The sequence below is a fragment of the Schistocerca gregaria genome, chromosome X (assembly GCF_023897955.1).
Source record: "Schistocerca gregaria isolate iqSchGreg1 chromosome X, iqSchGreg1.2, whole genome shotgun sequence".
Classification (NCBI taxonomy): Eukaryota; Metazoa; Arthropoda; class Insecta; order Orthoptera; family Acrididae; genus Schistocerca; species Schistocerca gregaria.
The window spans coordinates 391,587,212-391,659,300 of record NC_064931.1 but is presented as its reverse complement, the minus strand read 5'-3'; positions in this window follow the sequence as shown (position 1 = coordinate 391,659,300).

The window sequence follows — 72,089 nt, the reverse complement described above, 5'->3', positions numbered from 1 at the left end:
AACAGTTAGAGCAGCACAAAGTATATGCACGATTATAACAGATACCGAAACACTCTATTACTTTCAGGGCTTACACAAACTGAATGGTCTTTATGACGTTATTATAACTATTCACTACAGAATCATTAATTAGATACAGGTTACGTCTCTTTTAAATACTTTACTGAAAGTTAATTGGAATCCACTAACAGGTTGCTTCTCACTATCATTTGAATAATGAAATAAAGTTTTCCTTAATTAGTGGTTTTCCCATTACTTGTTATGTAGCATTAACACAATAGACAAACTATGGATCCTGTTATATTATTAATATGCACTTCTAATACACAAGAGAGACAAACACTTAGCAAACATGAGTATATAACGTTTCATACTGCAGTTTTCCACTCTTACTACATTGAGAGACCAAATTAACATACACTCCTGGAAATGGAAAAAAAGAACACATTGACACCGTTGTGTCAGACCCACCATACTTGCTCCGGACACTGCGAGAGAGCTGTACAAGCAATGATCACACGCACGGCACAGCCGACACACCAGGAACCGCGGTGTTGGCCGTCGAATGGCACTAGCTGCGCAGCATTTGTGCACCGCCGCCGTCAGTGTCAGCCAGTTTGCCGTGGCATACGGAGCTCCATCGCAGTCTTTAACACTGGTAGCATGCCGCGACAGCGTGGACGTGAACCGTATGTGCAGTTGACGGACTTTGAGCGAGGGCGTATAGTGGGCATGCGGGAGGCCGGGTGGACGTACCGCCGAATTGCTCAACACGTGGGGCGTGAGGTCTCCACAGTACATCGATGTTGTCGCCAGTGGTCGGCGGAAGGTGCACGTGCCCGTCGACCTGGGACCGGACCGCAGCGACGCACGGATGCACGCCAAGACCGTAGGATCCTACGCAGTGCCGTAGGGGACCGCACCGCCACTTCCCAGCAAATTAGGGACACTGTTGCTCCTTGGGTTTCGGCGAGGACCATTCGCAACCGTCTCCATGAAGCTGGGCTACGGTCCCGCACACCGTTAGGCCGTCTTCCGCTCACGCCCCAACATCGCGCAGCCCGCCTCCAGTGGTGTCGCGACAGGCGTGAATGGAGGGACGAATGGAGACGTGTCGTCTTCAGCGATGAGAGTCGCTTCTGCCTTGGTGCCAATGATGGTCGTATGCGTGTTTGGCGCCGTGCAGGTGAGCGCCACAATCAGGACTGCATACGACCGAGGCACACAGGGCCAACACCCGGCATCATGGTGTGGGGAGCGATCTCCTACACTGGCCGTACACCTCTGGTGATCGTCGAGGGGACACTGAATAGTGCACGGTACATCCAAACCGTCATCGAACCCATCGTTCTACCATTCCTAGACCGGCAAGGGTACTTGCTGTTCCAACAGGACAATGCACGTCCGCATGTATCCCGTGCCACCCAACGTGCTCTAGAAGGTGTAAGTCAACTACCCTGGCCAGCAAGATCTCCGGATCTGTCCCCCATTAAGCATGTTTGGGACTGGATGAAGCGTCGTGTCACGCGGTCTGCACGTCCAGCACGAACGCTGGTCCAACTGAGGCGCCAGGTGGAAATGGCATGGCAAGCCGTTCCACAGGACTGCATCCAGCATCTCTACGATCGTCTCCATGGGAGAATAGCAGCCTGCATTGCTGCGAAAGTTGGATATACACTGTACTAGTGCCGACATTGTGCATGCTCTGTTGCCTGTGTATATGTGCCTGTGGTTCTGTCAGTGTGATCATGTGATGTATCTGACCCCAGGAATGTGTCAATAAAGTTTCCCCTTCCTGGGACAATGAATTCACGGTGTTCTTATTTCAATTTCCAGGAGTGTATGTATAAGATACTGACTCACCTTCTGTGATTTACAACAGGCAGTAATGAGATCATTTACGAAGCAAAACTTTATAAGCCTCAGTATTAAGAACTTTTAATTTGAAGGTGGCAACAATACATTAATAAGCAGTTTTACTAGGAAAATTATTTTCGGAAAGCATCATCAACTTCCACTCACTCTCTTGCCACATTAACTTTAACTTTCATTTAACTATGTTCAAGAGGCATCAATTAGCAAAACACTGGGCTTTAATGTTCTTTCAGTAAGGACACTCGGAAATCACTTTAGTATAAACGGAGAGGAACCTGAGAGGTGTTATGATAAGGAGCAAAATCAAGGTAGGTGCATTAATTCAGTTATAAATTACCTTACATTTGAGCACACTAACACATCCATTTAGCTGATCCTTCACTGTACATTATTATAGTATTCCTTTACAGTGATTGCGCAATGTGGTCGCAACTGCAAGTCGGTAGGCGGATTTGAAGACAGAATTGCTGGACTCTGGCCTTTCTTGGTGGCGATGATGTATACCAATTCCAGAGTCGTTCCAGCTATTTATCCATCCATCCGAGGCATTGGAAAGTAGCAGGAAAAGCCTCTCTCGGGACCAGCACAATATGCACTATTACATGGCAGTTCACAGGTTGGTAGCTCGTCCCCGACTTGTAGCTTGTCCCCGACTTGTAGCTCGTCCCTGACTGGTGGCTCGTCCCCGACTGACTCTTGTTCCATATTTTCTACTTAGGCCAACCACAATTTGCGCGCGCTACACAGTTCCGTTCCCGAGGGGAATCACATCAACTTTTACATACAGAATAACTAAGGCCCCTTAGTGAGGATCAGCAGTTTACACAACAGTAACTAAATACATTAAATAAAACAGAATATTTGCACATATTGACATTGCTACAAAAAATTATTCACACAAAATTACCATTATATACAGTAAGTTTTATTCCCTCCAAATGTGACAAAGAATTTAAATGACAGATACACTACATTGCATAGAATCATATCATGACATCGAAGTTCTTACAAAGAAAGGAGTATCCAATTTTATGTTATCAATTCAAACAAACACATTTACAGAAGCTCAATGATGTAACATTAAATAAAACACAAGTAAACTAAATCATTAAAGCACTAGAGTTCTGGTGTTACAAGGGTTCCCTAGAAAACATTGCTCTATATCGCAATATTCAAGATGTAAAGTAATACCGTGATACTACTAATATTAGGGAATACCGTATCACAGATAAGACTGTACTTAACGCTTGTAAGCTCACATTTATTACAATAAATGGCATACCTGAAATGTTACTACCCTCATTATTACGAAAGATAGGTAATGCACGTAGTATGTCCTTCGTATGCATGATTTTCGCTTCAAAGTAACATACCGTACTTATTATTTAACACAAAATGACATTAAAAATTAAAGTTTTCACGAGCTGCTACTTGAGAATATGTATTAACAACAAATGACTCGACGAAAAGTCTCGTTCTGCATATGGATTCAAACCCAGGTCATGCAGGCTAAGCAAAGATTTCGTGACCGACGGAAACCAACAGCCATTCCTGACTACTCGTACAGAGAGTGATATACCTCGATTTAGACAGTATGAGTTACGAAGTATCAACTTTAAATTAAATAAAGTAAACATCTTTAACGGACGCTAATTCCTACCCAGCCTCTATTGCCCCTGTTAACGAACTACGAGAGATGTTAAATATTGCTTCTTCACAAGTGACTTACTTGAAATGCCGTGAGGCAAAGCTTTGTGTTGGACAGAGATTCGAACCCAGAACCTAATCGTATTGTTATCGAAGTACAATCAACTGTGACATATCGGATTTTCTCGGCAGTAGCAAGATGTTTTAACTGATATGACGAGACGAAACATTAACTTTTTCCATCCCAGGACTCCAACACGGCACCTATCGCTGTTAGATTCTATAAAAAAACGAACGTTAAATATAGGTTTGTTACACCAGCAGCGAAATGTGAGCATGTCTGAACTAGAAATAATATGACAAAGAGTTCTGTGCTAAGTGATAATCGAACCCCGCACATATCGTTCTTGACTACACACAAATAGACGTCAGCTAGCGAATGTTTCTCCACCAGCAGCTCGGAGTAACATCTTTGAACTTACAGTGATGTCGCAAATAGTTGTGTGTCTCAGTGTGAGTCAAGAACGTCAGATATCGTTAGTGTTGACAACGAATTAAAATTCATTAAAAACCAAAATTATTACCCACCAGCAGATAGGTGTTCGCATGCTATAGATTGATAATACATAATGATAACTTTAGTGCCGGGCGAGTATTCGAACCCATTCACGCGCAATATGTGCATGAAGATTCGAACCCATTCACGCGCAATATATGGAGATGTAGAGTAATCTGCAGCTTTGAACTAACAACAAATTGTAGTATTGTCACGAATGGAACAAATTCCCCGTTAAGGGAGGTCTGAGTTACATCTCCAGTTCAGAACCAATTTTATCGAAATACAGAAGCTCAAATAAAAGATGGAGTAGGTGTCCTATGACCATATATATCGTTTATTTCGTCACTAGAAATAAATAACTAGTATAGAAAAAGGTTACTGGTGATAGAGTTTCTACATTTCGCCACTCTTGTCTTTATTGTGGTTCAACCGAATGTCTACATGGTAGAGAAGGGATATCATGTGTAAGGTGAATTTCAGGCCACAATGCCATTATACCTTCTTCACGTGGCTTGGCCAGAAGAGAATGGAATCTGTCTCTCCGTATCAAAAACTATCGGCAGAAATTGGAACTGAACGCAGACCATGAGTATACGAATCTATCGGCAATCCAACAGACCAGCAAATCCTAGTCTCTGATGCTAATTTTTCTATTTTAACGCCATTGCGCCACACTGGATGAGAATTCTGACACACAGCCTCACTGTAGTGGTTTGCAGCATGTTCAGTACAATCATGTACTTGGTTGACCGAATCGCCACGAACTAGCTGCCTCGACTATCCAGTGCATACATTCGACTTTATTTTGTAATCACCGAAATAAAATCACGTAACTGCCACCTACACAGAACTGCCAACAGTGTAGGACGCAGGAATTTAAATAGGAAGTGTTCCTTTCCACTTCAGCTACTCTATTGCGCGATCTGTATGTTGAAAACGTCGTGCATTGCAAACGAAAAGCTATAACTGTCTGTCTCTCAGAAACTACATTAGGCCATATGCATTATCTCACAACACTGTAGAATGCGGAAGTTCTGGAGGAATTCTTGTTGACTTCTGAAGTTACTGTAGCTACGGCTCAGTAAGTAGTGTAATGGTAAGTGTAGTGTACCGTAGACAAAACGTCGCGAGTTCAAATACATTCACTGCTACATTTTTTAAAACGCAATTCTGCTCTCTGCTGAAGTTATCAATCTAATGGAACTTTGAACATAATTCCTTTCACTCCTCATCTCAAAATAGTTGCATGTGGATAGAGGGAAAACTACTGCGACATTTTGTTCTTTTCTGGTTTAATAGACGGCCAGGCAGCAGTTGCATCTCGAAACTTTTGTATTATGTTTGGGGAGAGCGCACCGTGCCAATATAATTCAGAAAAGTATTTTCTACATTAGCTGTCGTGTGGTAATGGCACTTTATTCTTCTTCAAACCTTGTTTAGCAGCTTTAACTCAGAACAAGTTTTAAACAAGCATATAATCAAACTGCATGTGCATTGTCAGACTGTTATAGATAACATCAGAGAATTCGCATATATTGTTGATGATTATTTATCTTTCATGTCTACTATTGTTTAAACAACACTAAAAGAAACCTTACGAAAATTGTGCACTGTATTATAAGAAATGAAATATTACTACCCATGATAACCTTACAACGTAAGTCTGTTTCAATAAAGCTGAGTATCTGTGCACAATTGTGCCTCTATCGAACAGAATTAATAATATACTACTCACTCAGATTTCGGTTGGGTCTGTGTTAAATTGAGACGCTGTTTCATATTCAAGAGGTATGCAAATGTAGCATTTCATAAATAAAGTTATGTATTCCCAGAAACGCAAAATTTTCTCTTCAGCAACGGAAGGAGGTATTACGTGTTGTGCAACATTTTAAGTTTTTCACCATTGCACTATGAGCCGAAAGTATTTTCTTGCTTTTACCTTATCGATATTTGATCTGACTGCTTGTAGCTCTTTCACAGAATGGATAAAAACGCTGCAGTTTGAGAGACTAGAATCACGGACGCGAACAGACGCTTTTTTGACAGTACAGCACCTTACTACTTAGCTAGCACAGACGTATGTGTCAGGTATTAATATTACGACGCTAATAGTGACTAGAACTCGTAAGCCGCTATTTAAAGGACAAGATTAATTGCGATTTCCACTTGCAACGACTTTTCTGGGCTGAAAACCGTAAATTTACAATATTTTGTTACACCTCAATGGAAATGACAGGAAAAATCAAGTGAACCTTGAGGCTTAATTCCGTGCACACCAGGAAGTAACTTGTCGATCACAGAGTTACCATTCATACCTTGCCTTGTTGCCAAATCTCAGTTACAGTACTAGCAGGAAGAAGACGAACCGATGTGTTCCTACAGAGGGCTGGGAAGTGACCAGAGCTGGCATCTCAAAGACGCGGTTGACATGGCCTGGAATACGTAATGTGTCTGATTCGCATTTCTGTAACTAGGTTTAGGGACTAGAGCGTAGTTACTAATAATACTCAGAACTGACTGTAAACTAAGCATCATAAATCAGTAACTCTCATAATCGTTTTTATATTTCTTTCGTAAGTGTACTCATGACTAAGAAACTCAATCATGGACGTTGCCGTGCCTGGCGAAACGTCGAGCACAATGAACAAATAAAAAGAAAAAATAATGTGTGTGTGTGTGTGTGTGTGTGTGTGTGTGTGTGTGTGTGTGTGTGCGCGCATTTGAGAAGATATATATATAAAAGAATGAGAGAGAGGGTAAATAATTATTGCAAAGAAATTGCATCATGTTATGTAAGGAAACCTTTCATTAAAATGACACGTTCCACATCATTACGAAATGTTGTATCCATGATCTATGGAACAAATATTAGTCGAATGAAATCTAATCTAATCATATTGTTGACTAGCCATGAAGAGTCACGAATTACCGAAATTTTCGCCAATATCAGTAGCCAAACCTAAACTTGAAAATAAAAGACGATAGTTTTTGTAATAAACCAGGACTCCTGTTAAGACCCTTTCGTCCCTGTTAACTAACCACGAAAGATGTCTGATATACCTTCATTCAGAAGTAACGAAGTATGCATGATGTGAAGTTCTGTGGCGGAGATACAAACCCAACACGTAAACGGATTGTTAACTAAGTAAAATCAAACGTTATGTATCGGTTTTTCTTACCATCTGCTAGGTGTCTGAATCTAAATAAGGATACAAATTTTTGTGCCTGAGTGACAGTCGAAACGCACGCCTACCGTCCTTCTTTATCATCCACGAATATAGCTTAACTATCAATTGGTTACTCACCAACAGTAAGATGAGTGCGTGTTTGGCCAGAAATAACGATACCTATTGCAAATGTTGGCAACACGTGAACAGACATTATAAATGCATTTTAAAATTCACTAAAAGGCCGCTGTGCATGTGATACAGTTTGAAATGAAATTATGAATTTTTTTGTACTGGATCAGTATTCGGACCCACATACTTGCCGTTGGAAGAGACCTAGAGAGGACTGCAGTCTTGGGAAAAGAAACGAAATGATTGAACTATACTGTTCCGAGAGACTGAGATCCTCGAGAGAGGAGATACGAATTCAAATCACAGTCCAGCACCAAATTTTTCATCGTCTGTAGACCAATCAAGTACAAGTAAAATGAGAGCCCTCTTCCTTTAAATGGCTATCGGTTCATCAAATAAAATAAAACTTTCTAAAGTAAATAAGTTTATGCTGGTGACAGTATTTCTGTTTACCATGACTTCCGCCTATGTCGTTTCCCAACGTAAACCGGCTCTGCCCATTTGGTAATGAAGGAACGTGATGTTCAATGCGGATTCTGAATTATAACGTCTTTCTCTTGAGGCTACCAGAGATAAAGTAAATCTGTTTGTGCCTCTTAAAAGTAAATGCCTGAACCCACTCATAGCACCTGTGGCAGTTCGTTACACCAGAACATTGTGGCCACGTTTTCCAGCCCCAGGAGTGTGCTGTAATGGATCATATGCTTAGCTTACAAAATCAGTCACAGTGAAAAAAAAGGGAGTCTATTAAATGTTTAAGTAGGAGGAAGATTCTGACGTGGAGGCATCATAGCCTCGATATGAAGCCATTTTGAAATTTTCACTAATTCAGCAAATTACTTAGTTCGAGAAAATAGGCTGTGAAGGGTGAAGTTGTCAGATAATTCGATTATTACCGTATTGTTACTTTCATTTTCTTTTTACCGCTGCTGGAACACATGTGCCTGAACATCAATTAATAACTTTTGGTCATTATAGAAGTAGTTGCCCAAGAACAGGTCCTTTCCCCGTCTACGGAATTCTTTTCATGTTGATATAAAACATCAGCAATTACTCGTAGATTACATGAAAACTAAAGCAATTGACGAAGACATCACTTGATAACGAAAAAGCGGTGTCTTTCCTCATTCACTTGCCTCTAGAAATGGCTGACGAATACTGCCAAACCAAAAGCCAAGGGATCTTACTGCCTTCCAATATACGTCGCTGTAGGTTCTTCGATAAGATTTGGTCTATGTGACCTGTTTCAATTGTGTATGACTGAGAATGTTTCAGAAAATCAACTTTTTTACTTTGAAATAAACATAAAGGTATTCATTTTAAGCTATCCAAGTTAAAAAATTTCACAATATTAGTTCAAATTTAATATTCGCTTGCCTAATGTGGGAAAGTATTTCACATTATCAAAACCCGCATCCGACCCATGGACCTTACATTTAGTCGCTGACCATAAATTCTAGCTCAGAGTGACACCAGTTTAAGTAACCTAATGTAGTGAAGACTGTTTGCCAGTGCTCTTTCTCACTGGAAAATATGCAATTAACCCATTGGGCCCCAAACGTACACTGTAATAGTAATTTCTGTGTATGCAGTGCATACGGATTGTAGAATTTAGTGGTGCTCTCTCTTCCTCTTCTGCATACAATATTCCTGATCTAAACGGGCTCTTTATCATTACAGGATCTGGGCAGTGCAACATCATACTGACAACAGTAATGTGTTTTTACTGACAACCTCACTGTTTATTTTACCCGATTTTGTAGTAACTTAAATAAAACAACATGACCTTCCAGTGGGAGACATTTCGTCCCTCTTTTCCTTCGTGAAATTTGTCAGTAAGTTTTTTGGCTTCCAACCAGCGAAATGCGGCAGAGTACGGCTGGTAAACGATTCACAAACCACGATTTATTGCCGTTAACACGATTTCTTTAAACATTGTCATAGCTGAAGGAATTCAGTTTCTTCTTAAATCGTCTTATGCAGCAACTTTCACAGATATATATCAAGTAGTAAAAGCTCTTTATATAGGTACGAAGGTTGTAAAACAAACTTCCAGCATGGGAATGCAAGGCTTTATCGGCGAATCTTGATGATAAATTCTTCTCGGGTTGACAGCCGAGTCAATGCGTTGTTCTCCAGCAACGTTTCAGCAAGTTTCTTACTTGCCATCTTCAGGCGAAGTGTCGGGTTTGCTGACGCTGACGCTGACGCTGGAATGACGAGCCTGTCCTTGGCTCGAGGTGGTGCAGTATAGACATACATATGTCGTTCCTGCAGTTCCTGTAGGGGAGAGAAATATTAATTAACAGTTTAGTCGAATGGTCCTGGCTGGTTTTACCTGAAAAAGAGAAAGACACACTCTGTTGAGGGATTAGTAAAACTTAATCCTTCAGCAGGTCAGGCCAACGTGTGGTTGGCCTGTGATGTGGTTGTTGGCCCAGTCCACGGATGAGCCGGTTGCGGGAGTGTTCCGTCCTCTCGTAGAACTTCCTGGCGATAGCGTGGAACCTTTCTCGGAGAGGCAGGATCCCGGTGTCCTCGTGGAGTTGGCGCGTCGAAAACCGCCTCGCAAGATGCATAGCAGTCTTCAGGGCGCGATTCTGTATCCGTTGCAGAGTCACAATGTGAGCATCTGCGGCTTTCCTCCAGACCACGGCCGCATACTCTAACAGTGGGCGAACCAATGTTAGGTAAAGCGTGATGCCGTGTTGCGGTGGCAATGACGACTGCGGGTTTAGCAGTGGATACAGGGCGCGGAGGCGTCCAATTGCTCTCCCTTTCACATCACGGATGTGATGCTTCCAGGTGAGCCTGCGGTCTATGGTAACCCCTAGGTATTTCGCCGTCCCACTCCATGGGATAGGTTCTCCCAGGATTTCGAGCGGCGTAAGCCCTGGCGGCAGAAGTCTTCGAGTGAAGACGACTGCCTGGCTCTTTGTGGCGTTGAATTTCAACCGCCACTTTGTTGCCCATGAGCCCAAGGCGTCGCACCCGCGTTGGAGGCGGTTTCACAGCACCTGGGCATTCATGCTGCGTGTGAACAGGGCTGTATCATCAGCGTACAGCGCCAGTTCGACTCCTGCCACTTTCGGCGCGTCTGCAGTGTACAGGGAGTACAGCGAGGGGCCGAGAACCGACCCCTGCGGCACTCCTGCACGTATCTGCCGGTCTGTGGACGTACCGTCGTCAGCCCTCACGTGGAAGGTTCGTTCGGACAGGTACGACCGCAGCAACGTCATGTGAGACGACGGTATCCCTTGTTCAAAGAGTCTGAACTCGAGACCGTCGTGCCACACCGAATCAAACGCTCGGGAGACGTCGAGGAACACTGCGCCAAGGAATTCCCTTGTTTCCAGTGCCCTCATGGCAGGTTCTACCACCCGCAACAGCTGGTGGGAAGTGGCATGCTCTTCTCGGAATCCGAACTGCTCGTCCGGGATGATGCCCTCCTGGGTGACGTGTCGCATCAATCTTCTCGCGTACAGCCTCTCGAAAACTTTCGAGAGGGACGGGAGTAGGCTGATGGGTCGGTAGCTTGATGCCTGGCGTGGGTCCTTGCCGGATTTCAGGATGGCCACGACCTCCGCGTGTTTCCACGCAGAAGGGTAGTCACCCGATCGGAGAATCTCGTTGAAAACATCGGCAAGTTGCCGGTGTAGGCCCGGTGGAAGGTTCTTCAGCAGGAGGTTAGTGAGGCCATCGCTCCCTCCGGTCTTCTTGGGGTTCAGCGAGCGAAGTTGCACAGCAACTTTCTCCTCCGTTATCGGCTCGATAACGTCGCCTTCCTCCCTTGCGGCGCGGAAGGTTGGTAGTTGCTCTTGGACTCGCCGTATGTGGTCGTCGTCGATGACGTCGGCCACCGGTGTGAAGTTGGCTGCAAAGGCGTCAGCCAGGACGCTCGCTTTCGCGTCGGGTCGCTGGCGAAGTCGTTCCCGACCTGTAAAGGCGGTATTCGCTGTCGCGTGCGTAGGAAGGACTTTACCACCCTCCATGCACTTACATCCTCAGGATTGAGGGTAGATACAAGGTCTTCACATTCCTGGTTCCGGCGATTCTCGACTGCTGCCTTAATTTCCCGTCTCATGCGGTTTAATCGGCGCTTCGTGTCTGGTAGGCGAGTGAGCTGCCATTCACGAAACAGTAATTTCTTCTCGGTGGTCGCGTCCAGGATAGGGCGCGGTAGCTGTCGCGAGAAGTCTCGTGGTCCTTGGCGACGTCTCGGCGTGGATTCCTCCGCTGCTCGGAGTATTCTTCGGGTAAAGAATGCTAGGGCGGCGTCTGCCCCTACCACGGCGGGGTTTGGCGCGTCCTCGAGCAGTTCGAGCGCTTTCATCTGAAAGCGCTCTGCGTCGAGCCTGCGATAGCTCGGACGGCTGTCTGGAAGAGAAGTTCCGGCCACATCGAGGCCAAAAATGACCGGTACGTGGTCGGAGGAGAGAACGTTCCGCGTCTTGCCGGTCGCGAAGTGCCCGATGCCCTTCAGAAGGGCAATATCGAGCACGTCGGGCTGTCCCCGTGCAGGGAAGATCGTGGGGTCAAACGGCCCCACGGTGATCGCGCCGTTGCGGTGAACAACGCGGGAGAGGCGGCGCCCGCTGCGGCTAACAGTTCGCGAGTTCCATTCGGTGTGTTTCGCATTGAAATCCCCGGCAATGAAAACTCGCCCCTCCAGCGACAGCAGGACGTCGAAGTCGGCTTCGTCTAGCGGTCTGCTAGGCTGCCGATAGACCGACACGAAAAGAATCTTTCCCGCGGTGGTGTTGACGGCCACTCCCGTGGCTTCCAGCGCGTTGAGCGCCAGCAGTTGAACTCGGTGGTGGGGCAGTGACTTCTTCACGTAGATGGCAGTGCCGCCCCCATGGGTGGCTCTGTCATCTCGGTAGCAGCAAAAGTTTGCTGCTCGCACGTCGACCCGAGTTTGAGGAAGGTCTCCTGCACAAGGCAGACGTCGACCGCCTCGTCCCGTAGGAATTGGCGACACTCGCCCTGCTGGGGGTGGAGACCCCGAGCGCTGAACGTGCATATGGTTAACCCATAAATATGGTCGTTATCCATATTAGGGCTGGCTCCTCCCGGCGGTGGCCTGGAGGGCCGCCGTCACTGCTCCCACGAGGACTGGTAGCTGCGTCATCAGCTGGTTGAGTGACCGCAGAAGCGCGGCAAGCTCGGTGGTGTCTTCCTTCGCCGTTTCGGGAAGGTTTCACTCCTTCGCGACGTTTCCCGTAGTCGGCAGCGGAGCGGCGCGCTGGGAACGCCCTGCGTGGGCGGCAACCCCTCCTACAGCCGCGGGCGCCGGCAAGCCGGCCTCTCCGACTGCAGGCGGTGCCGCGGGCGAGGGCAGCTGCGACGGCTGCGGTGCCGGTGCGGCCTCCCCTGCGAGCGGCCGTGGCCTCTCGGAAGGGGCGGCCGGCTTCCCCTTAGCAACGTCCGCGACCCTGCGACTCGGGTTTACGCTGCTGGCGCGTATCCCGCTCTTGAATGCGGCGCATCCCCGGTAACAGGCGACATGGTCCCCGTTACAGTTGCAGCACGTCGGTCGCTCCTCCTTCTTCTTCGGGCAGTCACGCGAAGGGTGCTCCTCGGCGCACTTGCAGCAACGCACAGGCATCCTGCAGAACTTTGCCACGTGGTCCGTGCGTTGGCAGTTGAAGCACTGGGCTCGCCTGCCTTTCGCGCGGAGTGGCTCGACTTTCACGTCAAAGTCGGCAATGTTTGCAACCTGAAAAATTTTCCGGTTGTCCACATTGTCGACTAAGACCACAAGGAACAAGGGCATGTCCTTGTGGGTCCTGGGCGACCTCATCAGGCCGATGTGGCGGGTCTGGAAGCCGACTTCCTCCAGCTGCCGCTGTAGGAACGCCGGTTCCATCTTGATCGGCAGGTGACGGATGACAACCTTCAGCTGCTTTAGCTGCTCCGTACTCTGCGTGTAGCAGAACAACTTCTTGGTCTCGCAGAGTCTCATGAGTTCCGCATGATCCTCCAAGGACTCCGCGGCCGTAGAGGACACTCCCTCCCCCCAGGCAAGTTCCGGTCGCGCCAGGCGGAAGAAGAGGGCGCGCCGTAGGACGACCAAGTCACGGAGGCAACCCGATGGACAAGGCTTCATCACGCCTCCCCGGCGCCATACAGCGAGAGCCAGGGCGTTCGAACTGGTGACGCCAGAAGCGGTCCAGGCTGCAAACCGGTTCGCGGGCCTGCCGGAAGTAGCCGAGACCGACGGGGACGGGACACAGCCGACCACGGCGACGAAACCACCCCGCCGCCCGCCGCATATCTCTATTCAGTTTCCCGGCAGCTATACCGAGCTGAGGGACAAGCTGTACGCCGTCGCAAAACCGCGAAGGATGATCGCGGGCAACGACACGTACAAGGTTCGACCAGACTGCATGGAGGACCACGCGAAACTCATGCAGCTCTGCGAATCGGAGAAGTGGCACTGCTTTACGCAGAGCACCGATCAGCTGAAGCAGCTGAAGGCAGTTATTCGCCATCTGCCTATGAAGATGGAACCGGAGTTCCTACAGCGGCAGCTGGAAGAGATCGGCTTCCAGACCCGCCACATCGGCTTGATGAAGTCACCCAGGACCCACAGGGACATGCCCCTGTTCCTAGTGGTTCTGGTTGACAACGTTGACAACCGGAAAATTTTTCAGGTTGACAGCATTGCCGACTTCGACGTAAAAGTCGAACCACTCCGGGCGAAAGGCAGGCGAGCCCAGTGCTTCAACTGCCAACGCATGGACCATGTGTCCAAATTTTGCAGGATGCCGGAGCGCTGCTGCAAATGCGGAGGGCAACACCAGTCGCGTGACTGCCCCAAGAAGAAGGAAGACCGGCCGACGTGCTGCAATTGCGGCGGGGACCACGTCACGTGCTACCGAGGGTGCGTCGCCTTCAAGCGAGGGAAGCGCGCCAGCCGCGTAAACCGGGGTCGCAGCTTTGCGGATGCAGCTAAGGGGAAGCCGGCCGCCCCCTCCGAGCGGCCTGGGCCGCTCGCGGGGGAGGCCGCACCGGCACCGCAGCCGTCGCAGCTGCCCTCGCCGGCGGTGCCGCCTGTGGTCGGGGGTGTCGGCTTCCCGGCGCCCGCGGCTGCTAGGATGGTTGCCGCCCGCGCAGGGCGTTCTCAGCACGCCGCTCCGCTGCCGACTACGGGAAACGTCGCGATGGAGTCGAACCTTCCCGAAACAGTGAAGGATGACTCCACCGAGCTGGCAGCGCTTCTGCAGTCGCTCAACCAGCTGATGACTCAGCTACCGGTGCTCGTGGGAGCAGTGACGGCGGCCCTCCAGGCCACCGCCGGGAGAAGCCAGCCCTAATATGGATAACGACCATATTTATGGGTTAACCATCTGCACGTTCAACGCTCGGGGTCTCCACCCCCAGCAGGGCGAGTTTCGCCAATTCCTACGGGACGAGGCGGTCGACATCTGCCTTGTGCAGGAGACCTTCCTCAAACCCGGGGTCGACGTGCGAGCAGCAAACTTTTCCTGCTACCGAGATGACAGAGCCACCCATGGGGGCGGCACTGCCATCTACGTGAAGAAGTCACTGCCCCACCACCGAGTTCAACTGCCGGCGCTCAACGCGCTAGAAGCCACGGGAGTGGCCGTCAACACCACCGCCGGAAAGATTCTTTTCGTGTCGGTCTATTGGCAGCCTAGCAGACCGCTAGACGAAGCCGACTTCGACGTCCTGCTGTCGCTGGAGGGGCGAGTTTTCATTGCCGGGGATTTCAATGCGAAACACACCGAATGGAACTCGCGAACTGTTAGCGGCAGCGGGCGCCGCCTCTCCCGCGTTGTTCACCGCAACTGCGCGATCACCGTGGGGCCGTTTGACCCCACGATCTTCCCTGCACGGGGACAGCCCGACGTGCTCGACATTGCCCTTCTGAAGGGCATCGGGCACTTCGCGACCGCTGAGACGCGGAACGCTCTCTCCTCCGACCACGTACCGGTCATCTTTGGCCTCGACGTGGCCGGAACTTCTCTTCCAGACAGCCGTCCGAGCTATCGCAGGCTCGACGCCGAGCGCTTTCGGACGAAAGCGCTCGAACTGCTCGAGGACGCGCCAAACCCCACCGTGGTAGGGGCAGACGCCGCCCTAGCATTCTTCACCCGAAGAATACTCCGAGCAGCTGAGGAAGCCACGCCGAGACGTCGCCAGGGAACACGAGACTTCTCGCGACAGCTACCGCGCCCTATATTGGACGCGATCACCGAGAAGAACCGACTGTTTCGTGAATGGCAGCTCACTTGCCTACCAGACACGAAGCGCCGATTAAACCGCATGAGACGGGAAATCAAGGCAGCAGTCGAGCATCACCGGAACCAGGAATGGGAAGACCTTGTGTCTACCCTCAATCCTGAGGATGGTAGTGCATGGAGGGTGGTAAAGTCCTTCCTACGCCGGCGACAGCGAATACCGCCTTTACAGGTCGGGAACGACTTCGCCAGCGACCCCGATGCGAAAGCCAGCGTCCTGGCTGACGCCTTTGCAGCCAACTTCACACCGGTGGCCGACGTCATCGACGACGACCACATACGGCGAGTCCACGAGCAACTGCCAACCTTCCGCGGCGCAAGGGAGGAAGGCGACGTTATCGAGCCGATAACGGAGGAGGAAGTTGCGGCGCAACTTCGCTCGCTGAACCCCAACAAGGCCGGAGGGAGCGACGGCGTCACAAACCTCCTGCTGAAGAACCTTCCACCGGGCCTACACCGGCAACTTGCCGATGTTTTCAACGAGATTCTCCGATCGGGTGACTACCCCTCTGCGTGGAAACACGCGGAGGTCGTGGCCATCCTGAAATCTGGCAAGGACCCACGCCAGGCATCGAGCTACCGACCCATCAGCCTACTCCCGTCCCTCTCGAAAGTTTTCGAGAGGCTGTACGCGAGAAGACTGATGCGACACGTCTCCCAGGAGGGCATCATCCCGGACGAGCAGTTCGGATTCCGAGAAGAGCATCCCACTTCCCACCAGCTGTTGCGGGTGGTAGAACCGGCCATGAGGGCACTGGAGACAAGGGAATTCCTTGGCGCAGTGTTCCTCGACGTCTCCCGAGCGTTTGACTCGGTGTGGCACGACGGTCTCGAGTTCAAACTCTTTGAGCAAGGGATACCGTCGTCTCACATGACGTTGCTGCGGTCGTACCTGTCCGAACGAACCTTCCACGTGAGGGCTGACGACGGTACGTCCACAGACCGGCAGATACGTGCAGGAGTGCCGCAGGGGTCGGTTCTCGGCCCCTCGCTGTACTCCCTGTACACTGCAGACGCGCCGAAAGTGGCAGGAGTCGAACTGGCGCTGTATGCTGATGATACAGCCCTCTTCACGCGCAGCATGAATGCCCAGGTGCTGAGAAACCGCCTCCAACGCGGGTGTGACGCCTTGGGCTCATGGGCAACAAAGTGGCGGTTGAAATTCAACGCCACAAAGAGCCAGGCAGTCGTCTTCACTCGAAGACTTCTGCCGCCAGGGCTTACGCCGCACGAAATCCTGGGAGAACCCATCCCATGGAGTGGGACGGCAAAATACCTAGGGGTTACCCTAGACCGCAGGCTCACCTGGAAGCATCACATCCGTGATGTGAAAGGGAGAGCAGTTGGACGCCTCCGCGCCCTGTATCCACTGCTAAACCCGCAGTCAACTTTGCCACCGCAACACGGCATCACGCTTTACCTAACATTGGTTCGCCCACTGTTAGAGTATGCGGCCGTGGTCTGGGGGAAAGCCGCAGATGCTCACATTGTGACTCTGCAACGGATACAGAACCGCGCCCTGAAGACTGCTATGCATCTTCCGAGGCGCTTTTCGACGCGCCAACTCCACGAGGACACCGGAATCCTGCCTCTTCGAGAAAGGTTCCGCGCCATCGCCAGGAAATTATACGAGAGGACGGAACACTCCCGTAACCGGCTCATCCGTGGACTGGGCCAACAACCACATCACAGGCCAAGTACGCGCTGGCCTGACCTGCTGAGGGATTAAGTTTTACTAATACCCCAGCAGAGTGTGTTACTTTTTCTCTTACAGGTCACACCAGCATGGAAAAATCGACAAGTGTGTTAATATATTTTTCTTTTCTCTTCCACATGAACCGCAGGAATGACAAATCTGTCTAGACTGCACCATTCTCGAGCCAAGGATCGGCTCGTCTTTACAGCGTCAGCGTCAGCGAACCCGACACTTCGCCTGAAGATGGCAAGTAAGAAACTTGCTGAAACGTTGCTGGAGAACAACGCATTGACTCGGCTGTCAACCCGAGAAGAATTTATCAAACTTCCAACAGTTTGTGTCAGGTTCATCTTTTCACCTGACAGCACTGCGGAAGTATTTTGTCTAAGAGGTATCACAAGTAGTGTTCCTGTAGCTGTAATCATTGGTTGAAAACGAGTTTCACACCAATGGGTACAGTAATGATAAATAATCAAAATGATTATCAGTCTAAGACTGAGTTCATTCACAAACTACGCGTATTTATAATATTGAAGCTAGACTGTGTATCCTTTTCTTCCTTGAGTGGGCATTGGAAGGGTTTTACACCGATGTATACAATACTATGAATACTTCGAACACTATAGTTAACTAATTTTGTTTTTTTTTAATTCTTCAGGGTATTCAGTGTGCAATATGTTTTGTAGATACAGCCTTAGACAACAAAGTTGACCGCCCCGCCGAGTTGTTCACATAAGGTGGACTATACGGTCATGCTCCCACTCACAGTTCTATGTGCGGCAATATGCTCGAGCTGGCATCATTGTAGACTTCGGCACTTCCTGGAGGAAGTCTTGACTGCAGTCTGAGTACATCACTCTTGACTACGACTGTAGGGTTGAGGTAAAACACGAGACTAGCTAATACGACGTCTGGCAACAGAAAGCACATGTTGACAAAACTTTTATCGCCCCTTTCCTCTCAGTGCTGAAGCTATGGGTGTAATTCAAGCGAATCTACAATTTATTTCGCTTTCTGTCACAGTGGTTTGGTTCAACACCATTTTAGCGAGAGATTTCTTGGCCTGCCATCTGCCTCTGAACACCGCATGCATCTGAGTTCTCTGGGACACGTTTGCCGCCTACCGGCGGAGGCTGAGGCATGGCGCTGCCTCGCCTTCTGCTGACAACGTCTGCTCCACTCCTCACTCTCGACGGTGTAACAAGCTTTAATATTGTTGATTGGTGACCCATAAAATCTGTCTACGATTCGTGTTTCACACTCGATAGCAAGGGAGGCAAAAAACCGTTTTCATTTGATGAGTATTTTATTACACTAGTATCCAATACATCAATGTGCCACAGAATTAAGGTCATTGTTCCTCATACAGTGTGCTATAATTAAAGCGTCACATCCTGTTCTTTTTCCCTTCTCAGGGGATTCTTCAAATAATTTTTTTTTTTTTGCTCATGGATTCATATGTGTTAGTCAAGGTACAGAGAGTAAATGCAATTTAATGTGTTTTGTTTCTTTCTTTGATTACCTATGGTAAATGGATGCAACACATTTTGTCAATACCTTTCAGAACCTGCTCTATAGCTACTCAGGCAAATTGCTTGTTTTGAGTTCCATACATTAATTAATGGAGAAGTGAACGCTGTTCAAATGTGATATTTCAAATACAAAAGGTGACAAAATTGCCCACATTTGAAGCTACCCAGAGAAAAAGTAAGTTGCTAGAGCCGCTGTTACCAAATGTCTGCAGAGAGTTCCTAATTGCTACTGTGGAAACTTATCATAGAGGCCCTATAGTAATCAAGAGGTTCATTTCCTTCATACTTATTACCCTGGCATGTGAGTTTTAAGTGAAGAACAACATTGAAATTCGTATCGTTGACGGCCGATTCGAATTTCTTCAGAGACACTTGTATTGTGAAGCAGCTTGCAGTCAGAAAACCGAGATCTATGACCATTAATACAATTTGCTGTGTTGTGCTATCAAGAGGACTTGATGTGTAAAGGTTTTCTTACGATTTCGTTACAGAATTTTTTCTGGAAATTCGCAGCTCCATAAATAAATCAGAAAAAAAGCTCACACATACTGATCCCTGCCTCGGTTAGAACTGATGACTCATTGAGCTGTTGCGACAGGAAATACGGGCGGGGGCACGGGGCTACGGACACACTGCTGCCAGCACGCCACTTTCATCATGGTATTGGTCGCTCAGCCTCATAACGCATCGTGACCGATAATAGAAGTTGTCACTTACGTGAAGAATAGCATTTCTTTAGCCAAAAAATTGAATTTTCTCTCTCATTGTCTAGGGGTTATACAGCACGAGTCACTCAAATAGAAAGGAAATATCAAGTGAATTTAGCGAGTCAGTTCAGTACCATTCGTGGAAGTGATTGCACTGTCACAGTGTTACCAAATTTTTGTGACGATGTTGCCAATTCTCAGTTGTGCTAGGAACAGCTCTGTAGCGGTATGCGAGGAGAATCACGTGCTTGTGTCATAGGAGGATACGGAGAGGAGGCGGGGGGTTTGGTTAATATACACCGTTTTCTCCTACCAGTTGTGTCAAACATTCAGGTGTATAAACTTCCATCACGAGTACTGTTTCCCACAAAATACATACGAATAAAACACTCACCCTATTACTTTGTGTCAAAAGATTATTTGAGTACAATAAAAAGTCTTTGGAAATCAACTTTGCCCACCTATCACTAAAAGTAAGATGACAAACACTTTGCACCTCGAAATCGATTGCATCTATGTGCAGTTTTGTGATCATACAAGTAGAATTTCATGAAGTGCACGAAAATGTAGAGAAATGTTGGTGATAATGGGAGCTACAAGAAATACAGTTAACTAATTATTCTGTGTCTCGTAATAATCAATGCATTTGAAAATTCAGAAGAGAAGAAACTAAAAATTATGCCCATTAAGACAGAAAGTGAAGTGCAGATGCGGGCACTTTGCAGATCTGCGCTTTTTCATTTTCGGATCTATACAAATAATGTATACTAACCAGCGTATTCATTGCTTTCGTAATGTGTCCCTCTTGTTTAGTCTTCTAATGATGAACTGAATCCACACCCATGAGTCTGATTGTTTTTTTTTCCTTCCATCTGCTATCTTTGTGTGTTACTGCTCGGTATTCAAAAAGCAAAATGTTATGCCTGCTCCCACGAGGAATTAGAACGACGTCGCAAGAAGGCTAACGAAGTATAATCAAAATACATTGAGACGCCAATTTTTCTGTCGTCGTGGTGTTAAGTCGACAGAAATAGTTGGGTACTATTGCCTGCATCACCGGCGTCTCATTGCTGTCTTCTCTTACTGAGATTTTCATATTACCCTGAACACAAGACGCCGAGATAAATGTGTATATTCTCCGTGACAAAATATCCCACATTCCATTCATCCTTATCCATTCGTTACGTGCATCGGCAGCAATCAGTGATAGGAAAGTTGTAGTGAGGTGACGAATAACAGTAACAAAGCTAGTAGCAACAAATCAATAATCAAGGATGTTTACTACATTACAGACAATTGTTAACGATTAACAAAATAAACGAGAAAGGCTGAGTGTTTAATTGGCGCACTGCATAGGTGTTCTTAATACTTCGTTACTGAATTCTGTTCTGGTTCTTTGCAGAGGGAAAAGCCATGTAGCCATACATATCGCTAGTACAACGAGACATTACCTATCAACTATCCTTGCTTTACATCACAAGACGAACATGGCGTCACCGAGCTGATATTTGAAATACATTTATGTTTTCTCCCTTTGTCTCTCTTTCTCTCTTTTTCATTTTCTTTTTTATTTTTCTTCTAATTTTTTGAGGAAAGCATCAAGAAGAGCAAGTAGTAAGCAAGGAGGCATATAATGTATTTACAGTTATTTTCATCGGGTTATATAATTCAAAAATATAACTTTATTGCGTAATTCCAATTATTGATAGACTATTCGTGAGCTTGCGCGCATTCAGTGGGGTGAAACATATCACAGAAGCAAGCAAAACACAATTATTTCTTGCACTATGCGCAACACTCAAACGAAATCTCGCGGCACTGACGTATTGTCTGATATATTGCTCGGTAAATATATCTGATACATGTTGCTAAATACAGTTCTATCAGATATCACTGTGGATGTGTACCAAGTGAACAAAACTGTATCTTGAAATACACAGAAAGGCACAAAGGGGTATTCGACAGAAATATAGGCATGAACAAGATTGTAACTGAGGTCAACAGCATTGTTGTCTACCACCTTGACAACTCGAACGGTGACAGTGCTCGGCTGGTTACTTACGTTTACTGGTATCAAAGCTACAGCATGAAAACACAAAAATGTTAATAACCTGAAGATCATTAACTTTGGAACCCATAGTAATGTATAGCAGTCATCAGTTAGAAGACTGGTTTGAACCCCACAGGGCCTTAATAGGCACGGTCCTGTGGAAGGTGGTATACCATTGCTTTCCTCCGACCTATGAGTTGACTTGCCTAGACACTTAATAGGGGTACCTACAGTTTAACGTGGCTTTCGGACCACAGTGCAAGTCGGAATTTTTCACATCAACAACACTGACCGAGGGGAAATAAGTGAAAAATGGGAGATAAAATTCGTAGGACTAGCCAGGGATCGAAGCCGAGACCTTCGTACTCGCAGTCTTTCTCCTTATCACTTTGCCGCACTGTAGCCACCACTCTGGGTTCTGTTTGGCATTAAAATTAAGGACCTCTTGTTTGTGAATGCGTTGGCACTTGCGCGTCCGTGCACCAAAGTAAAGAGAACTGAATTGAATGTAATGCCTTCAAGTTGGCATAAACAGTGTACCTATGGAACCCAATGGGTTAACTGAGTATTTTCCGGTGAGAAAGAGCACTTACAAAGAGTTTTCGCTACATTAGGTTACTTAAACTGGTGTCACTCTGTGCTAGAAAAAAAAAATGATTCAAATGGCTCTGAGCACTATGCGACTTAACTTCTGAGATCGTCAGTGGCCTAGAACTTAGAACTAATTAGACCTAACTGACCTAAGGACATCACACACATCCATGACCGACGCAGGATTCGAACCTGCGACCGTAGCGTCGCTCGGTTCAGGACTGTAGCGCCTAGAACCACATGGCAACTCCGGCCAGCTCTGTGCTAGAATTTATGGTCAGCGACTAAATATAACGTCAATGGGTCGGATGCGGGTTTTGCAACTGTGAAAAACTCCGTACATTACAGAAGCGAATATTAAATTTGAATTAATGTTGCGAAAATTTTTGACTTGGATACCTTATAATGAAAATCTTTCCATCTGTTGCAAAGGAGAACAATTGATTTTCAAAAACATTCTCTGTGATACACAACTTGAAACAGGTCATGTAGACCAAATCATACCGAAGAGCTAACAGCGACGTATATTGGAAGGCAGTAAGATTCCTTGGCTTTTGGTTTGGCAGTATTCGACAGCCATTTCTAGGCGCAAGTGAATGAAGAAAGACAGTGCGTTTTCGTTATCAAGTGACGTCTTCATCAATTACTTTAGTTTTAATGTAATATATGAGTAATTGCAGATGTTTGAAATTAACATGAAAAGAATTCCGTAGACAGGGAAAGAACCTCTTCTAAAATGATGTTCCAGCAGTGGTATAAAGAAAATGATAGTAATAATATGGTAATAATCGAATTATCCGACAAATTCACACTTCACATATTATTTTCTCGAACTAAGAAATTTTTCTGAATTAATGAAAAATTCAAAATGGCTTCACATCGAGGCCATGATGCCTGGAAGTGTCATTACATCTTGCTGACATGAGAATAGCATCATCTCCACCTCAGAAACTTGCTTCTACTTAACCATTTAACAGACTCTCTTTTTTTCCACCGTGACTAATTTTGTAGGCTAAGCATATGATCCATTGCAGCACACTCGTGGGGCTGGAAAATGTGGCCACAATGGTCTGGTGTAAAGAACTGCCACAGGTGCAATGGGTGGGTTCAGGCATTTACCTTTAAGAGACACAAACAGATTTACTTTACCTCTGGTAACCTCAACAGAAAGACGTTATAGTTCAGAATCCGCATTGAACATCACGTTCCTTCATTACCAAATGGGCAGAGCCGGTTTACGTTGGGAAACGACATAGGCGGAAGTCATGGTAAACAGAAATACTGTCACCAGCGTGAACTTAAATTAGAAAGTTTTATCTTATTTGATGAACCGATAGCCATATAAAGGAAGGGGGCTCATATTTTACTTGTACTTGATTGATCTACAGGCGTTGAAAAATTTGGTGCTGGACTGTGATTTGACTCGTATCTCCTCTCTCGAGGATCTGAATCTCTCGGAACAGTATAGTTCAACCATTTCGTTCCTTTTCCCAAGACTGCAGTCCTCTCTAGGTCTCCTCCAAAGGTAAGTATGTGGGTCCAAATACTGATCCAGTACAAAAACATTCATAATTTCATTTCAAACCCTATCACGTGCACACCAGCCTGTTAGTGAAAATTAAAATTCATTCAATGTCTGTTCATGTGTTGCCAACATTCACAATAGGTATCGTTATTTTTGGCCAAACACGCACACATCTTACTTTTTATGAGTAACCAATTGAAACTTAAGCTATATTCGTGGATGGTAAAGAAGGACGGTAGGTGTGTGTTTCGATTGTCGCTCAGGCACAAAAATTTGTATCCTCATTTAGATTCAGACACCTAGCAGATGGTAAGAAAAACCGATACATAACGTTTGATCTTACTTAGTTAACAAGCCAACGTGTTGGGTTTGTATCTCCGCCATAGAACTTCACATCATGGATACTTTGTTACATCTGAATGAAGGTATATCAGACATCTTTCGTGGTTAGTTAACAGGGACGACAGGGTGTTCATAGGAGTCCTGGTTTATTACAAAAACTGTGATCTTTTGTTTTCAAGTTTAGATTTGGTTACTGATATTGGCGATAATTTCGGTAAATCATGACTCTTCATGGCTAGTCAGCAATATGATTAGATTTGGTTCGATTAATATTTGTTCCATAGATCATGGGTATGACATTTCGAAATGATGTGGAACGTGTCATTTTAATGAAAGATTTCTTTACATAACATGATGCAATTTCCTTACAATAATTATTTAAGCTCTTCTCTCTCTCTCTCTCTCTCTCTCTCTCTCTCTCTCTCTCACTCTCTCTCTCTCTCTACTCACATGCACACGCACCCACATACCCACCCAAACACACACACACACACACACACACACACACACACACACACACACACACACACACACACAAACTCACACACACACACGCACACACATAGACATAAGTTTTTCTTTTTATTTGTTCATTGTGCACGGAAACGTCCATGATTTAGTTTGATACTCAGCTTTATTGAGACAGACTTACCTCGTAAGGCTATCATGGATAGTTATATTTCATTTCTTATAATACAGTGCACAATTTTCGTAGGGTTTCTTTTAGTGTTATTTAAATAAATGTAGTCATGAGAGAGAAATTATCATCAACGATATATACCAATTCACTGATGTTATCTATAACAGTCTGACAATGCACATGCAGTTTATTGATAACATGCATGTGGAAAACTTGTTCTGAGTTAAAGCTGTCAAACACTACCACACGACAGCTAATGTAGAAAATACTTTTCTGACGTATTTTGGCAAGTTTCGAGATGCATCTGCTTCCTGGCTGTATATTAAACCTGAAAAGAACAAAACGTCGCTGAAGTTGGCCCTTTTTCCACATGCAACTACTTTTGAGGTGAGAAGTGAAGGGAATTATGTTCAAAGTTCCATTGGATTGATAACTTCAGCAGGCAGCAGAATTGGGTTTAAAAAATGTAGCAGTGAATGTATTTGAACTCGCGACGTTTTGTCTACGGTACACTACACTTACCATTACCCTACTTACTGAGCCATAGCTGCAGTAGCTCCAGAAATCAACAAGAATTCCTCCAGAACTTCCGCATTCCACAGTGTTGTGAGATAATGCATATGGCTGGACGTAGACTTCTGAGAGACAGAATGTTATAGCTTTTCCTTTGCACTGCACAACATTTTCAACAGACAGATTAGCAACAGAGTAGTGGAAAAGAACACTTCCTATTTAAATTTCTGCGTCCTACACTGTTGGCAGCTCTGTGTAGGTGGCAGTTACGTGATTTTATTTCGGTGATTACAAAACAGAGTTGAATGTATGCACTGGGTAGCAGAGGCAGCTAGTTCGTGGCGATTCGGTCACCAAGTAAATGAATGTACTGAACATGCTGCCAACCACTACAGGGAGGCTGTGTCAGAATTCTCATCCAGTGTGGCGCATTGGTGTTACAAAGAAAAATGAGTTACAGAGGTGAAGATTTTGTGGTCTGTTGGATTGCTGATACATTCATATAAGTGTGATCTGGGTTTCATTCCAACTTTTGCCGATGATTTTTGAAAAGGAGAGACAGATTCTATTCTCTTCTGGCTATGCCAAGTGAAGAAGGTATAATGGCATTGTGGTCTGAAATTCACATTAAACATGATATTCCTTCTATGCCAAGTAGAGATTAAGTTCAACCACAATAAAGTCAGGATTGGCGACATGTAGAAAGTCTATTACCAGTAACCTTTCTTATACTAGTGACTTATTTCTAGTGACGAAACAAACGCTTCGTAGGATCACAGGACATTTATTCCTCCTTTTATTTGGTTCTGAAGTGGGAAAGCAACTCAGACCTCCCTTAACGCGGAATTCGATCCCTTCGTGACAATATAGCTCGACTACAATTTGTTGTTTGTTCAACACTGCCGCATTCTCAACATATCCACATGTTGCGCGTGAATGGTTTCGAATCCTCACCCGGCACTAAAGTTTTCATTATGCATTGTCAAGCTATAGTATGCGAACACCTATCTGCGGGGGGATAATAATTTTGGTTTTTAATGTATTTTTGTTCGTTGTCAATACTAACGATATCTGACGTTTTTGACTCCCAGTGTGACACAGAACTATTTGCGAGATCACTGTAAGTTCAAGGATGTTATTCCGAGCTGCTGGTGGAGAAACATACGGTAGCTGACGTCTATTTGTGTGTAGTTAACAACAATATGTGCGGGATTCGATTATCACTCAGCACTGAACTCTTTGTCATATTATTTCTAGTTCAGTCATGCTCACATGTTGCTGCTGGTGCAACAAACCATATTTACGTTCGTTTTCTCCAGAATATCACAGCGATAGCTGCCGGGTTGGAGTACTGGGGAGGAAGAAATTAATGTTTCGTCTCGTCATACCAATTAAAACGTCTTGCTACTGCCTAGAAAATCCGATATGTGACAGTTGATTGTGCTTCGATAACAATCCGATTAGATTCTGGGTTCGAATCCCTGTCCCACACAAAGCTTTACCTCACGGCATTTCAAGTAAGTTACTTGTGAAAAAGCAATATTTAACATCTCTCGTATTTCGTTAACAGGGACAATAAAGGCAGGGTAGGAATTCGCGTCTGTTACAAATGTTTACGTTATGTAATTTAAAGTTGATATTTCCTAACTGATATTGTCTAAAATCGAGGTATATCACTCTCTGTATGCTTAGTCAGGAATGACTGTTCGTTTCCGTCGGTCACGAAATATCTATTTAGCCTGCATGACCTGGGTTTGAATCCATTTGCAGGACGAGACCGTTCGTCGTGTCATTTGAAGTTAAGACATATTCTCATCTAGCAGCTCATGAAAAGTTAAATATTTAATGACATTGTGTTAAATAATAAATACGGTATGTTACTTCGAAGAGAAAATCATGAATACGACGAACTTGTAACGTGCATTATCTATCTGATCTAATAATGACAGTGGTATGTCATTTATTGTAATAAATGCAAGCTTACAAGCGTTAAGTACAGTCTTGTCTGTGACTCGGTGTTCCCTGATATTAGTAGTATCGTGGTATTACTTTACATCTTGAGTATTGCGATACAGAGCAATGTTTCCTAGGGATGATTTGTTGGAACCCTTTCCAATAGACAAACGACTGTACCGAGGAGCGATTAGAGGACCTGCTAGACAGTTACGTTATGAGGGTTGTATGCGAATCAGGCTAAATGCAGTTCAGGTCGTTCGGATACATTTCAGCACGACTGTACATGTGGAGGTCTGAGTTGAGGTGGTGGACTGTTGTCAGGATGATGATTGAAGGCTGCTCACAAAAACTTCACTATTAGTCATACATTTTACTGAAGAACAAACTAGAACATTCTGCGGTGCAACGTCCTCCATAACATGTGCTGAAGACAGCGAGTGTTAAGGAACTGACGCAACACGTGGCCATGGTCTCAAGCGACTGCCTTCTATGGCGGAAGGCTATTTGCACCTGGTAGTGGGCCTGAAGGTCTTCCACTGTCTGGAAGATTCTAAGCCACAGCACTGATCTTAAAACCAGAAGCAGGGGCCCACAGTTAGTGGAGGCCAAATCTCGTGGGGGCTGCTGGTAGCATCATGTCGCCTCGAGGAGCGGCATACACCACTCCTCGTAAATAGTAGCTACCAGACTGAGACACCTTTGACTGAAAATAATTGTAATTTACGTTGGGACAGTGCTCTTTCTTTGCAAATCACAGCTCGCAGCCATGTAGACCATAAGAGGAGGAGGAGGACATTAGTGTTTAACGTCCCGTCAACAACGAGGTCATTAGAGACGGAGCGCAAGCTTGGGTGAGGGAAGGTGGGGAAGGAAATCGGCCGTGCCCTTTCAAAGGAACCATCCCGGCATTTGCCTGAAGCGATTTAGGGAAATCACGGAAAACCTAAATCAGGATGGCCGGAGACGGGATTGAACCGTCGTCCTCCCGAATGCGAGTCCAGTGTGCTAACCACTGCGCCACCTCGCTCGGTGTAGACCATAAGAAGTCTGTTGACTGGATGTGTAGTAACTGGCCTACAAACGCCTTTCTGCTGCGTCGTCGTTTATGGCAGTGCCAGCCCCTTTCCTGAAGCACATTGTGGGAATCTGCCAGTGGCATTGGTGCATCTGACTTAATGGGGTTTGGTCGGTTCTGAGCTTGCCCACTAACAAAGTCTTTTGCAACAGTCATGGCAATATCCCACCTGGAAGGCACCGCGTGGGTCTGCTCCTGTAAAGTGATTGAAGGAAGTGAGTAGGATCAGGATAGGTGAAAAAACCTCGGTACTGCTGTTAGAAATGGTTTTACTATATCACAATATTATATGAATATATAACTATGCACTGAGGTCCGAAACCTTAGACCCGTCGTATGTAGTACATAGTCTCAATAGCAAGCGAAGTGTCCTGGCTGTCTGCTCTTGATCAAAATGGACAAAATCTGCCACGGAGCTCGTAGACCTCCACAGCACGAGCTAGAGGGTGCTGTCGTAGGTGTATGTTGTAGTACCAACTTAAGAACTTTTACCTACGCCGTAGCATCGTAGCTATCGATACCACAGCCCTCCCCCTTGAAACGACACGCCTTCGTTGAGTAGGGCTTCCGACGTTGGGTGGAGGGACCCAGGGGGCCCTCCAGCAGTTCCACCACCGCGGAGGAAAGCGGCGGCTGCGGCTGGAGGTGGGACCATGGTGGCAGCAAGAGGCGCCCGTCCCCTACAGTTGACCGGACCGGTAGCGGAGACTTCGAGACGGCAGGAGCCCGCGGCACGGGTGCGATCGGCGTAGGGGCCGTCGGTGGAGTCGTGAGCTGAGGTGGCGGAATCCGTGATGCCTCCAATTCTGCCAAAACACAACCAGCGGCAGAAAACCGAGGACGGCACAAACGGATCTGGCTCCGGTGTCGCTAGTCACTGCCAGAGGGACCACAAATGACAAATAAGGCGCCGCCAAGCTGGCGAAGAATGCATCCCAGCTCCCAGCGCTGCCTGCCAGAGAAAACGCGATGGAACACTAAATCATGCGGTGCCAAGCCAGAACGAAGCAAAGCAGTGGGAGCGCACATTGGCGGGTGCAATAGCTGCAGGAACGAACAGCGGGTGCGGCCATGTAGCAGTTCCACTGGGGAACGGGTGCCAAGCGGCTGCGAGCAGTATGAAGCAAGGAAAGTTCAGAGCGCGTGCTCGTGAGGGTATGGCGCGCATCTCGCTCATCTGTGACTTAAACATTCGCACTAAACGATCAGCCTTGCCATTTGACTGGGGGTGGAAGGGTCTGAGGTCCGATGACGAATGGCATTAGCAGCACAGTAGGTGTAGGTGTTGGCCACGCCAAGAAGCACTGGCGGCGAGCAGATTGATGCTCCTCGCAAGAGCGACAATTAGCAAGCAAATTCTCAATATGTTTATCAATGTCGACCCAAGTGCATTGACGATGCGCTAATTGTTTCATCCGCACTATACCCCAATGACCAGCGAGCAGCAAGCGGGGAATTTCCGACTGCAACGAACTAGGTACAACCACACAAGACTGATCATCGTCAGTTCGTAACAAGATAACAGTGTGGTGCACAGACAAGTTGTGACGTTGCGCAAAGTAACGTAGAACAAGGAGATCATGAATCTGCGTAGCTGCTGGAGGCCATTGAGTACGAATATACTGCAAAAGAATCTGCAATGAAGCATCGGCCAAAATAAAGACCAACTTAACAACTATTGTGCAGTTCGGGCCAGAACTGGCTTTGACAAGTGGAACAACGACCTCAAAGGTTTATGGTTGGTGACCAAATAGAACTTGCGACCGCACAAAAAAATCATGAAATTATGTCACACCATGTACAATACCTAAAGCTTCTTTCTCGATTTGAGAATAGTTTTGCTCGGCAGAACTGAATAACTTAGACGCAAAATCTATTGGGCGAACGACAGATTTAATGCGGTGTGAGATAACCGCTCCGATGCTGTGAATAGATGCATCGACAGCCAAAACAACTGGTTTGGAGGTATCGAAAGGAATCAAACAGTGATCACTCAACAACGCAGATTTCAGCTTGTGGAAAGCAGCGTCACATTCCGAAGATCGAACAAAAGGAACGTTCTTACTCCGAAGGCGATGCAAAGATGCTGCAATCTCCGCTGCATTTGGTATAAACCGAATATAATATGAAATTTTGCCAAACACAGACTGCAGTTCTTTCAAGTTCCTGCGTGCTGGCAAGTCTCTAATTGCACTGAGATGTGACGGCGAGAGCTGGATACCCTGTTCGTTAATCATATGTCCTGAATACTGAATCTCAGTTTGAAAATAATTGCACTTGCCCCTGTTACACTTTAGTCCTGCCTGCAAAAGTACAATAAATAAGGCACGCAAATTCTGAAAATGTTCGTCAGGGGTGCGACCTGATACCACTATATCGTCCAGATAATTTGAGCAACCGGGGACAGTGGCATGCAACTGCTACAAATAAGACTGAAAAATAGCAGGAGCTGAACCACAACCGAACGGAAGGTGGCGAAACTCGAACAGTCCAAGGTGGTTGTTGATCGCAAAATAGCGCTGCGACTGTTCGTCGAGCGGAATCTGAAAGTATGTGTCCCGGAAGTCAATCGTGGAAACCAATTTTTCCGCATCAAGCTTATCAAAAATATCTTATGGACACAGTAAGGGAAATGTAGCTACCACCGTCTGGGAATTTAAAATGGCTCTGAGGACTATGGGACTTAACTTCTCAGGTCATCAGTCCCCTAGAACTTAGAACTACTTAAACCTATCTAACCTAAGGACATCACACACATCCATGCCCGAGGCACGATTCAAACCTGCGACTGTAGCGGTCACGCGGTTCCTGACTGTAGCACCTAGAACCGCTCGGCCACCAAGGCCAGCGTCAGGGAAGTTAGTGTATACCTAAAGTCAGCACAAATACGGAGGCGACCGTTTGGTTCTTCAGACACACTGTAGGCGAAGCCCATGGCGAAGCACAAACAGCTTCAATGACACCAATGTCTTGCAAATGCTTAAGTTCAGAAGCTACGGCGTCGCGCAGTGTGTGCAGTGCCGGGCGTGCACGCTGGAAAATAGGCATGGCATTGTGATTAACTACAACATGCGTTACAAAGTCTGTGGCACAACCAAGGCCATCAGAAAAGAGTGCAGCAAAATCATCGCGTAGTGTGGCAACACTGACTGTATAGTCAATAGCGCTGATGTAAAGGACATTGTCCTAAATTGCGAGACCAAAAAGTTCAAATGCGTCCATGCCAAAACTGTTCGTAGCATCACTAGAGCAGAGCTCATGGAAAGACACTGTACGCGGCACCATATGAGGCTAGTAAGCTACACACGCCAAGCACTGAGATTCCCTGTCCAGTAAGTGCAGTCAGTGTGGAATGTAAACGATGAAGCAGGAGTGAACGAAGCAAGTCATACGTCGATTTGTTCAGTAAAGAAACTAACGCACCCGTGTCGAGCTGCATGCGAACACAACGAACGCAAATGAGCAAAGTCACAAAAGTTTCCTCGCTTCGCGCTGATTGCGAGAAGAAGTGTCTGGCAAAACTTGATTCACACGACGAGCTGGTGAAGCACGTGAAGCAGAAGGCTTTGAATAAATGGCTTTAACATCCATTTGCTGATCATGATCGTGGCGGTTGCCGTTGCGGTGACTCCCACGCGAGTGACGTGAACGGGAGACAATTGGTGAATTAGAGTTTCTCTTAATACACACAGTTTGCAAATGTCCTTTCTTGTTACAGAAATACCACAGTGCTCGATGGGATGGGCAAATGTCCCGTGGGTCGGTACGAAAGTAGTTCGGACATGATTTCAGTTTCTTAGTCAGTGCCTGGTGTGAAATTTGTTTACTTGCGGGTAGGAGGGCACGTGTTGTGCCATTTTAACAGTACGCACACCCGACGTCACGTCCAACTTGGAAGTAGCCGTGTCTAAGGTATCTTGTCTGTCTAGCAAGTCCACTTCCTGCAAAGACGAGTTTTTAAATCTGAAGATTTTTTCGCGGATCGGTGATCCGCCACATTCTGCGCAATAGCGCCTCTAATCATTACATCCACATATGAGCGTCCACACGAGTAAAGTCACAATCAGAAGGCCTGCTAACCAAGCTTTATTCGACTGAGTAGAGTCACGCCGGAGGTCACATTTACACAATCACGAAAGTGGGAATTCAAAGCATCAATTACTTCGTCGTAAGTTTTAGTTTCTGGGCGAGTGGTGGGAAACAATTTCACGAACACATGGTACAACGCAACACCCGCGATGACAATGAAAAAAGCAAGCCGCTCCGTACCTGGTTTGTTGTAAGCTGCGCAGTGTGCCTCTAGCTGTGGGATGTATTCTGGCCAGTGTTCAACGTCAGGATTGAAGGCACGAAATGGAGGCGCCATCAGCGACGCCGTCGGTACAGGCAGTGGCGTCGGAAGCGCGCAGAGCTGCAGTTTGTAGTTTGACCAGTCCATTTATGGCAGCAAGCAGCTGCGTCATTTGCTGAGCCTGGAAACGTACAAGATCGGACAGCGGAGCCTGTTCCTGTGGCGATGCCATGGCTTCCACAAATGAAAGTCTTACCGCGAATGGTGGAAACTCTTAAAAACAGTCACTCAGCCACACAGGGACATCACAAAAAGCTAAAGCAGTACCGAGCAAAAAAGGAAATGAGAGGAGAGGAAAAATATTTTAATCGCAGTTTGTCGCCAAGTTTTGTATCCCACCTTTAAGGTGGCGGGTGGGTCTGCTCCTGTAAACTGAAAGTTTGGACGAACGAATGAAGTGAGTAGGAGCAGGAAAAAGTGAAAATCTCTCGGTACTGCTCTTAGAAATGGTTTTACCATATCACAATGTTAACTGAACACATAATTTTGCACTGAGGTGGTAAGCCTTAGACCCGTCGTATGTCGTACATAGTCTCAATATCAAGCGAGGTTTCCTGGCGGTCTACTCTTGATCACAATGGGCAGAATCTGTCGCGGAGCTCGTAGACCTCCAACAGCACTGGCTAGAGGGACCTGGAGTCGGTGTCTTTCGTAGTGCCAACTTACGGACTTCCACGTACTTCATGGCATCGCAGCTATCGAAACCACATTCACAATTTTACTCAGTAGCGCCGAAAATTAGTGGTGGCGCTGCAGATCGAATAACTGGTATGAAGATACTGAGTCTAACTGGGAAAAACAAGGAACTTATGGCACGACTTGGTTTCATAGGGCACATGCTGAAGCACCAAGGAATTGTCAATTTGGTTATGGATAGAAGTGTGTATGTGTGGGTGTTGGGGAGGGTGGATATTAAAATTGTAGAGGGAGACAAAGTCTTGAACACAAGTAGCAGGTTCAAACTGAGGCACATTGTATTAGCTGTGCGAAGAGGGTTGCACAGAATAGACAAGCTTGAAACCAGTCTTCAGACTGAAGACCCCAACAGCAACATCGGGGAAGGGACGCGGGAGGGAGAACTAGCCTTCTGGTCCACAATTTTGCAAGTTCTTTATTGGCAGAGCTTATGAGTAAGGTAGATCTCGTGTGATTCAGCACCTTCGGGTGTTGACGTGGCAAAAGACTTTACTGTATTGCTCTAAATTAACAGCGCTGCTCATTCTTGTACGAGAAAAGCTATTTATCTAACGCTATTGGCCGATTCAGCGAACTCAGGTAGCGGTTCTTGTATTATTTTGTTGCCGTAAACAGAAATGTCTCTCGTATGACGTTAAACTGCAACCACACGTGGAGTGACCACTGTATAAGCAACAATAGCAGCAAGCCCTCTGGAAGGTGGATGCGCGAGTGGAAGTCGTAAGCTGTAACTGTTACCTTGCCTGCTTGGGAGGGTGGAAGGAAGAAAGAGAATCTAAAGAAAATAGTCGTGATCATCTACCACTTACCAGCAGGTAGTCAGCTCAGTAATGTCAACTGAAATTAAGAGAGCAGTTCTTGTTGATTCCGTTTGTGATTTCTTATTACTCCAGGTTGGTGTTCGAGATAAACGTAAATTTACAGCTGTGCTTCCAATGTAATTTTCATAAGGCAAGTGCATAACGTTACCGGTCAATCGCATTATGCTGTGTAGTTAATTGACTATCCGACTTCGTTTCTGAAAACCTGCAGGTTCATTGGTGCACCATAAAATAATTGATAATTGCTAATCAGTATTTGGATCACACCAACGGCAGACAGGCTCGACGTTAGCAGTTTTGCATTTCTTTCACGACTAGCTGTACACAAAGCTGATAAAGACATTAATACAAAGAGATATGTATAGTTAATTGAATTAATACATCTGAAAGGTATTAATTTGAATATAATTAAATATATTCATTGTTCTTAGGAGCTCACAAGATTTAAATATATTCATGGTTCTTCAGGGCTAACAAGATTGATGCTTACATAGTGAAAGTTGAAGAGCAATGGACGAAAAAGAAAAAAACAGGGAGACATCTAGATGATCGCAGAAAAATGTGAAGGCTTCTCTGTTCTTTACTATCATAGGAAGTATTACATGTACTTATTAACATTTGTGGACTCTCTGGCACACACACATTTCATAAACATAAAGAAAGAAAATTTTTCTTGTCGTCTTATATTTGCCTATGATACATTTAATTAAGACATCGCCATTACAAAAGTGGTCGCAGGGGGGATACTTATAAAAGATACAATAACTTAAAATTTGAGAGGTATCAATGTTCTGTGGATAGGAGGGTAAGGCAGTTCAGTGACGTGTCTGCCCGTGGGAAATGATGCAGCCACTGCTGGAGTGAGGTCGCAGTTTGCTTGCATGATGTCAATCGGTCGGTGACAACAGACTGAGAGCGAGCTCTGGTTGTGCAGTTTGCAGCAGAGCTGGGCATCGAGTGGCGGCACATGCAGAAGCGTAGCTGCGACATCCGTGCGAGCCTTGCCTGGCTGCGTTCACACTGCCGGCCGGGCCGGAACGGGCTGACGCTTACTGGCTCGGCTCGTGCCTAGCCAGCCCAGGCCGACGTGTAGTGCATTCACACTGCGCGCCGCGCCGAGCCGGGAGGGCGAAATGGGGGAAAATCCACTTCTCAGATTTTCATGTTTTAAAAATTCTTAGCGGTATATAAGACTTCGCCATATCGTTTTATGAACTTATTTTTTCCTTAAAAGCGTTACTTACGTCGTGAAAAAAGAAAAAGTCTACTTTTCGTTTCGCGTGATTTCTTAGGTTCGTAACGCTACCCAACCGATTTTGAAGAAAGTATGTGGCTAAAAAAACTGATTTTTGTACACGTGGTAGTGTAACATCTTAGCTTCGTATTAAATCATCTATCTTTCCATATTTCTTAACAGTCATTGTGAAATGATGCTATTTGTCAACGTCGTGCACTTGATTTACAAATCTTGTAGTGAAAAAGTTATGTAGCGGGTAGCTTACTGTTAGATCCGTTTTAGACCATACATTGTTGAGAATGAAATGTAGCTAAAAGTACCAATAAGTTTTTGAAATGATAATGACACTGATATCTGTCTCTGGTCACAAGTAATGCGAGCTATTCAGTGGCGTCAGTGCCACGTCCGCAAGCCACGGAGTTCGCGCGGTTACAGCTTGGTTTAGTGTAGTCATATAATGCAGGACAGAAAAAACTAATTACTAGTGATCAGTAGTGTAAAACTAATCACAAAAACAAACTGGAGATTTGTGATACGTTTACTGCAGAAACTGAAGCGCAATTCTGTATTCTCGTTGTCTTCTTTGACAGAAAAATATAATGGAGAGTTAATGAAACTACTGTAGATCGACACAGATGTGCGTTTCATTGTTCTTCATTGTTTTTATTTTCTTCATTGGCGAGCTGCGCTGCACTGTCAAGGTAATCCCCACTCTTTGGCTAAATGGCTGTTAGCTGCCGGAGGACAAATAAATAAATTTAAAAAAATCCCCACCCTTCGACAGCTGACAAGCAAGTCAGTAGAAAACGCAGCTGCAGTCAACAGTTGCTCGCCTTTAGCTAGTCGGTGCTGTCGTGTAGAACAATGTTTTCACTATTTTATTGGTATTGTTTTGGCTCATCAGTAACTCGTCGAGTTTTAAAGTACAGAAGAACTAAGAGATTATGGATTCCTCCCATAAATAGCGACAGACATTTAGGAGAGTTTTTTTCTTTACATGTTGAAATTAAAAATCATCCTGAAAAATTTTATTCATATTACAGAATGAATCATAACACATTTCAGTATGTGCTGCAGAACATTTAAGACAGGATTTCGAAACAGAACACAAATTTTCGCAGAAGTATAACAGCAGAAGAAAAATTGTGTATAACGATAAGGTAAGATTCATAGTACACACTTTTTGGTGTGCAGTAGAACTTTGTGAAGCATTCACTACCTCCAATTAATTGTAGTCATGCTATTGTATTTTAAATTTGACAAAAGCTTACCTCTGAGGGGAAGAGAGTTTATGGGACTCCTGAGAATCATTAGGAAGTAATTAGCTTCGTCATTTTGGGTAATGTCTCGCTGTGCCTTCAACGAAGAATCGCAGAAATACTCCTTCAGAATTTTCAAACTTTTTTCTTCTTTTTTCTTCATGATGCAGCGCTTGGCAGTGGTGATGGTTCATCATGTGGAGCCACTGATGACCTCACAGAATTCTTTTCATTACCATGTAAGATAGATTGATAAGCGAAGGGTTTTGAGATAATGCCCTTTGACTCAGTGGTTCTATTTCCACTGATAAGGAACTACCACAACATGACTTTACAATTCATTGTTATCTGGTAGGGACAATTTCCGTTCCTCAGTGACACTCATATCTCTCTCCAAGTAAATGCGAACTATTCAGTGGCAGCAGTGTCGCGATCGCTATTGTTGTAAATGCATGTAAATACAGTAGATTGAATAAATGAAATAAAAGTAACTTCTCATGATTCATTATAATAGACGTAATTTTTCCTCACTGATTGTGAAATGTGAGGTAACATCTTAAAATAAAAGACGTGTGAAGTCACACTTGTGACGAAAGCAGAAGGGATACGTGTGATGCGTGTACTGCAAAGCTGTAGTGCTGCTCCACAGGCTCGCGCCTGCGGTCGGCTCGCTGCGTTCACACTGCCGGCCGGGCCGAGCCGAGCCTGGCCGGGCCGCCGCCCGCTTTGATATCAGACACATTGTTTTGAATTGCGGTGTTCACACTGGCGGCCGGGCCGCGCCGACACGGCGTGAGCCTCCCGGAGCCCAGCCGGCGACATCCCGAGTGTTTAATATTGCCGGCGCGAGCCGACCGCAGGCGCGAGCCTGTGGAGCGGCACTACAGCTTCTGCAGTACACGCATCACTCGTCTCCCTTCTGCTGTCATCACATTTCACTATCAGTGAGGAAAAATTACGTTTATTTTAATGATACATGCGAAATTACTTTTATTTCATTTATTTAATCTACCGTATTTACATGCATTTTCAACAATAGCTTGCCAGCGATCGCGGCATTTCCGCCACTGAATAGTTCACATTTACTTGTAAACTGAGGCAGATATGAGTGTCACTGAGGGACGGAAATGTGTCCCTACCAGATGACAGTGCATTGTAAAGTCTTGCTGTGGCACGTTACTATAAGCTGTTGTCTGTGACATCTTTTTGGGATGTTCTTACTTTAATGAATGCAGAATAACATATACATGACATTAACTTGTGTCCATCAATTTGGTATCAGAAATTCGACTAGTATGACAGTGATTATGCAGTGTCCAGATTATGGAACGAAGTTACCAAGGAGTGTGTTTCAGATAGTACACACAAATATAAATTATTTTCCTTTATAATTTTATTTGTTCTATTTACAATGAAATGAGATACACAAAAATACAGTAAATAGCTAAGTACTTTCAATTCCAAAATTTATTTTTGAAAGGTTATTTAATTATTTTAAGTTGCATTTTTAACAAAATATTCAACAAAATTGTTTCTGAGAGTTTTCGAACGTAATGTGGAATTTGTGTTGAATGTGGCACCAGCTGTCTGCATATCAGCATTGTTACAAAACTTTTCAGATTAAACATTGCATCCTTCTCTGTCAATGTATTATGATTCATTCTGTAATATCAATAAAAATTTTCAGGATAGTGTTTAAGTTCTTCATGTAAAGAAAAAATCTCTCCTAAATGTCTGTCGCTATTAATGGGATGAATCAATAACCTCCTAGTTCTTCTGTACTTCAAAACTCGACGAGTTACTGCAGAGTCAAAACAATACCAATAAAAGAGTGAAGACATTGTTCTGCACGACAGCACAGACCAGCTAAAGGCGAGCAACTGTTGACTGCAGCTGCGTTTTCTTCTGACTTGCTTGTCAGCTGTCGAAGGGTGCTGATTTTTTTGAAGTTATTTATTTGGCCTCTGGCAGCTAACAGCCATTTAGCCAAAGAGTGGGTATTACCTTCACAGTGCCGGCCGCGGTGGTCTTGCGGTTCTAGGCGCGCATCCCGGAACCGTGCAACTGCTACGGTCGCAGGTTCGAATCCTGCCTCGGGCAAGGATGTGTGTGATGTCCTTAGGTTAGTTAGGTTTAAGTAGTTCTAAGTTCTAGGGGACTAATGACCACAGCAGTTGAGCCATTTGAACCATTACCTTGACAGTGCAGCGCAGCCCGCCAAGGGAGAAACAAAACAATGAAGAACAGTAGTTTCATTAACTCTCCATTATTTTTTCTGTCAAAGTAGACAACGATACTACATAATTACGCTTAAGTTTCTGCAGTAAACGTATCACAAATCTCCAGTTAGTTTTTGTGATTAGTTTTACATCAAATTTTATCAGACCTATGTCACTGACACGTCTATCTAGACACTTTATCTAGACAATGAGACCATTAAAATAATACGAGGGACCGACACTAGGTCTGCGCTGATCACTAGTAATTAGTTCTTTTCTGCCCTGCATTATATGACTACACTAAACCAAGCTGTGACCGCGCGAACTCCGTGGCTTGCGGACGCCGCACTGACGCCACTGAATAGCTCGCATTACTTGTGACCAGAGACAGATATCAGTGTCATTATCATTTCAAAAACTTTTTGGTACTTTTAGCTACATTTCATTCTCAACAATGTATGGTTTAAAACGGATCTAACAGTAACCTACCCGCTACATAACGTTTCAACTACAAGATTTGTAAATCAAGTGCACAACGTCGGCAAATAGCATCATCTCACAATGACTGTTAAGAAATATGGAAAGATAAATGATTCAATACGAGGCTTAGGTGTTACACTACCACGTGTACAAAAATCAGATTTTTTAGCCACATAATTTCTTGAAAATCGGTTGGGAAGCGTTACGAAACTAAGAAATCACGCGAAACGAAATATAGACTTTTTCTTATTTCACGACGTAAGTAACGCTTTTAAGGAAAAAATAAGTTCATAAAACGATGTGGCGAAGTCTTATATACCGCTAAGAATTTTTAAAACATAAAAATCGGAGAAGTGGATTTTCCCCCATTTCGCCGTCCCGGCTTGGCGCGGCGCGCAGTGTGAATCCCCTACACGTCGGCCTGAGCTGCCTAGGCACGAGCCGAGCCAGCAAGCGTCAGCCCGTCCCGGCCCGGCCGGCATTGTGAACGCAGCCTTTTAAGGCTGCCGGTTCAGCCGCATCGAGGTCCACCGGGACGCACGGTGTGGAGACGAGCACAGAGGCCCGGCCGGCCTGCTGCGGGCGCACTGGACTGCAGCAGTCTCGAGCCGACCGAGTCCATGACGTCACCCCAAAGGCCGAGCAGTGCAGTTGCGAAAGAACCTGTATGCCACGGGCTCGGCAGAGTCGCGCATCGAGACGAAGCCCACGGGCGGCGGCCTCTCTGCTCCACACTGAGCGAGCATGTGACGTCACTGCAACAGTGCCATGCGCAAGCACTGGCGTGCTGTGGCCTACGGGCACTTGGTAGTACTGACCGCAGTTGCGAGCTATGGGCTACGAGCGGTGAGTAGAGCAGCGTTTAGGCGGGTGGTGGGATTTCCTCATTTTTGTTGTAACGCACAAAATGTGCGAGGAAACTAATGTCGATTGCAGAAGAAGGAGCGCATGTCAATAAAGAGGGAAGTAAAAGAAAAACTAAAGACTGGTGAGTAGAGAACCACAAATCCTGAAGAAAATCTTAAAAGATCAGTTTGGACCGTGTTAAAGCCTATTGTGTATGTCGTTGCTGTTCGCCGTTCGCTGTGCGGTGAAATTTACTCTCATGCTGAAGGGTCAAGTGACACTTCGCACATTTCTCGGCATCCCTGCCTGTCTAATAAACAAGGGTCTTGTGTGGACGAGAAACGACTTCCTAAACTTGCTCACGAGATAACTGTCGATAAAAGTGTGGCTATGTGTGCACGAGTCGTAGGGTCGTACAGAACTATATAAGATGGTGGTGTTATGGATCCCGTTCAGAAGTTATTTGACACTACAAAGGACGTTATATACCATCCCACAAATGTGTCGCGGTGCATGGCGGAAAGTGCTAAAAGCCAACGACATATAATTATGCCGGAGGTAACTGCTCATATAACAGAAGGTGAATACTCAGCAACTACAGACATATGGACATCCAGTGCGAGAAGCAACACATATCTAACATCTACTGTCTCCTGTTGCATTGACTGGAAACTCAGATTTCGCAACTTTTTACAACTCTGTTTCCAGACCAACCAAAAACGGGCACTAACATTCTAAGAGAATTGTTTAGACTATTTATGTCTCTTGGTATCCACCACTCTACTTTGAAAGACATGCAGCTGATGCAGGTACGAACATTGTCGTTGCTCTGCGCGATATATTCGCGATTGAGTTGTTCCTGCCTTATGCTAAATACAGGGCTAGGGAATAATTTTAATGCGGAGTATATATGCGTCAATTGTACATACGTTCATGGTCTTTTGGGGCGGCGAAATAACGCTTCACTTACGTAAAGAAATGTGGTTTCTTAATGCTCTTGTTAGATAAATCAGCCAGTCTAACGATAGTCGCTGGAATAAGCAACTGACAGTGTTAGAATGTCTTTGTGCGAAAAACTGTCTGAGAAGGGAGAAATACCCCGAAATGAAGGAACTGATATCACGCTGATGAAAGAACTATTCACGGTATGTTTGCTATTCTACTACTGTAATTCTTATACGCAATCGTTTATTTTATAGCTTTTAAAACATAAGGATTTTTGTAGCTCTTCAAAGCAGCGTCCAAGGAATTAGAACTGGAGAAATCACGTGCACTGCACCCTCTTTTGACATGGACAATGACAATGTTGAAGGATTTGAGTCGGGCGCCCAGGACAGAGAAGGTTCTGAATTTGGACTTTTACTTGACCGCCTCAAATTATACTTAGATGAAAAGCTATTCTCAAGAGAAGCTGTGAGGTATCACCTTTCCTCTGGCCACCATTCGTCATTTAAGAATGATATCTGAATATAAGAGGCGTCAAGTCATGAGAAGGATACAACAGTTTTCCTTCTTCGTACTTCTCCAATTCCACAATACACTCTAACGACATTTCCCTTCACTCATTTACTGCCTCTCCAACTGTCTTTCCTCTTTGTTCTCGCTAGTAGGTTCGAACGTACTCTGCACGTCAGGAAGTTATAAAAAAACAGTTAATGTTCGGAAATAGGATAGGCGTTCATTCTCACATGTTCCTCCACAACTGGTAACATGTGAATCCTTGGGAATCCATGTTATCCTAAATGAAAGTTTGAATTTTTGCCGTATATGCACTGAAATGTGAATTTTGCAATCCCCAGGTAAAAAGAAGAGAGGAGTGATGAGGCTGGACATGTATTTCATAGCCCCACCCCATCAAAGAACAAATCATGTTGAAGCACATAAATTCTGCTACTCCATCTGGCGGATTTCTAGTTGTGCAAATTGAAGATGGGAATGAGATATTTGGGTAGCCTACACTCGATATCATCCAACATCTACATCGAACAAGCAGTAAAACATACAAGGATAAATAGGATAAATTTGTAAACAGAATTAAAAATCAGGGAGATGCAATAAACATTTTGAAGTTTAACAGTGACACTGCAATTGTCAGAGACTGCAAAGAACTTGGAAAAACAGTTGAATGGAATAGATAGTGCCCTGGAAAGGGATTATAAGATAACCCTCAATGGAACTGAATGAAAGGTAATGTAACCTATTCGAATTGAACCTAGCAGTACTAACGGATTTTCCATAACGTGCACTACAAAAGGGGAGGGGTGTAATATATGACCATCACAAAGATATACCGATTTCGTTAATTTTCGTTGTCTCTTATGCACAGCATACTTTTTAAAGATATATTTAAGTATAAGAAGGGTCCTAAACCTGAAAATATGAATATGACACATGTTCTGAAAATTCACATCCAGTGACAAGACCTAAATTTTTGCGTTAAGTTTTATTGAAAAATTTCAAACAATTAAGGATGAATTCACTAAAAATGACAAATATCTCAGTTTCAAAATTTTTAAATATAATGTACATGACTAGATTGCAGTGTTCAGAAAACGTAGGGATAAAGTACCTCTTCCCTATCCCATGGTATTGCGATAGTTAAATCAGGTAGTGTTAAGGGAATCTGATTACGAAATGAGACACTATTGGGCTGCAAAATAACTGATGATGGCCGAAGAAGAGAGGATACAAAATGATGACTGACTATAGCAATAAACGTATTAACGAATAAGACGGATTTGCTAACATCGAATATAAATTAAAGTGTTAGGAAGTATTTCTGGAAGGTATTTGTATCATTTCCAAGATGCTCCTACAGGCGGGTATAAAAATGAATGTGCGCAGAAAATACTAAACGTAAATATAAAGATTTGGCCCTGTTTGACTCCCCCCTGAATCAGATCTTAGTATCTCTTAAAAGTGATATTATTGCTTCCTTCTTGCTCTTTAACATATTAGTTACAACATAAAAATAAATGAATGATAAATGAAACTAGTAATTACCAAATATTAATGTTGTTTCTGCTTATAGAATTATTATAGATTAAAACCCGTTTAAATATAACAAATATTTATATGTCGATGTGCAATGGACATAAAGAGATAATAATGAATTTCCTGACTAATATTATTGATCCACTGCACAAATGGTCCGATTTTGTGGCTACGCGATCTAATATAAATAACACGAGGTGACTGATATCATCTACGTCCCAATCACTAGACGACACTATTTAAAAGATGATCTACAGTGGTGTGCAACCTCAGCGGCAAAGAAACTTACGTGATCACAGCTGTTCAGCTTTATAGCTAAAGCAGTTGCCAGTATCACCGAATGTAATTCTTCCGTGCGTCGGATTTATGGTTTTAGTACACGTCTGCGACGATGAAAGAAATCCAGCAACAAAATAAAAAAATCATTAAACACTAGGATCGCAGAAAGCTGTCCTCTGACTAGTATAATCTAATACTAGCTTCTCCTCTCTGTATTCTATAGACAAGAAACGCGAACTCCAGGCCCCAAGGATGGAATTCAGATACCGTCACAACGTGAGTATTGACAGGAGAAGTGCTCTCAATCACTGAGCGCTGCATACTCAATGATGATTCCCTACCCAGAGGCGAAGTCAAGAATCGTATAAGTCATTAACACCTTCGGTCACATAAAGCAACTTCCCAGTGCCTTGTGGCAGTATATGATGTAAATTAAGGCTTAGTGATTTTCCCACATTTGTCCTCCCATGATAAACGAACCTTGCAGAATTTGTCCTATCATAACAAACGAACGTTGCGTCGGTATTTCACTGGTGTCAGTTTCCCCCAGCTTGAACATTTTCCCTCTGGGTTCCCCCGCTCGTCATGGAAAGTCAGTTTCGGCATCATGCTTGATGAATAAGTCTAGCCCTGGGATTGCACAGCAGCCTTCGCCTGCATCACGCAATACACTGCAAGTGTTGTCACTTTCGTCGATCTCCTGATCCACTGGCACAAGCCTTGTCGGCCTGATAATAAACCTTACAAACACATTTCCTGTATCTTCTCCTCCCACGTTCTGATGAGGCAGTGCAGTCAATCTGCGGCCTTCGGAAATTGTAAATGCGTTTGTACCATTGCAGTACCCAAAACATCTGCAATACAGTCAGCAATATTGATAGCTTTCAGTGTCACCTCCTACGTATCTACAACAAAATTACTGTCTGCAGTAGCACTCTGCAAGACACAAAAATCATCGGCACATGCACTTCCCTGCACATCCGTTCCAGGCTGCAGAAATTCGCAACCTCTCTGCCAGGGTATACCTCACTAAATATGCAAACAAAGAACGAGGAGAACAAAACAGTATGACTACAAGGACCTTTAATCTAATTCTATCGTTACACTTACTATATCTTTACTTCCCACTTGAGCGGCTGCTCATAACCACTACTTTACGCGCTTAAACGCAGTGAGCCACATTTATTGCTCAAAATGAAATAGACAGCGCATTAAAAATGGCGAAAACCACCAAAAACTACGACTTCTCGACAAAACTAATCATCCTCTTCTAAGAGTCTACGCATAGATAACACCTTATACACTTCCAGTCAGTGAGCCACACTCATTTATGATAGGCAATAATAACGTTCATATTTACACATCCACAGAACACAGTTTGAGTTTGCCTGACACATGTCACACATGTAAACAGAACTGAAAAGCTGCTTATTGGTGCACTAACTCGACGCTGTTGTGTGTCGACGAAACTGCAACCCTGAGGTAGTCGAGAGTCATCGTCTCCAGGGAGAGTTGCTGGTAAGGTTCCCTTGTCATTGAAATTTAGACATAACACACTCTTCTGACATCAAAGTGTGGAGGTCCAGTATGGATGACCTCTACATGTAGAGGTCTGAGTTGAGGTGGTGGATTGTTGTCGGGATGATGATCCATGGCTGCTCATAAGCATTTTACTATTAGTCATACATTTTACTGAAGAACAAATTAGAACTTTCTGTGGTTCAACGTCCTCCATAGCGTGTGCTGAAGACAGCGAGTGTTAAGGAACTGACGCAACAGGCTTTCGTGGCCTCATACGACTGTTTCCAATGGCTGAAGGCTGGTTGCACCTGGTAGTTGGCCCAGAGGCTGTAAGATGCTAAGCTCACAGCACAGATCTTAATACATGCAACAGGGGCCCACAGTTAGTGGATGCCAAATCCCATGGTGGCTGCTTCTAGCCTCATGACGCCTCGGGAGCTGCAACACCTCTCCTCTTAAATAGTAGCTACCAGACCGAGACACCTTTCACTGAAAATATTGGTAATTTACGTTGGCACAGAGCGTTCTTGCTTTGCAAATCACAGCTTGCAACCATGTATACCATACGACGTCTGCTGACTGGATGTGCATTTACAGGCCTACCATCGCCTTTCTTCTGTGTCGTCGTTATGGCGGTACCAGCCATTTTCCTGGAGCACAACGTGGGAATCTGCCAGTGGCATTGCTGCCTCTGACGTAATGGTGTTTGGTCGGAGCTGAGCTGGCCTACTCTGAAGATGTTTTGCAACAGCGCATGGCAATGTTACAATTTTACACAGTAGCACGGAAAATTGGTGATGGCACTGCAGATCGAATAACTGATAAGAAGATACATTGCGTTAGCTGTGAAGCGCTGAGAAGGCTTGCACAGAATAGACTAGCTTGGGCAGCTGCATCAAACCAGTCTTCAGACTGAAGACCACAACAACATCATTGGGGAACGAGATGGGAGGGAAAGGTAGCTTTCTGTGTCCATAATTTTGCAAGTCGTGTTTAACTATCACTTACCAGCAGGTAGTCAGCTCAGTAATGTCAATTGAAATTAATCGACCAGTGCTTCTTAATTCCTGTTGTGATTTCCTATTACTTCAGGTTGGTGTTCGAGAGAAACTCAAAGTTACAGATCTGCCTCCAATGTATATTTCATAAGGCAAGTGCATAACGCGATCGGTCAGTCACATTATGGTGTATAGTTAATTTAGTATCGGACTTCGTTTCTGAAAGACTGCAGTTTCGTTGAGGCACCATAAAACATCTGATAAATTGCTACTCAGTATTTGGATCACACCAATGGCGGAGGGGCTCCACGTCAGCAGTTTTGCATTTCTTTCACGAATTGCTGAACATAAAGCTGATAAAGACATTATACAAAGAGATATGTTTAGTTTGTTAACAAGATACATCTGAAAGTTATTAATTTAAATATACTTAAATATATTCATGGTTCTTAATACATAACAAGATACACTACTAGCCATTAAAATTGCTGCACCAAGAAGATTTGCAGATGATAAAATTGGAATACTGATCCTGAGAGATCAGTACCCAGAACAACCACCTCTGGCCGTAATTACGGCCTTGATACTCCTGGGAATTGAGTCAAACAGAGCTTGGATGGCGTGTACAGGTACAGCTGTCCTTGCAGCTTCAACACGATATCGCAGTTGATCAAGAGTATTGACTAGCGTATTTTGATGAGCCACTTGTTGCTCGGCCACCACTGACCAGACGCTTTCAGTTGGTGAGAGATCTGGAGAATGTGCTGGCCAGGGCAGCAGTCGAACATTTTATGTATCCAAAACGGCCCGTACAGGTCCTAAAACATGCGGTCGTGCATTATCCTGCTGGAATGTAAGGTTTCGCAGAGATCGAATGAGGAGTAGAGCCGCGGGTCGTAACACTTCTGAAATGTAAAGTTCACTGCTCAAAGTGCGAACAAGAGATGACCGAGACGTGTAACCAATGGCACCCCATACCATCACGCCGGGTGATAGCCAGTGTGGCGATGACGAATACACGCCTCCAATGTGCGTTCACTGCTATGTCGCCAAATACAAATGCGATCATCACGATGCTGTAAACAGAACATGGATTCGTCCGAAAAAAATGACGTTTTGCCATTCGCGCACTCAGGTTCGTCGTTGAGTACACCATCACAAGCGCTACTGTCTGTGATGCAGTGTCAAAGGTAACTGCAGCCATGTTCACCAAGCTGATAGTCCATGCTGCTGCAAACGTCTTCGAACTGTTCGTGCAAATGGTTGTTGTCTTGCAAATGTCCCCATCTGTTGACTCAGGGATCGAGATGTGTCTTCACGATCGGTTACAGCGAAGTGGATAAGATGCCTGTCATCTCGACTGCTAGTGATACGAGGCCGTTGGGATCCAGCACGGCGTTCCGCATTACCCTCCTGAACCCACTGATTCCATATTCTGCTTACAGTCATTGGATCTCGACCAACACAAGCAGCAATATCGCGATACGATAAACCGCAATCGCAATAGGCTACAATCCTACCTTTATCGAATTCGGAAAAATGATGGTACGTATTTCTCCTCCCTACACGAGGCATCACAACAACGTCTCACCAGGCAACGCCAGTCAACTGCTGTTTGTGTGTGAGAAATCGGTTGGAAACTTTCCTCATGTCAGCACGTTGAAGGTGTCGCCACCGGCGGCAACCTTGCGTGAATGCTCTGAAGAGGTAATCATTTGCATATCACAGCATCTTCTTCTTGTCGTTTAAATTTCGCGTCTGTAGCACGTTCGTGGTGTAATAATTTTAATGGCCTGTAGTGTAGTTGCTTGCACAGCGGAAGCGGAAGGACAAAGGACGATACGGAACAGGAAGCAATCCCACAGCTGATCGCAGAAAAAATGTGAAGGCTTCTCCGTTCTTTATCATCATAGAAAGTATTGCATGTACTTTTTAACACTTGTGGACTCTGGTAGACACATATTTCATAAACATAAAGAAAGAAAATTTTCTTGGTGTCTTACGTTTGTCTACGATGCATCTGCCTACGATACTGCCTGTTACATGAGTACTCATTCAAGTCGTGTACAACAAAATTAAAAGATTGGTGTAAACAAGAAAAGCAATACATTATCTGACATGTTTTAAATAAACAGTTTGACAAATCATTTAATTAGCACTTGGGATATTTGTACAAGATACACTGACTTAAGATATGAAAGGCATCAATGTCCTGAGGATAAGAGGTTAAGTCAGTTCAGGGACGTGTCTGCTTGTGGTAATTGATGCTGCCACTGCTGTAGTGACTTCGCAGTTGGATTTTATGATGTCGATCGGTTGGTGACAACCGGCTGAGTGTGAGCTCTGGTTGTGCAGTTTGCAGCAGAGGTGACCATCGAAGCGCAGTCCATCCATGACCGAGGCCATGACAGCGGTGCGAGCCTTGCCTCCATGCTGGTTCGGGCGGGGCAGCCGCATCGAGGTCTGCCGGGAGGGTCGTGCGAAGAGGCTCGGCCCGAGAGCTGCGGCCGCACTCGACTACAGCAGTCTCGGGCTGAGCGAGTCCCTGACGTCATCCCAAGGGCCGAGCAGTGCTGTTGCGAAAGCACCTGTATGCCACGGGCCCAGCAGAGTTGCGCGTGGAGTCGCAGCCCACTGCTCCGCACAGAGCGAGCCCGTGACGTCACAGCACCAGTGCGGTGAGCAAGTACTGGTGTGCTGCACCTACGAACTGTTGGTAGCACTGACCGCAGTTGCGAGCTTCGGGCTACGAACGGTGAGTAGAGCAGTGTTTAGTGGAGTGGTGGGATTTCTTCATTTTTTTCGTAGCACACAAAATAAGAGCGGCAAACTAAACATGGTTTGCAGAACAAGGAGCAGATGACAAGAAAAAAGGGAAGTAAAATAAAAACTAATCAGTGGTGAGTAGAGAACCACACAGTCTGGAGCAAATTTTAAGAGTACACTTTGGACCTTGTTAAAGTCTATTGTCGATGGCATTAGGAAAAGCATTCATTTTCTTTGCTGTTTGCGGTACTGTGAAATTTACTCTCATGCTGAAGGGTCAAGTGTCACGTCGTATATTTCTCGCAATCCATGCGTGTCTAATAAACAAGTGTCTCATGTGTACGAGAAACGACTTCCTAAACCAGCTCAGTAGATAACTGTCAATAATTACGTTGCTAAATGTGCATGAGGCGTAAGGTCGTATGGAACTATGAGAAAGGTCTTAGGGATCTTGTTCAGACGATAGTAAACTCCGCAAAGGCCATTATGTCTCACCACACAACTGTGTGGTCGTACATGGCAGAAAGTGTTAAAAGCCCACGACAAATAATTATGCCTGAGGTAATTGCTCATGTAACAGAAGGTGAATACTCGACTGGCCTTGTAAGGTGTCAGGCAAATCCAACAACTTCCATGAAAACCCTGACATGATAAGCAAATCCAGTAGTACGTCACATAGCTCCGAATAAATCGTGACATTAAATTAACCAAAGTAGTACGAGTAACGAGTGAGCAAATGGAATACCACAGACTAACACAAGAATGCCTAAATGCATGTCATACCTTCACACCGTGGGACAGACGCATTTCCGAGGGGAGAAACGAGAACAGAAGCCGAGAGCACAACCGTGTTAAGCTAGAAGCTCCTATGATAAGGGACGGACACCCATGTTTCCAGCTAACAACCAGGACCACCCCCAGCCCATGTTAAAAGCTAGAGCGCTCTACAAGGACAGTATAGATCTTACGATAACACTAAAAGGGCCACACCAGCTGCAAGTTTTAGGGTGAGACTTTATCGCGTCTCTGTTACGTTGCTAACTTTAAAAACATTGCCCCACCACGAAAAGTATAACGTTTCTCATTGGATGGACAGAATTTTTGTAGGCAGAGCTTAAGGTTAACATTGAGATTCTTATTGGTCAGATGAAAACACAGATAGACAGTTTTTTTTTAAAAAAAAAACAACTTCGGTAAATTGTATTGAGGAGAAGTTACAAGAGAGTTGCTTCCGAGACGGCGAGATGTGAGGAGCTGCGCCGCCCTGACGCTTCCTAAACACCGACAAGGTAATGAACGCACGCGATGCCGCAGTTTTGAGCGCATAAGGCTTCACTCAGAACTGCAGAAGTCTCATCTGTTACATCCACTTTTTACGTAATACTAGAGTCGATCGTCAATTGACTCTCATGGTATTCACATTACCTACGTAAGTTAAAATCTGAAACGCAATGATTTTTGTGTTATATAATTATTAAGAAGCCACATCAGCCACTGTAATTTACGACAAGACAGATAAGTAATTATAGATAATTGAGGGTCACTTTAGACCATTTTGAGAGTTTTCTCTTTTGTGAAACTTAATTTAAACCTAGATTATAGATGTGATAAAGCATAGGTCATCCTTCGATCCATTGTAGAACTTGGAAACCAATTCAGGGAATATTCTTTCACATATTTGTTGAACGCAGTTGGTTTTTATCATCCTGTATTAAAACATTTCCTTTTATCAATAGTGCAATTTATAAACAATGTTTTGTGAGTAGAATAAAATTTCCATTGGTAAACTTAACTGCTTTTTCGACGTTATTTTACCAGATAACTGAAAATATGAAAGCCTTGAACCCCTTCCACTAAATTTAGTTAGTATTAAGATTCTTTTACAGGGAGTGCAGTGGAGCTGACGCTGAGATCATTAAGTATTTGGTTATATCATCACTAGTCTCACTGAACTCATCTGATCTCTACATGTCATGTGTAGTCTGGCGTCTCCTTACCAGCAACAGGTCCCAGGTTGAAACTAGTCAATTCGCTAAAAAACCACGCGCAGAGAGTCGTTGCGCGAAAGTGGTAGGGAGACACGACATAGAACAACAGACACCACGCGGAATGTTAGAGCCTCTCAGATCTCGAGTTGCTTACAACCCAGTTTACAGATGAACCAAAAACGTTCACAAATATTCTAAGAGAATTGTTTAGGCTATTAATGTCACTTGGTATCCACGATTCTACTTTGAAAGACATGCCGGCCGGAGTGACCGAGCGGTTCTGGACGCTTCAGTCTGGAACCGCGCTACCGCTGCGGTCGCAGGTTCAAATGCTGCCTCGGACATGGATGTGTGTGATGTCCTTAGGTTAGTAAGTTTTATGTAGTTCTAAGTTCTAGGGGACTGATGACCTCAGAATTTAAGTGCCATATTGCCAGAGCCATTTGAAACATACAGCACACGAGTGATCAAGGTTCCAACATTGTCGTTGTACTGCGCGATTATTTACGACTGAATTGTTCCTGCCATATGCTAAATACAGGGCTATGAAATAATTTTGATGCCGAGTATATATGCGTTCATTGTCCATACGTCCATCGTCTCTTGGCTGCGGCGAAAGAACACATCACTTACGTAAAGAAAAGTGGTCTTCTTAATGCTCTTGATAGATGACTGAGCAAGTCTTACATTACTCGCTGGAATAAGCAGCTGACAATCTCAGAATGTCTTTGTGTGAAAAGCTCTCTGAGAAAGAAGAAATAGCTCGCACTAAAGGAACTGGTATCATGCTGATGAAAGAATTTTTTACGGTATGTATGCTATTCTATTACTTTATTTCTTATACGCAAACGTTTATTTTATAGGTTTTAAAACACAATGGTTTTTGTAGCACTTCAAAGCGGCGTCCAGGCAATTAGAACTGGAGAGACTACCTACACTGCACATGGAAGATGGCAATATTAAGGCATTTGAGTCACGCGCCCCAGCACAGAGAAACTTCTGAAATCGGACTTTTACATAAACGTCTCAAATTGTAGTTATATGAAAGCTATTTTTCCAGAGATACTGTGAGGTAGCAACTTTCCCCTGGCCACCATTCGTCATTTTAAAATGATATCTGAAGATAAGAGGCGTAAACTCATGAAAAGGATACAATAGTTTCCCGTCATCATACTTCTTCAATCCCTTAATACACTCTAACGACATTTCCTTTTGCTGCATTTCCAACCGTCTTTTCTGTTTGTTCTCGATAGTGGGTTCGAACGAAAGCGGCTTACCTTTCGATCTAGAAATAGTTGTCTCAATGTACTCTGCTCTTCTGGGAGTTACAAAAATAAAAATTAATGTCCTGAAATAGGAGAGACGCTGGTTTCAAATGTTCCTACTCAACTGGTAACATGTGAATCCTTGGGAATCTATTTTGTCCTAAATCAGTTCAAATTTTCGCCGTATATGCACTGAAATATGAATTTTTCTGTCCTCCGGTAAAATGAAGTCAGGAGTAATGAGATTTCATAGCCCCATCCCATCAAAGAATAAATCTTGTTGAAACACATAAATTCTGCTGCTCCATTTTTACCCTTCACGCTACCCTCCAATACTAAATTGGCGGCCCCTTGATGCCTCAGATTATGCCCTACCAACCGATCCCTTCTTCTAGTCAAGTTGTGCCACAAATTTCTCTTCTCTTTAATTCTATTCTGTACCTGCTCATTAGTAATGTGATCTACTCATCTGATCTTCGGAATGCTTCTGTAGCACCACATTTCGAAAGCTTCTATTCTCTTCTTGTCTAAACTATTTATCGCCAATGTTACACTTCCATACATGACTACACTCCATAACATCGGGGATAGGCTTACAAACCTGACTCACTCCCTTCCCAACCACTGCTTCCCTTTCATGCCCCTCGACTCTTATAACTGCTATCTGGTTTCTGTTCAAATTGTAAATAGCAATTCGCTCCCTGTATTTTTCCCCTGTCACCCCAGAAAGAGAGTATTCCAGTCAGCATTGTCTCTAAGCCTACAAATGCTAGAAACGTAAGCTGCCTTTCCTTAATCTTTATTCTAAGATAAGTCGTAGGGTCAGCATTGCCTCATGTGTTCCAATATTTCTGCGGAATCCCAACTGAACTTCCCCGACGTCGGCTTCTAACAGTTCACCCATTCGTCTGTAAAGAATTAGTGTTAGTATTTTGCAGCTGTGGTTTATGAAACTGATAGTCCGGTAATTTTCACATCTGTCAACACCTACTTTCTTTGGGATTGGAATTATTATATTCTTCTTGAAGTCTGAGGGTATTTCGCCTGTCTCATACATCTTGCTCACTAGGTGGTAGAGTTTTGATAGGCCTGGCTCTTCCAAGGCTGTCATTAGTTGTAATAGGATGTTTTCGCCTCCTCGGATCTTGTTTCGACTTACGTCTTATAGTGCTCTTGTCAAACTCTTCACGCAGTGTCATATCTCCTATTTCATCTTCATGTACATTCTCTTCCATTTCTATAATATTGTTCTCAAGAACATCGCCCTTTCTGCTTTCCCTCATTTGCTTATTATTGGAATTCCATCTGAGCTTTTGATGTTCATGCAAGTCGTTCTCTTTTCTCCGTTGAAATTTCCAGTAGGCAGTATCTAACTTACCCCTAGTGATATCCGCCTCTACAGCCTTATATTTGTCCTCTAGCCATCCCTGCTTAGCCATTTTGCACATCCCGACAATCTCATTCTTTAGACGTATGTATTCTTTTGCCTGCTTCACGTAATACGTTTTTGTATTTTCTCCTGTCATCAATTAAATGATATACAAAACTGAAGAGTCCTTGATGAATCAGGATATGCCCTATTAAACGAAGTTCTGCCACAAATTTTTTGTCTTCCCCAGTTCGACTCAGTATCTTCTTATCAGTTATTCGATCTGCAGTGCCACAACTAATTTTCGCCGCTACTGAGTAAAACTGTGATGTTGCCATCGCTGTTCCAAAAAATCTTGGTAGTGGACCAGCTCAGAGCCGACCAAACACCATTACTTCAGATGCAGCAAGGCCACTGGCAGATTTCCACATTGTGTTAAAGGAAAGGCCACAACAACGACGCAGCAGTAAGGCGAGTATCACGCCGAGTCATTGCACTTTTTAGCAGCTTTTCAGTTCTGTTTTCATGTGTAACTTGTGTCAAGTAAACTCAGACTGTGTTCTGAGGATGTGTAAGTATCAGCGTTATTTTATCCTATTATCAGTGAGCGTGGCTCATTGTCTGAAGTGTATAAGCACGCGTAACTTTTTAGGATGGGAAGATGAGATTTGTCGAGAAGTCGGAGTTTTGTGGTAGTTTTTATTGGCCAACGTATTTCATTTCCAGCAATAAGTGTGGCTCACTAAGTTTAAGCACGACTAGCCGCTGTGGTGAAGAAGTTAAGTTACAGTAAGCGTTAGGGTAGAATTAGATCATGTGTCCTTGTCGTCGTACAGTTTTGTTCTCCTCGTTTGTTGTTTGCATAATTAGTGTGGTATACCCTGGCGGAGAGGTTGCGAATTTCTGCAGCCTGGACCAGATGTGGAGGGAAGTGCATGTGCTGGTGATCTTTGTGTCATGCACAATGCAAATGACTACAGTAATTTCGTTGTAGACATTTGAGAGGTGACGCAGAAAACTATTCTATCGCAGAAAGATACTGAAATGCTACAGACGAATTTAGTGTTTCCGAAGGCCGCAGATTCGGCACCATCTGTGACGGCATTGCCTCCTCAGAATGTAGGAGGAGAACGACAGGAAATGTGTTTGTAAGGGTTATGATCGGGCCGACAAGGCTTGTGCCTGTAGATCAGGTGATTGACAAAAGTGACAACTCTTGCAGTGTAATGCGTGATGCAGGCGAAGGGTTCGTTTATCATGATAAGACAAATACGGGCAAAATCACTAATGTCTAATTTGCATGTTACAGGGCACAAGGCACTGGGAAGGTGCTTTAGGCGACCGAAGGTGTTTCCTAACTTAAAGGATTCTGGACTTCGTCTCCGAGTAGGCAATGGTCGTTGAGTACGCACCGTGCGTGGAAGTTCACATTTCTTGTCTGTAGAATACATAGAGAAGAAGATAGTATTAGATTTTACTAGTCAGAGCACTGCCTTCTGCCGTCCTAGTGTTTAATGATGATTTTATTTTTTCGCTGGAGTTTGTATCTCTTTATGTCCATTGCACATCGACATATAAGGATTTGTAATATATAAAGGGGTTTTAATCTACAATAATTGTATATGCAGAAACGAGATTAATATTTAGTAGTTACTAGCTCCCAAAATTATTCATTTATTTTGATGTTGTTATTTATATGTTAAAGAGCAAGAAGGAGGAAATAATATCACCGTTAAGAGACCCTAAGATCTGCTTGTGCAGGTAGTCAGACAAGGCCAAATCTTCATTTTGGCGGTCAGCATTTCCCATTGTGCACATTCAGTTTTACAACCGCTTGGAGCAGCATCTTGGAAACCATACAAATACCTTCCAGTAATACTTCCTAACATTTAAATTTATATTCGATGTTACGAAATCCCTCTTTCTCATTAATACTTAATCTTGCAATAGTCAGTCTTTATTTTCCATTGCACACATTCGTTTCTACACCCGCATTTCAGTACCTAAAGCATCTTCAATGCAATCAGCGTTATTGATGGCTTTCTTCGTCACCTCCTAAGTATCTACTACAAAATTACAGTCGGCAGTTGCACTCTGCAAGACACCAATATCATCGGCACATGCACTTCTCTCTACATCTGGTCCAGGCTGCAGAAATTCGAGACTTCTCCGCCACGCAATCCCTCCACCAATCATGCAACATCAAACGAGGAGAACAAAACAGGACGACGACAAGGACACTTAATCTACTTCTATCCTAACACTTACTGTTTCTTAACTTCTCCACTTGAGTGGGTACTCATGACTACAACTTTACGTGTTTAAACGTAGTGAGCCACATTTATTGCTCCAAATGAAATACATTGACCATTAAAAACTGCGAAAACTACCACAAAACTACGACTTCTCGACAAAAATCACCTTCCCCTCCTAAGAAGCTATGCATGGTTAACACCTTATACACTTCCAAAAAATGAGCCCCACTCATTGATGATAAACAAAAATAACGCTCATATTTACATATCCTCAGAACACAGTCTGAGTTTACTTGACACATGTCACACATGAAAAAAGAACTGAATAGCTGCTAAAAGGTGCACTGACGCAACGTGATACTCGAAGAAAAACAAAAAAATAAAACAGTCAGTGCACTCGAAGAAAGTGCATCCATGAGGAAATCGGTTGGCATCGTCTTCACATAGGTTGAGTGGTAAGGTTCCTCTCTCACTGAAATATAGACGTGACAAACACTTCTGACATCAAAATGTAGAGGTTTAGGATGGATGACCTCTACACGTGAAGGTCTGAGTTGAGGTGGTGGATTGTTGTCGCGATAATGATCCATCGCTGTTCATAAAAACTTCACTGTTAGTCATACATTTTACTGGAGAACAAACTAGAACATTCTGTGGTGCAATGTCCTACATAGTGTGTGCTGAAGACAGCGGGGTTTAAGGAACTGACGCAAGAGGTGGCCATGGTCGCAAACGACTGCCCTCTATAGGGGAAGGCTTGTTGCACCTGGTAGTTGGCCCACTTGCTGGAAGATGCTAAGCCCACACAACTGATCTTAAAACCAGCATCAGGGACCCACAGGTATTGGAGGCCATATCTCGTGGTGGTTGCTTGAAGCATCATGTCGCCTCGAGGAGTGGCATACACCTCTCCTCGTAAGTAGTAGCTACCAGACTGAGACAGCTTTGACTGTAAGTAATGGTAATTTATGTTGGGACAGAGCGTTCTTGCTCCTCAAATCACAGCATCCAACCATGTAGATCAGAAGAAGTCTGTTGATTGGATGTGTAGTAACTGGCCTAACAACGCCTTTCTGCTGTGTCTTCGTTACGGCGGTGCCACCCCTATCCTGGAGCACAATATGGGATTCTGCATTGGACGAAATAGTGTTTGGCCTGAGGACCTTAGCAGTTAAGTCCCATAAGATTGCACAAACATTTGAACATTGAACTAAACTCTACTCTACTCACCACTCGCAGAACGTAGCTCACAGCTGCGGTCAGTGTTACCAACAGCACATAGGCCGCAGCACGCCACCGCTTGAGCAAGGCACTAATGCAGTGACGTCACAGCCTCGAGCAGTGCGGAACTGTGAGTCCGCGGCCAGTGGGCTGCGTCTCCATATGCGACTCTTCTTAGCACGTGACATACAAGTTGTTTCGCAACAGCCCTGCTCGGCCCTTGTGGTGACGTCAGGGACTCGCTCGGCCGGAGACTGCTGTAGCACACTGCGGCCGCATGACTCTGCACCGGGCGGCGCGTCGGACCTCCATGCGACTGCCCCAGCTGAACCGGGTGCGCTAGGCAAGGCTAGCACGGCTGTGATGCCCACCTCTGCTGCAAACTGCACAACCAGAGCTCACTACCAGCCCGTTGTAACCGTCTGATTGGCATCGTAGAAGCCAACTACGATGTCACTCCAGCAGTGGCTGCATCAATTCCCACAGGCAGACACATCACTGAACCTTGTTGTACACGACCTGAATGACTACTCATGTAACAGCCAGTCTCTAAGACAAATATATCGCAGGAAAATGTAAGGCACCAATAAAATTTTTCTTTGCTTATGGTTATGAAATATTTGTGTACTGGAAAGTCTAAAAATGATAATAAGTACATCTAATACTTTCTACAACAATGAAGAGCACAGAAGCCTTCACATTTTTTCTGCAGTCAGCTAGGAGATTCCTTACTGTTTCGTATCGTCCTTTGTTCTTCAGCTTTCGCTATGTATGCATCCATCTTGTTAGCTCTTAAGTACCACGAATGTGCGAGGGGCGTTTGAAAAGTCCGTGCAAAAATAAAAACTGCTTACGTGTTTGTGTTAAACCTTTTTTTATTTTTTTACATAGTCTCCTTTTAGACTTATACACTTCGTCCAACGCTGTTGTAATTTGTAGATCACTTCTGAATAATAGGAATTGTCGAAGTCTTCAATATAGCTAATAGTTGCTGCGATCACCTCCTTGTTTGAATAAAATCTTTGTCTCGCCAGACATTTCTTCAAATTGGGGAACAAATAGTAGTCCGAGGGAGCCAAGTCTGGAGAATAGGGGGCTATGGGAAACGAGCTGGAATCTTATTTCCATTAATTTTGAAAGCAGAACTGCTTAGGTTTCTGCTGGTGCATTGTCATGATGGAAAAGGACGGTCCTATAATAATAAATAATATTCACATCTAATAGTTTTACTCTTTTCCAGATGGTGGATTAGGGTTATCCCTTGCGAATCCTAAAAGACAGTCGTCATAACATTTCTGACCGAAGGAATGGTCTTCGCCTTTTTGGTGCAGATTCTCCCTTGGTAACCTATTGTTTAGATTATTGTTTGATCTCAGGAATATAGTAATGTATCTATGTTTCATCCACAGTGACGAAACGACGCTCAAAGTCCTGCGGATTGTTCTGGGCAGCTGCAAACCATCCATGCAACACTTCACACCATTCCATTTTTGGTCAAGCGTGAGCAATCGCGGAACGCATCTTGTGGATAGCTTTCTCATATCCAAATGTTCCCGCACAATATGATGTACTCGTTCATTTGATATTCCCACAGAACTAGCAATCTCACGCACCTTAACCCTTCTGTCATCCATCACCATATCATGGATTTTATCAATGATTGAAGGAGTGGTAACCTCCACAGGTCGTCCAGAACGTTCAGCATCACTTGTACCCATATGGCCACTGCTAAAATTTTTTGAATCACTTATAAACTGTTCTAATCGAAGGCGCAGAGTCACCGCAAACTTTATTAAGCTTCTCTTTAGTCTACTGAGGCGTTTTGCCTTTCATAAAGAAATGTTTAAAGGACACACGAAATTATCTTTCGTCCATTTTTTGACAATCACTGCACTTCCTTGATTCACACGGATGCCAAACACAAGGAAATAGACCAATATGACTGAAACTTGGTGTGCGTTCTTTCCAAAGATACTACTAACTAAACATGATCTCTAAAGGGGACGGTGGTCTAATCTCTCGGACTTTGCACAGACTTTTCAAACGCCCCTCGTATTCAAGTATATTTAAATTAATACCTTTCAGATGTATTAATTTAACAAACTAAACATATATTTTTGTATTAATGTCTTTATCAGCTTTGTATACAGCTATTCATGAAAGAAATGCAAAACTGCTGAGGCCGTCCGTGGTGGCAGAGCGGTTCTATGGGCTTCAGTCCGGGACTGCGCGACTGCTACGGTCACAAGTTGGAATCCTGCCTCGGGCATGGATGTGTGTGATCACCTTATGGTAGTTAGGTTTAAGTAGTTCTCAGTTCTAGGGGACGGATGAGCTCAGATGTTAAGTCTCATACTGCTCAGAGCCATTTGAACCAATTTCAAACTGCTGACGTGGAGCCCGTCCGCCATTGGTGTGATCCAAATACTAATTAGCAATTTATCAGATCTTTTATTGTGCACCAAACAACCTACAGTCTTTATGAATCGAAGTCCGATACTCATTTAGCTATGCACCATAATTCGATAGACCGACCGCGTTATGCACTTGCCTTATGAAAATAACATTGGAGCCACATCTGTAAGTTTGCGTTTCTCTCGAACACCAACCTGGAGTAACAGTAAATCACAACAGTAATCAACAAGCACTGCTCAGTTAATTTCAATTGACAATACTGAGCTGACTACCTGCTGGTAAGTGGTAGGTATCACGACAATATTCTTTACAATCTCTATCTTCCTCCAACCCTCCTGCTCTTGATAGGTCACTGAGCCAGTCTAACGATACTACCTGGAATCAGCAGTTGACAATGTTAGAATGTCTTTGTGCAAGAAGCTCCCTGAGAAGGGAAAAATAGCCCAAAATGAAGAAACTGATAATAGGCTGATGAAAGAAATTTTTACGTTATGTATGCTACTCGATTACTGTAATTCTTATACCATATCGTTTCTTTTATAGCTTTCACAACATAAGTGCTCTTGTAGCTCTTCCAAGCGGTGTCCAAGGAATTAGAACTGGGGAAATCGCCTACACTGCGCCTTCTGTTGGCATGGACAATGACAATTTTAAAACATTTGAGTCAGGCCCCGCAGGTCAGAGAGGTTTGTGAAATAGGACTTTTACATAAACTCCTCAAATTATAAGTAGATGTAAAGCTATTTGTTCAGAGATGCTGTGAGGTAGAAACATTCCTCTGGCGACCATTCGTCATTAAAACTGGTATCTCAAGATAAGTCATGAAAAGGATACAATACTTTTCCTTCCTCATACTTCACCAATCCCAGAATACACTCTAACGACATTCCTCTTTACTGCTTCTCCAACCGTCTTTTCTCTTTGTTCTCGCTAGTGGGTTGTAACGGATATGGCTTACCTTTCGATCCAGAAATAGTTATCTCAGTGTACTCTGCTCTTCTGGAAGTTATAAAAATAACATTTAATGTTCTGAAATAGCAGAGACGCTCATTCCAAATGTTCCTCCAAAACTGGTAACATGTGAATCCCTGGGAATCCATGTTTTCCTAATTTAAAGTTTGAATTTTTGCCGTATATGTACGGAAAAATGAATTTTGCTGTCCTGCGATAAAAGAAAAGAGAGGAGTAATGAGACTGGACATTTATTTCAGAGCCCCACCCCATAAAGGACATATCTTGTTGAAGCACATAAATTCTTCTACTCCATCCGGTGGATTTCTAGTTGTGCAGTGGGAAGATGGGAGTGAGACATTCAGGTAGCCTACACTCGATGCTATTCAACATCTACAACGAACAAGCAGTAAATCATACAAGGACAAAGTTGTGAACAGAATTAAATATTAGGAAGAAGAAAGAAACATTTTGAAGTTTACCGGTGACACTGCAGTTCTGTCAGAGACAGCAAAGAACTTGGAATAACAGTTGAATGGAATAGACAGTGGCTTGGAAAGGGATTATAGATAACCCTCAATGCAACTAAATGAAAGGCAATGTAACCTATTCGAACTGAACCTAGCAGTACCAACGGATTTTCCATAACGTGTACCACAAAAGGGGGGGGGGTGTAATATATGACCAACGCAAAGATATACCGATTTCCTTAACTTTCCTTGTCTTTTAGGCACAGCATACTTTTGAAAGATATATTTATTTTAAGAAGTGTGATAAACTTGAAAATATGAATATGACACATGTTCTGAAAATTCACATCCACTGACGAGACCTAAATCTTTGCGTTAATTCTTAGTGAAAAATGTAAAACGTAATGTGGTAGAAATGGTTTACCACAAACATGTAAACAGTATTTATTTTTGCACGGACTTTTCAATGGCCCCTTGTACATTCATGGTTGTTAAGAGCTAAAAGGAAAGATGCATAGATGCTAACACAGCGAAAACTGAAGAACAAAGGACGATACGAAACAGGAAGGCATCTGCTAGCTGATCGAAGAAAAAAATGTGAAGGCTTCTCTACTTTTCATAACGGCACGAATTACATGTACTTATTAACATTTGTGGACTTTCTACTACATACATATTTCATAAACATAAATAAAGGAAAATTTTATTGGTGTCTTAGATTTTGCTACGATATATTTGACTACGATACTGGCTGTTACATGAGTAGTCATTCAAGTCGTGTACAACAAGGTTAATTCAGTTTAGGGACCTGTCTGCCCGTGGGAATGGATCAGCCACTGATGGAGTCAGGCCGCCGTTGGCTTGTATGATGTCAATCGGTCGGTGACAACTGGCTGTCAGCGAGTTCTGGTTTCGCAGTTTGCAGCAGAGGTGGGCATCGAGGCGCGGCCCGTCCAGGAGCGTAGCCATGACAGCAGTGCGAGCCTTTCGTAACGCTGCCCGTCCATCCGGGGCAGCCGCATCGAGGTCCGACGGGCCGCACGGTGCAGAGCCGTGCGGCTGCACTGGACTACAGCAGTCGCAGGCCGTGTGAGTCCCTGACGTCACCCCAAGGGCCGAGCAGTGTCGTTGCGGAACGAACTTGTATGCCACGGGCACAGCAAAGTCGCGTATGGAGTCCTCACTGCTACACACTGAGCGAGCCCGTGACGTCACTGCACCAGTGCCTTGCGCAAGCGCTGTCGTGCTGCGGCCTAAGGTCTGTTCGTAGCACTGACCACAGTTGTGAGCTACGGGCTGCGAGAGGTGAGTAGAGCAGAGTTATTTCAAATGTTTAAATGTGTATGAAATTTTATGGGACTTAACTGCTAAGGTCATCAGACAAAATGAGAGCGGAAACTAAACGTGGTATGCAGAAGAAGGTGCACATGTCAATAAAAAAGGAAGTAAAAGAAAAAAACTAATGAGGAGTGAGTGGAGAACCACACAGCCTGAAGCGAATTTTAAAGGTTCAGTTTGGACCGTGGTGAAGCCTGTCGTGGATGGTGTTAGGAAAAGCGTTCATTTTGTTTGCTGTTCGCTGTGTAGTGAATTTTACTGTCATGCTGAAGGCTCAAGTGGAACTTCGCACATTTCTCGCCATCCAGGAACGTCTAATAAACAAGGGCCTTGCGTAGACGAGAAACGACCTCCTAAACCTGTTCAGGACATAACTGTAATAAATGCGTGGCTACGTGTGCACGAGGTGTAAGGTCTTATGCATCTAGTTCTCGCGTTAGTTGACACTGCAAAGGCCATTATGTCTCACCCCCCAAATGTGTCGCGATACATGGCATAAAGTGCTAAAAACCTACGACATATAATTATGCCTGAGGTAATTGCTCATATAAGAGTAGGTGAACACTCACCAACTACAGACATGCGGACCTCCAGTGCGAGAAGAAACAATTATCTGACATGAACTGTCCCCTGTTTCATTGACTGCACTCTCAGATCTCGCATGTTATTTACAACCCAGTTTCCAGATGAACCATAAAGTGTGTTTGTGTGTGTGTGTGGGGGGGGGGGGGGGGGGGGGGAACATTCTAAGAGAATTGCTCATACGATTTATATCTTTTGGTATCCACTACCACACTTTGAAAGACATGCAGCACACTACTGATCAAGGTACCAACATTGTCGTTGCACTGCGTGATTATTAACGATTGAATTGTTCCTGACTTATGCTAAATACGGGACTACGAAATAAATTTAATGCGGAGTGTATATGCGTCAATTGTCCATAACTTCATTGTCTTTTGACTGTGGCGAAAAAACACGTCACATACGTACAAGAAAGTGGTCTAATTAATGCTCTTGGTGGATAACTGAGCCAGTCTAACGATACTCGCTGGAATAAGCAGCTGACAATGTTAGAATGTCTTCGTGCAAGAAGCTCTCTGAGAAGGGAGAAATAGCCGAAAATGAAGTAACTGAAGATACGCTGACGAAAGAACTTTTCATGTTATGTATGCTATTCGATTAATGTAATTCTTATACGCGATCGTTTATTTTACAGCTGCAAAAACACTAGGGTTTTTGTAGCTCTTCAATGCGGCGTCCAAGGAATTAGAACTGGGGAAATCACCTACACTGCACCATCTGTTTGCATGGACAATGACAATGATAAAGCATTTGAGTCCGGCGCCCCAGAACAGAGAAGTTTCTGAAATCGTACTTTTGCATAAACGCCTCAAATTTTAATTAGATGAAAAGCTGTTTGACCAGAGATACTGTGAGGTAGCAACTTCCCTCTGGCCACCATTCGTCATTTAATAATGATATCTGATGAAGTCATGAAGTGGATACAATAGTTTTCCTACTTCATTCCTCTCCAATCCCAGAACACACTCTAACGGCATTTCCCACTACTGCATCTCCAACCGTCTTTCTATTTGTTCTCGCTAGTGGGTTCGAACGGAAGTGACTTACCTTTCGATTTTGAAATAGTTATCTCAATGTAGTCTGCTCTTCTGGAAGTTACAAAAACAACATTTCATATTCGGAAATAGGAGAGATGCTCATTCCTACATGTTCCTCCACAGCTGGTTACATGTGAATCCTTGGGAATCCATGTTTCCCTAAATAAAAGTTTGAATTTTTGCCGTAATGCACTGAAATATGAATTCTGCAATCCTCAGGTAAAAACAAGAGAGGAGTAATAAGGCTGGACATGTATTTCACAGCCCCACCCCACCAAAGAACAAATCATGTTGAAGCACATAAATTCTGCTACTCCATCTGCTGGATTTCTAGTTGTGCAATTTGAGGATGGGAGTGAGACATTCGGGTAGCCTACACTCGATGTCCTTCCCCCATTAACCATCGACCTTGCCGTTGGTGGGGAGGCTTGTGTGCCTCAGCGATACAGTTGGCCGTACCGTAGGAGCAACCATAACTGAGGGGTATATGTTGAGAAGCCAGACAAACGTGTGGTTCCTGAAGAGGGGCAGCAGCCTTTTCAGTAGTTGCAGGTGCAACAGTCTGGATGATTGACTGATCTGGCCTTGTAATACTAACCAAAACGGCCTTGCTGTGCTGGTACTGCGAACTGCTGAAAGCAAGGGGAAATTACAGTCGTAATTTTTCCCGAGGGCATGTAGCTTTACTGTATGATTAAAAGGTGATGGCGTCCAGTTGGGTAAAATATTCCGGAGGTAAAATAGTCCCCCATTCGGATCTCCGGTCTGGGACTACTCAAGAGGACGTCGTTATCAGTAAAAATAAAACTGGCGTCCACGGATCTGAGTGTGGAATGCCAGATCACTTAATATGGCAGGTAGGTTAGAAAATTTAAAAAGGGAAATGGATGGGTTAAAGTTAGATATAATGGGAATTAGTGAAGTTCGGTGGCAGGAGGAACAAGACTTTTGGTAGGTGAATACAGGGTTATAAATACAAAATCAAATAGGGCTAATGCAGGAGTAGGTTTAATGATGAATAAAAACATAGGAGAGCGGGTTAGCTACTACAAACAGCTTAGTGAACGCATTATTGTGGCCAAGATAGACACGAAGAACACGCCTACTACTGTAGTACAAGTTCATATGCCAACAAGCTGTGCAGGTGATGAAGAAATTGATGAAATGTATGATGAGATAAAGAAAATAATTCAGGTACTGAAGGGAAACGAAAATATAATAGTCATGGGTGGCTGGAATTCGAGAGTAGGAAGAGAAAGAGAAGGAAGCATAGTAGGTGAATATGGATTTGGGGTAAGAAATGAAAGAGGAATCCGTCTGGTAGTATTTTGCACAGATCATAACTTAATCATAGCTAACACTTGGTTCAAGAATCATAATAGAAGGTTGTATACATGGAATAATCCTGGAGATACTAGAAGGTATCAGATAGATTATATAATGGTAAGAGAGAGATTTAGGAACCAGGTTTTAAACTGTATAACATTTCCCGGGGCAGATGTGGACTCTGACCACAATCTATTGGTTATGAACTGTAGGTTAAAACCGAAGAAACTGCAAAAAAGGTGGGAATTTACGGAGACTGGACCTTGATAAACTGACTAAATCAGAGGTTGTACAGAGTTTCAAGGAGAGCATAAGGGAAAAACTGACAGGAGATGGGGGAAAGAAATATCGTAGAAGAAGAATGGGCAGACCTGAGGGATGAAGAAGTGAAAGCAGGAGAGGATCAAGTAGGTAAAAAAACGAGGGCTACTAGAAATCCTTGGGTAACAGAAGAAATATTGAATTTAATTGATGGAAGGAGAAAATATAAAAACGCAGTAAATGAAGCAGGCAAAAATGAAAACAAACGTCTCAAAAATGAGATCGACAGGAAGTGCAAAATGACTAAGCAAGGATGGCTAGAGGACAAATGCAAGGATGTAGAGGCTTATCTCACAAGGGGTAAGATAGATACTGCCTACAAAAAAATTAATGAGACCTTTGAAGAAAAGAGAGCCACTTGTATAAATATCAAGAGCTCAGATGGAAACATAGTCCTAAGCAAAGAAGGGGAAGCAGAAAGGTGGAAGGAGTATATAGAGGGTCTATACAAAGGCGATGTACTGGAGGACAATATTATGGAAATGTATGAGTATGTAGATGAAGATGAAATACGTATACGATACTGCGTGAAGAGTTTGACAGAACACTGAAAGACCTGACTCGAAACAGGGCCCTGGGAGTAAACAAAAATCTATTAGAACTACTGACGGCCTTGGGAGAGCCAGTCCTGACGAAACTCTACCATCTGGTAAGTAAGATGTATGAGACAGGCGAAATACCCTCAGACTTCAAGAAGAATATAATAATTCCAATCCCAAAGAAAGCTGGTGTTGACAGATTGGAAAATTACCGAACTATCAGTTTAATAAGTCACGGCTGCAAAATACTAACACGAATTCTTTACAGACGAATGGAAAAACTGGTGGAAGCCGACCTCGAGGAAGATCAGTTTGGATTCCGTAGAAACATTGGAACACGTGAGGCAATACTAACGTTACGACTTATCTTAGAAGAAAGATTACGGAAAGGCAAACCTACGTTTGTAGCATGTGTAGGCTTAGAGAAAGCTTTTGACAATATTGACCGGAATACTCTCTTTCAAATTCTAAAGGTGGCAGGGGTTAAATACAAGGAGCGAAAGGCTATTTACAATTTGTACAGAAACCAGATGGTAGTTATAAGAGTCGAGGGATATGAAAAGGAAGTAGTGGTTGGTAAATGAGTGAGACAGGGTTGTAGCCTCTCCGCGATGTTAATCAGTCGGTATATTGAGTAAACAGTAAAGGAAACAAAACCAAAATTCTGAGTAGGTATTAAAATCCACTGAGAAGAAATAAAAACTTGGAGGTTCGCCGATGACATTGTAATTCTGTCAGAGACAGCAAAGGTCTTGGAAGAGCAGTTGAACGGAATGGACATTGTCTTGAAAGGAGGATATAAGATGAACATCAACAAAAGCAAAACGAGGATACTGGAATGTAGTCGAATTAAGTCGGGTGATGCTGAGGGAATTAGATTAGGACATGAGACAATTAAAGTCGTAAAGTAGTTTTGCTATAAGGGGAGCAAAATAACTGATGACTGTCGAAGTAGAGAAGATATAAAATGTAGACTGGCAATGGCAAGGAAAGCGTTTCTGAAGAAGAGAAATTTGTTAACATCGAATATAGATTTAACTGTCAAAAAGTCGTTTCTGAAAGTATTTGTATGGAGTATAGCCATGTATGGAAGTGAAACATGGACGATAAATAGTTTGGACAAGAAGAGAATAGAAGCTTTCGAAATGTGGTGCTACAGAAGAATGCTAAAGATTAGATGGATAGATCACATTACTAATGAGGAGGTATTGAATAGAGTGGGGAAGAAGAGGTGTCTGTGGCACGGCGTGACAAGAAGAAGGGACCGGTTGGTAGGACATGTTCTGAGGCATCAAGGAATCACAAATTTAGCATTGGACTGCAGCGTGGAGGGTAAAAATCGTAGAGGGGGACTAAGACATTAATACACTAAGCAGATTCAGAAGGATGTAGGTTCCAGTAAGTACTGGGAGATGAAGAACCTTGCACAGGATAGGGTAGCATGGAGAGCTGCATAAAACCAGTCTTAGGACTGAAGACCACAACAACAATGGATCTCATTCAACATCTACTCGCAACGAGCAGTAAAACATACAAGGATAAATTTGTAAACAGAATTAAATATCAGGGAGAAGCAATAAACATACTGAAATTTACCGGTGACACTGCAATTCAGTCAGAGACAGCAAAGAACTTAGAATAACAGTTGAATGGAATAGACAGTGGCTTGGAAAGGGATTATAGATAACCCTCAATGCAACTAAATGAAAGGCAATGTAACCTATACGAACTGAACCTAGCAGTACCAACGGATTTTCCATAACGTGTACCACAAAAGGGGGGGCGGGGGGTGTAATATATGACCAACGCAAAGATATACCGATTTCCTTAACTTTCCTTGTCTTTTAGGCACAGCATACTTTTGAAAGATATATTTATTTTAAGAAGTGTGATAAACTTGAAAATATGAATATGACACATGTTCTGAAAATTCACATCCACTGACGAGACCTAAATCTTTGCGTTAATTCTTAGTGAAAAATGTAAAACGTAATGTGGTAGAAGAAATCATTAAAAATCACCAATACATTTTTTTCAAAATTTTAAAATATAATGTGCATGACTGTATTTCAGCTTTCTGAAAAGGTAGGCAAAAAGTACCCCTTCCCTCTCCCTTGGTATTCCGAGGGTTAAATCAGGTAGTGTTAAGGTAATATGATTATGGAATGAGACACTAAAAGCTCTATTGTGCAGCAAAATAACTGATGATGGCCGGAATAGAGAGACTACAAAATGAAGAGTGACTATAACAATAAAAGTATTAATGAAAACGAGGGATTTGCTAACGTCGAATATTAATTTAAGTGTTAGGAAGTATTTCTTGAAGGTATTTGTATGGTTTCAAAGATGCTTCTGCAGGCGGGTGTAAAAATGAGTGTGCGCAGTGGAAAATACTGCGCGCAAATATGCAGATTTGGCCCTCTCTGACTACCCTCTGAAAAAGGTCTTAGTATCTCTTAACGGTGATATTATTTCCTGCTTCTTCCTCTGTAACATATAAATTACAACATAAAAATAAATGAGTGATTAAGGGAACAAGTAACTACTAAATATTAATGTTGTTTCTGATTACACATTTATTGTAGATTTAAACATCTTTATATGTTACAAATGTTTATATGTCGATGTGCAATGGACATAAAGAGATAAAAATGAATTTCCTGACTAATATTATTGATAAACTACCCAAATCTGCCCCTTCTTATAGCTACGCGATCTAATATAATTAACACGAGATGACTGATATCATCTACGTCCCAAACACTAAAAGACACTACTTTCAAAGATGATCTATAGCGGTTTGCAACCTCAGTGGAAATGAAACTTACACTATCACAGCTGATCAGTTTTATAGCCATAATAAGCCGAAGGAATTAGCAATATCACCGAATGTACTGCGTCCAGTGCAATGCAGTGATGGTTCTCGTGCACGTCTGCGACGATGGAAGGACTCCAGCGACAAAATAAAAAACTCATTAAACGCTAGGACGGCAGAAGGCGGTTCTCAGACTAGTTCTATCTAATACTGTCTTCTCCTCTCCGTATTCTACAGACAAGAAACGCGAACTCCCAGCCGGAAGGACGGAATTTAGATAACGTCTCGATGTGAGTATAGGCAAGAGAAATGCTCTCAATCACTGAACTCTGCGTACTCAACGACGATCCGCTACCCGGAGGCGAAGTCCAGAATCGTGTAAGTTAGCAACACCATCGGTCACCTAAAGCAAATTCCCAGTGTCAGTTCAATACATGATGCACATTAAGGCTTAGTGATTTAGCCCTCATTTGTTCTATCATGATTTACGAACCTTGCGACAGTATTTCACTGTTGGCAGCTTCCCCCAGCTTGAACATTATCCCCCTGAATTCCACTTCACGTCATCGAAAGTCAGTTTCGGCATGATGCTTGATGAGGAAGTCTAGCCCTGGAATTGGACAGCAACCTTCGCCTGTATCACCCCTTACACTACAAGTGTTGTCACTTTTGTCAGTCTCCTGATCTACTGGCACAAGCCTTGTCGGCCCGATCATAAACCTTACAAACACATTTGCTCTTTCTTCTCCTCCCATCTTCTGAGGAGGCAGTGCCATCACAGATGGTGCCGAAAATGCGTCCTCCGGAAATACTAAATGTGTCTGTACCATTTCAGTACCCAAAATACCTGCAACACAATCACTCTTATTAATAGCCTTACGTGTCACTTCCTAAGTATCGAGAACAAAATTACTGTCGGCGGTGGCACTCTGCAAGACACCAAAATCATCGGCAAATGCACTTCGCTCCACAACTGGTCCAGGACGCAAAAATTCCCAATCTCTCCGCCGGGGTATACCTCACTAATAAGGCAAACAACAAACGTGGAGAACAAAACAGTATGACAACAAGGACAATTAAACTAATTCTATCCTAGCACTAACTGTTACTTAACTTATGCACTTTAGTGGCTACTCATGACGACTATTATACGCGCTTAAATGCAGTGAGCCAAATTTATTGCTCAAAATGAAATACATTGCCCATTAAAAACGACGAAAACTACCACAAAACTACGACTTCTCGACAAAACTCATATTTCCCTTCTAAGAGTCTACGCATAGTTAACACATTATACTCTTCCAGTCAAAGAGCCACACACATTCATGATAGGCAGAAACGACGTTAATCTTTACACATCCTCAGAACACAGTCGGAGTGAACTTGCCACATGTCACACATGGAAACAGAACTGAAAAGCTGCTAAACGGTGCAATGTGTCAATGTGATAGTCGCAGCAGAAAAGATGTAGTCAGTCCACTCACCCCCTGCACACTGATGTTGTGTGCTCACTAAGGTAGTCGAGAGTGATCGTCTCCAGGAAGAGTGGCTGGTAAGGTTCCCCTGTCACTGAAATTTAGACGTGACACACACTTCTGACACCAAAATGTGGAGGTCCAGGATGGAGGACCTCTACATGTGGAGGTCTGAGTAGAGATGGTGGATTGTTGTCGGGATGATGATCGATGCTTATAAAAGCTTCTGTATTAGTCATACATTTTACTGAAGAACAAACTAGAACATTCTCTGGTGTAACGTCCTTCATAGTGTGTGCTGAAGACAGCGAGTGTTAAGGAACTGACTCAACAGGTGGGCATGGCCTCAAACGACTGCCTTCTATGGCCGATTGCTGGTTGCACCTGGTAGTTGTCCCTCAGGGTATAAGGTGCTAATCTCACAGCACCTCTCCTCTTAAATACTGGCTACCTGACTGATACATCTTTGACTGATAATTATGGTAATTCGTGTTGGGACAGTGGGCACTTGCTTTGCAAATCACAGCTTGCAACCATGTAGACGATAAGAAGTCTTTTGATTGGATGTGTAGTTACTGGCTTACCAACGCCTTTCTGCTGTGTCGTCGTTGTGGCGATGCCAACATTTTCCTGGAGCAAAATGTGGGAATCTTCCAGTGGCATTGCTGCATCTGACGTAATGGTGTTTGGTCGGCGCTGATCTTTTGTAACAGCCATGGCAGTGTCACAATTTTATTCAGTAGTGCCGAAAAACTTCGTTTCATAGGGCATATCCTGAGGCATCAAGGACTTGTCAGTTTGGTAATGGCGAGATGTGTGTATATGTGAATTTTGGTGAGAGGGGGGGGGGGGGGGGAGTGTTAAGATTGTAGAGGGAGACGATGTCTTGAATACAGTTAGCAGGTTCAAACTGATGTACATTGCGTTAGGTGTGCAGCGCTGAAGAGGCTTTCACAGAATAGACTAGCTTGGGCAGCGGCATCAAACCAGTCTTCAGACTGAAGACCACAACACTAACATTGGGGAAGGAGATGGGAGCGAATGGTAGGTTTATGGTCCATAATTTTGCAAGTTCTTTCCTAGGAGAACTACTGAGTAAGGTAGATCTCGTGTGATTCAGCACCTTAGGCTGTTGACATGTCGAAAGACGTTTCTATATAACTCTAAAATAACGGTGCCGCTAATTCCCGTATGTGGAAAGCTATTTAGCTCGCACTATTCGCCGATGCAGCGAACTGATGTAGCGGTTCTTGTATATTTTGTTGTTGTAAACAGAAATGTCTCTGGTATGACGTTAAACTGCAACCACACATGGAGTGACCACAGTATAAGTGGTCCCCATCCAACAATAGCAACAAACTCTCTGCTAGGTGGATGAGCGAGTAAAAGTTCTGTGCTATAACTATTACCTTGCCTGCTTGCGAAGGTGGAAGAATGATAGAGAATGTAAAGATAATAGTCATGATCTCCTACCACATACCACCAGGTAGTCAGCTCAGTAATGTCAATTGAAATTAACCGAGCATTGCTTCTTGATTCCTATTGTGATTTCCTATTACTCCAGGTTGGTGTTCGGTAGAAATGCAAAGTTACAGATGTAAATTTCATAAGGCAAGTGCACAACGCGATCGGTGAAATGCATTATGCTGTATAATTAATTGAGTATCGGACTTCGTGCATCCAAATTCGTCGTTGACTTTACCATCGCAGGCTCTCCTGTCTGTGATGCAGCGTCAAGGGTAACTGCAGCCACGGTCTCCGAGCTGAAGGTCCATGCTGCTGCAAACGTCGTCGAACTGTTCGTGCAGATGGTTGTTGTCTTGCAAAAGTCCCCATCTGTTGATTCAGGGATCGAGACATGGCTAAACGATCCGTTACAGCCAAGCGGATAAGATGCCTCTCATCTCTGCTGCTAGTGATACGAGGCCGTTGGGATGCAGCACGGCGTTCCGTATTACCCTCCTGAACCCACCGATTA